This window comes from Castor canadensis, chromosome 1, assembly GCF_047511655.1.
Source record: "Castor canadensis chromosome 1, mCasCan1.hap1v2, whole genome shotgun sequence".
Lineage (NCBI taxonomy): Eukaryota > Metazoa > Chordata > Mammalia > Rodentia > Castoridae > Castor > Castor canadensis.
In genome coordinates this window covers 26,539,631-26,611,719 of record NC_133386.1, presented here as the reverse complement: position 1 = coordinate 26,611,719, position 72,089 = coordinate 26,539,631, and the positions used below count along the sequence as shown (strand labels likewise).

Below are 72,089 nucleotides of genomic sequence, written 5' to 3'. Positions count from 1 at the left end.
AACTGAGACGATCTCTGTCAGAAGCATCCATCCAGAGGCAACCTGGAAACTCTCTCAGAAGCACATTCTTTAATCAAAGTCTCTACTTAAGACAACCCCACCTTGCCCTTTAAGGAAATTACACTCTGGTTTGATACCTGCAGAGCTCTTATTGCTCCTTCTCCCAGGATGTCTGCTTAATTACCCATTTGGTTTTCCTTTTATAGATGATCTGGCTGAGAACTGCATGAAAAAAGTTGACCAAAGACCTAAGTATTCTTTAAAAAGTAAATTCTGAGCTGGGCATGACAGTGCAGGACTGCAATAACAGCACTCAGGAGTCTGAGGCAGGTGGATCATGAGTTCCAGGTCAGGCTGGGCTACACAATGAGACTCTGTCTCAAAGAAACGTATGAACAAACAAAAAAAGTAAATTGTGAATTGTAACATTTTCCCATTTTTTTTATGGCCAGCATCTCATACTAGCTCACAAACTTCTTTCTAAACAATAGCAGAGAAAGCCAAGCCTTAGGGTCAGATCAGGGGCCAAGATAAGCAGAAAGAGGAAAAAGAAACAATTTTGTGACTTTTTCCCCTCCTTTCCAGAAGCCATCAATGACAACCAAGCCAAAACGAAGGAATGTAATACTTTTTCTTTCACAGAGGTTTATAACAGTAATTAAGAGTTACTGAGTGCTCACTATACACTGTTTTAAATACTTACATGTATGAACTCACCAATCCAGACAATTCTCTGTGACAAATTCTATTTAAATGTCCATTTTAGAGATGAGGAAATTGACACGGAAATGTCAAACATTTTGTCCAGAGTTACACAGCCAATAATTGGGAGAGAACATTTAAAAAACCCAGCACTTTGACTCTAGTTAGTGGTCTTAGGAACTATAGTAGATTCTTCTCTGCTACAGTTAAGAGCTAAGTTAAAGCAATCAGAATGAACTAACTCATATGTGTGAATAGTTGATTGCATTAATTTCCTTGAGAAATTTGCAATTTTAAAAGATGTCCATAAGCCAAAGGAATCTTTGTCTCAAACCAAGAAAGTTTTACAAATCGTCTACCATATACAGGTCTTCTGGGTGACAGACATCCAAAAATGAATTAATCACAACCCAGATTTCTTATTGGTTATAAAGGCACAGGCCTTTGGTCATAGCTAGGTTTGAATCCCACCCCTGCCATCTATCAGGTCTCCAAGCAAGCTGTTTAACTTACATTGACTTTAGTCAATGCAAACTGGGGTAAAAAAACAATTGCTTCCTTGGGTGGTTTCAATGAAATCATGGTTGGAAAACACTTACCAAGCAATCTAGTGCATAATAAGTTCTCAAAGCTTGGTAGATATTATTATTAGGAAATTCCTTTCTGTAGACTATAAACAAAAATTATGACGTGGTACATAAATGCTACAGTAGAAACGGAAAGAGAAAAGCAAGTATGGTGTGTGGTCTTTAAACTGTGCCCTACAGAGTCCTAAGGACCCACAACCATGGATGAGGGGCTTAGGGGTGGGTGTGTATGGAGAAGGGAAATGATACCTCCATCAGATCTGCTGCCCTATTTCATTTTAACCAGAATAACACCAATTTTGTCTGAGTGCGTTTTAATATTCGCCTTGCCCGTTATACTGCATCAAGAATGAAGCCAAACCTGGCAAATAGTTCAGGAAACCCTATCTCAAAAGAACCATCACAAAAAAAAAAAAAAAAAAAGGCTAGTGGAGTAGCTCAAAGTTCAAGCCCCAATACCGGAAAAAAAAAAAAGAATTCTCAGCCAGACACAAGGGCTCACACCTATAATCCCAGCTACTCAGAAGGCAGAGAGTGGAGGGAAAGTGGTTCAAGGCCAACCTGGGCAAAAGTTAATGAGATTCCCATCTCAAGCAACAGACTGCACAAGGTGGTGTGCACTGATCACTGATCACCCCAGCTATGCAGGAGCATAAGCAGAATTGCAAACCAGGCTAATATGTGAGAACCTATTTCAAAAATAACTAAAACAAAAAGGGCTGGGAGGAGTGGCTCAAGGGACAGAGCACTAGGCAAGTGTGAGGCCCTGAGTTCAAACCCCAGTCCCACCACCAAAAAAAAAAAAAAGAAGAAATTCTCTCTAAAAATCATCATTAGGCTGGACATGGTGTTTCATGCCTTTAATCCCAGCACTCAGGGCTGAGGCAAGAGGATTGAAAGTTCAAGACTAGCCTCAAAAAATAAAAATTAAAAAATAAAACCACTGAGATGGTCACTCCTAAACCAGCCTTCCAGTCACTTTGGAGGACCCTAGGTAAATTAGCCTCTTACCTCTCTGACTTCTTCCTTTTGACATAACTGAGGAAATTTATCAGCTCTAAACAGTTATTATTCCAGATATAAAATCCTGCCCATTTTCAGACATGAGGGGGAAAGAGAAACAGAATTCTCCAAGAAAACAGCCTCCAATAGAAACTTCTCCCCCAACTTAAGCACTTTGGCTGGTTTGTTGATTAATGTCTGTCATTGTATTGCCTTTCTGCACATCTGAACTCAGAGACTTTCCAGAAGCTTCCAGGTTGTGCACAGGAGCTCTCAAGGCAGCAGAGCATCCAGGAGGGTTTTGGGGGTGGATTTTGGCAGGCTTTTGACAAATTGTTCAACTCTAATTCAAGTACTTTTAGCTAGAGCACAGCTCCCTTTAGTCAGGATTACCTCACTGTCATCCTCTCTGGACCAGCCACTGAGTGACTATACCCAAGAGTTCAGAGTGAAGGGACAATAGCCTTTTGTTAATTGTCAAGTTACCATTTTCATTAGTGTTTGTGTGTTCACTTTGTTATACAGTAGACATCTAGAACTTTTCATCATGCAAGAGTGAAATTCTGTGCCCATTGAGCAACTCTCCATTTTGCCTCCTTCCAGGCCTTGGAAACCACTGTTCTATTTTCTCTTTCTATGAGCTTGCTACTTTAGATACCTTTTACGGTTCAATCTTGCAGTATGTATCTTTTTTTTTTAATGGCTTATTTCACCTAGTATAATGTCTTCAAGGTTCATCCATGTTGTATCCTGGGACAGAATTTCCTTCTTTTAAAAGACTGAATAACATTATATTGTATGTATATTCTTCAATTTTTATCCATTCATCTGTTGACAAACATTTGGGTTGTTTTTCTGTCTTGGCTATTATGAATAATACTGCAATGAATATGGACGTAAAAATCCCTTTGAGACTCTTCTTTGAGTTTTTTTTTTTTTTTTAAATACATATACATCTGGGCGTGGAATTGCTGGATCCTGTGGAAATTCAACTACCTCTATTTCCAATGCTCTCCTGCTCTAGGCAGCCTGGGAAATGCAGGTAAAAACTCAAAAGTCACATCTGAGAACTTTCATGCTGCTCAGAGCTTCCTGCTTCTGTTCCATCCAAGTCTATCAAGAAATGGCTGCTCCAAGGAGAAGAAGGAGGTAACACAAGTGTGGGGAGAAGGCCTGCATTTTGAAATCCTCAGCACTCTGGAGAGATACAGGCTTTAAGAACCACATACTTTCTGATGCTCTTCTGTTCAAACCTTGGAGTCATTTCAAGAAGTGATCCTTACAGCTAGAAACCACAAGATGTCCATAATACCACTTAAAATAGGCCAATTCTCACTCCACTCATCTATACCGAAAATAATTTGCACAAAAATCCCTGTAGTCTTGCTTCCCTTAACAGTGGCAATTTAGTAACTGAAATCTTGAGGAAGGTCTCAGTGATTTAGAATGTAGTTTCTTGAACACCAAGTAGCTGCATTACAAGGTTGATTTGGTTTAGTAGTGAATTCACAATGCTCAGAACTGAACCAGTAGGTACCACGGTGACAGAAATGGAGGTAGATGGATGGGAGTTGGAGGAAGACAATGGGTCCCCTGTCTTTAATGTTAATTAGCTGGCCCTTGCCATATATTCCATCTGTTCACATACCGTGGCTTCAGCAAACATGCTGCCTGAAGAAAAAAACGACAAAATATACATTAAACAATTGTCATCAAATTGGAGCTTAAAAAATGATTCCGAAGGCTGATATTTATACAGTATTATTTTTCCTGCCTTTTGAAATTAAATGCAGATATAAATTATCATTAAGAAAAGGATGTTTGTGTTCCTTAACTCTCTCCTTCCCTTTTCTGTCAGTTATATTTTACAGAAGAAGTTATGGACTATTACCAGCTAGTCACTGGCCTATCAGAGATGTGGACTGCTGCCAGGGTCCACTCAACACTACAGACTCCGTATTCCGATTTCTTCAAATGTTGGCAGTGATTCCTATGATTAACAAATCAGTCCAATCAAAGCACCTGAACTGTGTTCGACTCATATAGGGTATGGATTTCTAGTTAACTCAAGAAAGTCAAAGTCTTGAAATCTGAGAGACTTAGAGAAGTTCTAATGTGGGGAGTATCTTGACCTCAAAGGAATAGAGTAGAGGGAAGTTTGTAAGGATAGCTTCACACATTTTATACAGAAAATCTGGCCAAGTGGAAGAAGTAGCAACACACGATGTACATCTCCAGAGAACAAAACAAACAACAAAAACAAAAAATCATTACAGGGGGAAGCAGTCCATAGGGAGGCCTTTTTTTTTTCTATTCCTATTTTCAAGCCCTAAATATCTGTCTTATGTTGGTTATGAGGCTAAATCTCTAACTTCTTTTCATGTTGAAGACACAGATTTGAGAAGGCTGTGGGTAGATGAGAGAGAGGGTTTGTGTATGTGTGTGTGTGCGCACATGTGTGTATGAGGTGGGCTGGGTGGGGGGGGCTTTAGTGCCCTGTGGAGTAAGGAAATGTCTTCTTCAGGGATGCAGGCCCTGTTCCTCCCCATAAGGAGCACTTCCTATCACTCCCGGAGTTCATTGCTTTATGAAGAACATCTGTACATAAGAGGAGAAAGGGCCTAAGGGTCAAGAGCCCAGACTGACATGAGGCTGCTTGAGTGTGGACTCTGGTTCCAGCACTGTGGCTCTGAGACAAGCAGCTCGTCAGTTTCTTTCTCTAAAGTAGGCAGAACAATACTTCCGTGCTCCTGGAGGTTGGTGGGGGATTAGATGGGTTTCTCTCTGTGGAGCTGCTGGATCAGCAGCTGAACAGCTGGCATACATGCAGAAAGCCTGAGCTAGCTGTGTGTCAGCGGTGAGGAGAGGACTTCTGCTGTGCACTGGGCATGTAGATTTGAGAAGTGTGCAACTCGCCATTGTGTCTTAAGAGCACCGTAATGGCCTTCTTATTTCAAACTTAAAGATTCTGTTGTTTCAGTACACCACTGGAGGCTGAAGTGGCCAGGGTCCTTTCTTACCAGAGTCTTGTAAACATCAGGAGAAAAAGAAGACAAGTAAAATTTGATTACAGATTTTCATTACTAAAAGATGATCCTGCACATATGAATAATAATAATAAAAAAAAGATGATCCTATTTTTTTCTATTAAGAAACGAGGCTTCAAATATCTCTCCTGATCAGTGGAGGGGGTGAATTCAAGGATATAATGTTTGATACATTGCAAGAACCTTTGTAAATGCTACAGTGTAGCCCTACTCAGCACAACAACAATAATAAAACACTTCTCCTGGTATCCCTGTGTTATCTTAGAAGGTGAACAACACACACACATACACACACACACATACATGTGAGACGTGTGTGTGCACACTCACATACCACACAATTGCAAGCTACAGGATTTCATCAGAATGCTAAATAAAACCACATTTGGGGGTTCAAATTCACCGCCTGTTAGGAAATACTCACCAAGCATAAAATAATTCCTAAGCATAAAAATGAAAGAGAAAGAATTGCATGAGAACGGGACATTTTAGGGGGACACAATATAAATGAATAAACTGAAAATAATGCATTACTTTCTAAAATTCTAAGACAAGGACCTTGACTCTAGGTCTACTGAGTTTCAGGGTTGACAAATCCATCTGAAAACGCATGTAACGTGTCAGCTGTTTTTTGTTATGCTTGTGGATAGGATTTTCGGCTTTGGTTGGATTTTTAAAAGTGTGTGTCACCAAAATTATTATGATACACTGGACTAGCAACATTAAACACTGTTGGAGAAGAACAAATAAAGTTTCTTTTCAGGCATTTTTTTGTGTTCTATATGACCACAAATTCTTCCAAATGTTCTGTTTAATTTCCAGACGGCTGCCACTAAAATGCAGTAGCGCCACCCAGGTGCAGACAAAATTTTCATCTTCTCAGGTTTTTCTGGACAATATTGTTCTGAGCCACAAACCAAATAATCTTGCCTATGTATCATATGAAAAATACAAAGAAGCTTTTTTTCAGGAGAAATAACTTATCACTTATAATAATCTAATGTTTCTGAGATGATTATTGATGCAGGATACAATGCAGGAAAGTCAGGACAAAACACTGTGAGTCAGTGGAAGAGATGACTTCCACAGTGTCTGTCAATAGCAGAAGGAAATAGGTTGTGCCACATGGCTGTGTTGGCTCACAGTTGTCCTACCACTGTCTCCATCTCCTAACGAAGGCCTTTCTGAAGAACAGTTGCCTCTCCTCTGCCTGCTCAACTCTGGGACACTGATGTTCACTTTATCTGAGTTTTAACAATTTTGACATTGCCATCACCACTCCCTTCAGTCCTCATGGCTGAAGGGTGAAATTGGGACATTTCATTCTGGTTGGCCATGCATCAGACAAACATACAAAACGCACACGTGCTTGCACATGCAATCTAAACATCTGTGCTCTGTAATGTTCTCTGTCTTCCCCCGGTTTACAGAAGAAAGTCTTAGTCTTTGGAGACTTGGTGAAGCATAAATCAAGGCTGCGAATGTGTGGTTCCAGCTGCTTACACCATGGCATTCGAGGCCCTCTAGGCCCTGCACCCCACTCCTCTCCCATTTTGTCCCTGCCTGTCTTTCCTTCCTATACCCCCTCTTCTCCATCCTGCCCTGTGCCTCATGCTGTAGGCCTTGGAAATAAACTCTTTTTAGGCTAGACACCCCACACCTCTGCTTCTGCTTCCCCTGCCCCAAGTTCTCCTCGCATTTGTCAAATCTCCATCCTGTCCTTGGCCACCATCAAAATCCTTCAAGGCCTATCTCAAACATGCTTCAGTTGTCCAACTCCCACGTCAGAAGAAATGTCTTCTTCTTTTGGCCATTTTATGTATTCCTTTTATTACACAGCATTTAAAACTCTATCTCCACACTTGGACATGTCACCCAAGAATTCCCCTTCTGCCCCTCCCCTAAGGGTCCACATATTCCTTTGTACCAGGCTGTCACTGTCTAAGATCTGAGGGATCTGAGCACCAGCGAGTCCTTGCACAGCCATCTAATCCCAGTGTCTGTTTTGTAACAGGTAAGCAGAGGCCACAAAGAATGGGGCCAGTTGAAGGCAGAGCTTTGTTTTGTAACTCCTCTCCTCTTGGGCAGGGGTCCTGTCTCCTTTATTTTAGCATTTAGTGTAGGGCCCATAGCCAACAAGAACCAAGTGTTTCAAGTATTTTCTTCCTACTCTTTCATGTGGTCTTCATTCAACAAGGAGGATCTTAAGTTCTCTCTTCCTCTCTTCCACCTCCTCTTCTCCCTCCCTCCCTCTCTCTCTCTCTTCCTCCTTTCCGGACTTCCTAGAATGGAAGACACCCAGACAATGCTGGAGAAGAGCAATGTGGTGCAGGCTTTGGCTCACTATTGTTAGTTCATACCGCCCTCTTCTGGTCCCAGAGCAGATCTGAAAACTTAATTTGGATTGTAGGGAAATTGCACAAAGCCTTCCAGCACACAGAGAATGAGTGATAGACTATGGGAAACAAAATCCTTTCAATATGTATAATCCCATCATTTAAACTCACAAGCTTTTCAGAGTTAAGTTCCATGCTTTCATTAACTTCAAACATTTACAAATATTCTTAAAATTCAAAATTCTTACCACTCCTTTTGCTTGTAATATGTGGTATAAAAGGTAGCCCTAATATTTTAGCCACATTTTTTTGCTTAATATCTAGTTTCTGTGGAAACTTGGTGTTTTGTTAACAAGTAGTGCAATGTCATACCCAGATTCTGCCACTCATTAATTAGGTGACCAGAGTCAGGACACTTCATCTGGCTCTGGCTCTAGAAACACCTGCCCTGCCTTCCTTACTGGGGATGATGGAAACACTAAATGGAATATTGAATGTGAAGGCATTTGGAAAACTCCTAACATGACACACCCATGAAAGATGGTGATGATTTCTACCCAAGAAGACACTTTTAATCAGGGATCCTAGGTGTCATGTTACTACATGAATTGAGAGACCTATGAATCTAGAAAATATTAGTTGTTAGGCATGGTGCAACAAGCCTGTAATGGCAGCTACATGGGAGGCATAGACAGGAGGATTGAGGTCAAAATGCAAGACCCTATCTGAAAAACACCTAAAACAAAGAAGGGCTGGAGGCATGGCTCAAATGGTAGAACACCTGCCCATCAAGCCTGAGGCCCTGAGTTCAAACCCCAGTACTGCCAAAAGAAATTCTTTGTCTCCTTTCCTGGAACTTCTTAGAATAATATAGGCGATGGCACTTTCCTGAGACGTTTTCAGTATCATTTCGGCAAAAGGCAGGATGTTTAATTTAAAATCTAGTGAGCCCTGATAGCCCTGAAATTATATTATTTTAAAAATAGAAATACTATTTTATATAATGATAACTTATAGTCCTTAAGTGGGCTTCTATCTTTAGCTTGAAAATAATAAAACTACCATTAATTGTGTATTATGACCATACAAAAGAGATTTCATATACATCATGACATTGTGTCCACATGAAATCCAGCTATGTTATTTTACCTAATAGGTGAGGAAACTGAGGCTCAGAAAAGTTAAGAGACTTGGCCAAGGTCATATGACTGTTAAATGACAGGAACTAACCCACAGATAGCCAGGCTTCATACCTGTGTCTAAGCAGCATTAGTCTAATTTATGCTCCGTGAAGAAAAAAATGCCAACAGAAGAGTGGAATCTGGGAGTTAAACAGTCACCCGATTTCTTAGTACCCATCCAACATCTCTCTGCTTCACTGCACTAAATATACTTAAACTTGGCCAAGAGTTGACATTTAAATCCTGATGAGAAAATGAAATACTCCTCTCAGTAAACTGAGAAAAATATACCTGTGTAACTATTAAACTCAGTTGACATTGCTACACATTTTTCCCTCTCAATTCTTATGAGCGACATAGACGTCTCTAAAAATGTGTTCACACATCAGGAACAGTTATTTGAAGAGAAATGAAGAGCATATGTGGCAAAGGTGGAATAAACTTGAATAATAAACTTGAAGAAGTGTAAGTCCTGGACCGCTTAGCACTTTTGTGAATTCCACTCTAAAAATCTCCTGTAAAGAAAACATAAACCATCCTTCTCTTAAAACTGATATGATATAATAAAACAATATCAAAATCTTAAACATGTACCATGCATCAGAAACTTCATATGTGTTATCTCATTTTAACTCTACTAAAATTCTCTAATGTAGGAAGTTGTGTTCCTATTTTACAGAGATGTGACTTGAAGTGTTTTGTGTTAGGACCCTGGGCTAGTCACAGCAGGACCTAGATATACCCAGGTTACAATGCTGACCATTGACTAAGAATCCAGAAGTCTGGCCCATTTGGAAACCCACCCAGCATATCTTCCCCCTCAACAGTTCTGTTCCAGATCAGCCTCCAGCTTACACTCCACCCCATAGCCTTCTGAGAATGGCATCCGGTGTCATCTGCAAAGCTCTTTGCCATCTCTGCCCCAGGCCCTGAGCCCCTGCTTCCTGCCCAAGGGTCAGCCCCTGAATTTTCCCTTTATAAATAGCACATTGGATATTCTTCCTGCCCCTAACCTCCACAAACATGCAAGAAACCTGTATGGTAAGACTGAGTTGCAGTGGTCTTTAAATGGTAGACTCCTCTAGCGAGTACTTTTGATTGCTTATGCTCCCACAGGGTAGCCTTCCAAGGGGACTAGAGGTTTCCTCCCCAAATGCAGCCCTCAAGTCAAGAGCACCAGTATCACCCAGGAGCTCGCTACAAATGTGAGCTCAGCTCCATGGAGGACACGGCCTGTATTGAGATCCATAGCACTGATCTTACTTATCCTTGAATCTAGGGTACCCTGGATTTTATATAATCTCAGTGGTTACTCTGTGGCCTCTGGGGTAGAAAAGGTTCAAGGGATGCTTACTCTAGAAATGAGCTAAATCTGAGACATCCAAGTCAGATGTGAGAGCTTTAATTGCCATTCCTTCTCTTTTCCAAAAGTGGCAAGGGAGAGCAGGGTTCATAGAGATACTACCAGAGACAGGGAGTGGGAAGGCAGATGGCGGGTGGATCTCAGCAGTGGAAGCTGCTAGTTTTGGCCAAGAAGGGAGATGGGGACATCACAGAACAGAATCACATTCCCTCTGGGGACTCTCTCTGTTACTAGTCTTTGACATAGATGCATGAAGTCCATTTCAGGTCTTTCAGATACCCACCTACCAGCTAATATTCTCTCTTCTCTCTTTGGCTTCTCTCCTCCCCTCCCCTCCCCTTTCTTCTCCTCCCTTCCCCTCCCCTACCCCCTTTTTGTCTCCTCTCTGTCTCATGAAACTATTCTTATTTTTTATCCAATTTAAATCGGAATTTAAGTCTGCAAATGACTCTTTTGTTTCTCAAAATACTTCCTTTTTCACAGAATTGATTTCCTTGCATTAACTTTGTGTTTAAAATAGCAGATAGGAGAGACAGTGGGAAGTGGGAGGAACAGAGAGAATGGCAGAGTTCATTGAGAGATTCTGGCTGAAGGAGTTTTTTAGGCCATGCACATTTTAGGAAAACACACTCCCGTGGAAGTCACCATGAAGAAAAGCTAGTAGAAACCCTTTGTGTTTGACTTCGAATCACTGGGCAGAAAATGGGAATGCTTTGCAGTTAGTCTTAGAGCTCTTCTGCCACAAGGGCCTGTCCCTTTCCAAAGGCAGTAGGTGCAGGACAGCCTGGGGTTGGAGGTGAGGACTCCCACCTGCTAGCTGAGTAACCTGGAGCACACACTTAACCTTCCGGGACCCACTCTCATCCAAGTAAGATGTGGAAACAGAATAATTTTATTTCATAGGGTTGTTGTGATGGTCACATAACTTAATATATAAAAGGGCTTAGGAAGTTGCTTGCACACAGGAAGTGCTATACAACTGCATTACTATTGCATGAGCAACGGACCCGCGTGGGACACAAGGCAGGTCACCACACTAAGAGAGTAGGAACACTGGAAAGTAAAGGTGTATGTCTCTCTCTAAAAGTCTCTGTCTCTCTTGATATGGGTATCTACATCTCTTTCAGTGGTTGGAAGTGGATATATAGCTGTCCATCTCTACTGATCTGTAGTGATCTGGCTTCTATTGAGAGATGTTAACTCTTTGGTATTAAAACTCATCATCTACAGACAACCAGGAGCACAGGTGCAGAAAGAGGAGGCGCAGGAGGAAGAGGAGGGGCAACAGGAGAAGCAGGCTTATTTCCTGGTGCAGTAAGAAAGAACACACTACCAAGGCGCCACGGAGCATCTCTGCAGGAGTGATTTGGGGAACTCTGGGAGGGATCCAAGAACAGGGGAGCTGCTCTGAATTGGAGGTGGCCAAGAAGGCAGACACTGCAACAATCTGGCAATCTCAGTTCAGGAGTCAGAGGAACAAAGCAGTCACTGGAGAGAAATCAGTCAGCACTCAGGGGAGACAGTGATGGGTTCTGCCACTGGGCATGGCCCTGCCCAGGACCACTGTGTGCTTGCTCCAATCCCTGTGAAATCCTGAAGCCATCATCCTGTTAAAAATGTCACAGAATGATTACCTGCAGTGCCATTTTCCTTTCTCATTGGGAAGGCTGTACATGTGTGTGTGAGTATGTGTATGTGTGTGTATGATCCCAGGTTAAAAAAAAATAAGCATCACAAAACTAATAGCAGACTTGAATAAGTGCTCTGGCATCACTTGCTTTAAAAGTCGCTTAGCTAAATGATAGTCTTATGCCCTCATTCTGCTATAGATAACATCTCTCACTATGGTCATTATGGTAAATGCCTGTTTAGGTTGTTTTTCAGGAATTTGAGGGTAGGCTCATCTAGCTCAAACCAGTTGAAACCTGCAACTTCTTCACTGGGTGGGAGGATGGGGCTGTGCAAGTGTCCCACAGGTGATCAGAGGGCTGAAAACTCCAACCTCAGATCATGCAATTCTGTAAGAGCCAAGAAGAGATATGAAATTTGGTTGTACATGTGCAGACCACAGATTGCTTCACTTTTCCCTGCCTCAAATTGCCTTTCCCCACACCTCTGACTACCCTGATATTCACCCTACAACTATCCCTAAACTCTGTTCTTGGGGAGTTGGCTTTGAGATTTGGGGATTGGCATCTGGTGAATAAATTCTTTTTTGAAAGAACTTTGTTTCAGTGGTTTGTTTACTGTGTGATGGGCAAAACAGACCTCACTGGGCAATACTTACAAAACTTTTCTATCTGCTAGGCTAGGCAGTTCATATGTGTTAACTCTAAGTCACAAAGTGGCTCTCTCAAGATTGTCTGCGTTCTGCAGACATCAAAGGTGAAGTTCAAGAGGACACAGCTAATGAGCAATGTGGCTCAGATTCTAAACCAGGCTGGCCGAATTCCTCTCTTCCCTCGCCTGGCCTCTTCCAGGCCCAGGCTCAGTCACTTTCACCAGGTCTCTTTACAGTGACTAAACTGTTCTGATGACCTCTTCTCTTCTCTTCTTTCTCTTCTCCTTTCCTCTTCTCTCCTCTCCCCTCCCGTCCCTTCCCCTGCCCTCCCCTCCCCTTCCCTTCTCTCTTCCTCCTCCTTCTTCTTTTGCTTTTCCTTCTCTCTCTCTTCCTCCCCCTGCCCCCACCCTCCCTCCTTCCTTCTCCTTTCATGTATTTCCAACGATGTATACTGACAGGAACTACACTCTGATATTTTTTAAAATTGAAAAAGTTTGTCTCTTAAAAGTTACAAACAAATTCTGCCTGAGCTGAATTTATTTTGGGGGCAAATTCTCCCCCTACCCTGTTTCCTCTAACGTTCCACAGCAAGGTCCCCGTGGGACCCCTCTATCTCCCCGTAGAAGGTGGGGTGAGAATGAGCTAAAATGACCACAATCCTGTGAAATAGATAGTAGGAACCCACTCATCCCAGGGACACTGGCACAGGAGTTAAGCTTTGTTAGAGCACTGTTACATACTGTGAGAGCACTGCTATTGATAAGCCTTTGTTGTAAGCACTCTTCTGAGAGTTTATTTTTCCTTTAAGTGTGCTGAGATGTTGGGGGCTTGGGAGACTTAGCTTCCTAATTGACAGCTGTTTGACCCTTCCCTGTGCCCTGGCCACCTTGAACAAAGACCTGCTAGCCAGGCAGCTGGACTGTTCTCATGCCAACACCAAAGCACGACTGTTGCTCCAGAAGGCACTCCCCAGCAAGCATTCTTGCACTGGACTTTTGACACCACAGCAGCCACTTCCATCAGGCCAGAGGAGGAACTTTTTCTGCACTGGTGGTCTAGCAGAAGACTTGTGACAAGCAAAAACACATTTGCATAAGGGGACTGCTATGATCAAATGCAGTCTCATCTCCTTCTGGCCAGGTAAGCAGGTTGCTTGAGCAGTCAGGAGACAACCTCTTGTGCTGCCTATGGTGTTGTAGCAGCAAGTCCAATAAAGGCTTCTTTTGAGTGGTCTTCCTTGCCTACTTTTGATTCTCATCATTAGTAAAGAGCAGCTGAGCTAGTAACACAAAAAGAAGAAACAGTGGTGGGTGCCAGCAAGCAGTTCCTGCTCTACAGGGAGCCATCTGCAGGAGCAGCATTGGGATTCTGGGATCGTCCATGGATGAGCATGGCTTACCCTGGCAGTGAGACCTTTGACTGATCATAACGGAGGAATAGAGCTGTCAGACATTTGGAGCAATCATGTCAGAAGTGGCAATAGAGTGGCTCCCATGACAGTGGAGAGGATGGGGGTAACAGAAGTGGACTTGAGCTGACCAGCTGTGGGACAGCTGGAGCAGGATGTGAAACGCTAAACCCAAACCAGAGCAAAAGTTGTAACACCAACAGGCTGTCGGTCTTCCTGGCTCCAACCCCAAGGCATGAAACCTGTGTGCAGCCCCAGCTGTTGGAGGCTTACTCTCCATCCCAGGGGTGGAAGCTGCGACACTAATGGGTGCCACCTGCTGCTGCCGCTGCATACACAAACCCACCCAGGGCCTGGAATAACTGGCAGAGCTTTTCCTCATCTAAACAGCATTTCTACCTGGGAAGAGCAGAAGGACTCCAGCCAGTTGGTTTGTGACACCTGGACACAGATGCCTTCCTGATGTCAAACTCTGTGTTGCTGGTGCAAATCCACCTCCTATCTCTGCACTGCCTTCCTTCCAGCCTCAGTATTGGCACTTAGCACATATAACTTATGAGCCGTGCAGGTGGGTATCAGGTGGGAATTGTTAGTAATCAAAGTTTACAGATGAGGAAAGGAGGAAACAGCAGTTAACTGACCTGCTCAAGGAAACCCTGTAACAAAGAGACGGAAAGGAGTGTTCACATTCACGAACTCCTAATGCTGAGTTGTGTGTGTGTTTACACATGTGTGTGTATTTCCACAGAAAATTCCAAATGCATACTAGATATATTTATCTTTCAGTGAACTTTGCCTCAGTAAAGATCAGGTTCAGTCGGGGACCGGAGGCTCACTCCTATAATTCTAGCTAGTCAGGAGGCAGAGGTCAGGAGGACCATGGTTTGAAGCCAGCCTGGGCAAATAGTTTGAGATCCTATCTTGAAAAACCCTACTACATAATTGAGTTGGTAGAGAGGCTCAAGGTGAAGATCCTGAGTTCAAGCCCCAGTACCACAAAAAAAAAAAAAAAAAGCAAAAACAACAAAAAACCCACCAAAAAAGATCATGCTCAGCAGGAGAGACCCATAAGGTGACATAAAAGATGTGCAAGACTATTGGTGGATCCACCACTGCAGGAGAAACGAGTGAAAGGTCCTGGCCTGAAAGGCCTATCCTATGTGTTCTGCCCCACCTGAGGGGACATCCCCGCTATAAGCATGCAGCATGCAGAAAGAGTATGGTAGTGCCTTTATGGATGGAGACAGCTACTCGGAGGCACAGAGCTGCCTAGGGCTTCAAGGGAAGGGAGGAAATGCTGACTGGGAGCTGGGCTGGAGGTGACTCTGTAAGGGACTCTGAGGACAAGCCTGGGCTGGTTGGACTCCTGCAGAGACACCACACCCAGGGTTAATAGTGTGAGCTATGCTCTGGGTAGTATTTCCCTTCAAGTATCCTTGAATTCATAATAAAACCATACTTTAACATATCCCTGATTTCTACCATGCCATGGGCTGGTATGAGCAGTGACCATACCCTGCATGGGCCAGCAAGGCACTGGCCCCTTCCAGGCCAGTGGGTATCACCATGAGAGGTGTGTTCAAACCATCTTTACTCTCCCAGGCATCCTAAATGGCAAATGCAGCAGGACAGTATAGTAAGAGGCCAGAACAGATGAAGGGAGGGATTTTCTGGAGCAGCACTTCTTAGAGAACTCAGGTAGAGCTAGGGAAAGGCCTGAGGCTGGATAATTAATTACTGGCAACTAAGCTGGTGGAGGTTTATCCTTTCCTTACAAACAGGGCTGAGAGGCTAGCACACATGTATTTTTTTTTAATCTTGTTAAAAAGTTACCTGAAGAAGAAAAAAAAAGGTAGGAGAAAGAAATTTTAAAAACACAGTATTTACTAAAGCTGAACCCATGTACACCCTTGATCTAGCAATCTTACTCCTAAGTATTTGTCCAACAGAAAAGGTACATATGATAACCGAAAGAGTAGTGTATTAGAGCAGGGCTATCTGTAACAGACGGAAGTAGAAACTACACAATGCATGTCACCAGTAGAAGGGATCAAGCAGTCAGGAATATTCACGAACTGGGAGATTATCCAACAATGGGAATAAACAATTTACTACTACACACAACAGCATGGATGAATCTCACACAGGTATTGTTGAAAAAAGAAGCAAGACACAAAAACAAGTCAGCTATATGAGTCCACATATACAAAGTTCAAAACCTGGTCAAACAAGTCCATACTTGGAGAAATCAGGGTAGTGCGTTCCTTGGTGAGGGAGGAGAAGGTTCAGAAGAAGGCAGGCAGGGGTCTTCTGGCTGGGAGTAACCATAGAAGTTGTCCAAACAGGTGATAAGTCAGTTGGTAAAAATTTGTTGAGCAATATCTTTAAGTATAGTGCTTTCTTGTATATATATTATACTTTGATAAAAAGTTTTTGAACTAAAAAATAAATTTCTGATTCCTCAAATAAAGATCAAGGTTATCTGCACGTTTCATGGTCTACCAAGTGCCCAGAACCACAGACAACAGATCAAATTCTGGTGCCCAGAATCAGAGGACAGAATGAAGCTTACTGTTCCTCTCAGAGAACAGAAAGGGAGACTGTCTGAATGCCACATGCAAAGTCCTCTAGGGAAATAGTTCAGGGATGGCATGGAATGGGATGGCAGAGAGATGGGAGAGGAAATTTTGTGGGTGATTGTGGCACCAAGAGCATGTGGTTTAAAGATGATGGTGTCTTCTACCTAGAAGGAACTCTGTTGATCATGTGTACAAACTTCTAACCTTGGTTTTGAAGAGCAGAAGCCATAGTCTACAGAAGCAATCCATCTGAGGCCTTGTATTTACCATCCAAAATTCTCCTGTAGTGTCCTTGCTGTTTGAAGACTTTCAATTATTTAGCTTACAAAGTGAACCAAGAGTGCCCATATCTCCAAATCTTTGGGTTTGACTGGTTATAAAAGGGAATCAGAAACATTAATGATTGGTATATATGATGTGTCTGAAACAATACTCTTCCCTGAAAAATGAGTAAACTTTTCCTGGGTCTTTAACACACTGCCACAGCCTAAAGTGTTTCTTGTTGTGACTCTAAGCTTCTGGAAGGCAGAATCACTATCATTAGTTCTGCCTGTGATTCTTTTTCACTATGTCAGTTAATAAGACATTATGGCTTTTCCAGTCAGATGCTAAAACAGGATGGAGACCAGTGTGTCACACAACTTATCTGAGAATCGGTTCTCACTGCTACAAAGAGTCCTCCACTCAAAATCAGAATCTATGGGATGACTCATGATCTTGACTGCTGTCTAGCTTCTGGAAGATCTTGGGGGACCTGTGTTTGTGTACATAAAACAAAGGAAGATGATACTTGTGTATTAAGAAAGTTCTGAGAGGAGCGATTTCATAGGTAATGAATTGTGAATTTGGTATGGGGATAGTCTACCTGTTCATAAAAGGAGAGAGATTGGACAGATAGTATACTTCCTCTTGACGCTGGAATTTATATTCATACTTGTGGGCCAGACCTTCAGTTATGAGCATAAGGTATCAGAAAGGCTACCATCCAGAATGAGCTGAGACTTGAAAAGGATGTGAAACTCAGTATTAGGAAAATATGAAGGGAAGTTAAAAGGGGGCGGGGGGGATAAGTTTTCTTTGAGGAAGAAGAACAAGGAAGCAATTTGCCACTGCCTTGGGCCAATGATATAATGTTGACAGGTTTCAGAAAGAAGCAGAACATCTCCCATACACTAGGCTCTGCAGAGAAGGCAAGTCAATGGAAGGCCAAAATTTGTTGTGAATTTTTGAAAGTGATGGTGCTGAGCAAATGGAGCTGATCAAAGGTGGTCTGGCCTCTGTAGCTGAGGCAAATTAGGGTGAAAGCAGAGAAAGAGGTTCCTTAACTGCCTAAAAAGATTGTTGTGTAGTCAGAGACAGCCTGGGAGGTATCCAAATTAGAAAGTGAATGCATATTACATATTGATTTAGATTCTGCAAACTATAGGTCAGCATGGCTGATGTTTGTACTAGATGAAGTTCTAAAGCAATATGTTAAAAGGATGGTCATGATGTAATGACATGGTGATTCTGGGGAGATGTGATTTCTGGGAGATGGCACCTGGTTCACTAGAGCAAGTCCAGCTGGACAGAGCTTATTACCTTGATTGATGGGTTTACTGGAGAGGGAGGAGCAATGAATACAGATTTGGGCATGGTATTGATCAACCAAGGGTTCCATGACATCCTTAGTGGAAAAGAGAAAAGCTATCCATGTTGATGGATATGTTTGCACCAAGGTAGCTTTAACATGCTGGTGTGGGGCGGGGGGTTACCCAATTCTGAGACTCCTTCCTTGTTCACATTTTTACAGTTTTCTGAGATGTATATGGTCCACAGATCACATGCCTGAGTGCCGATGAAAAGCTGATATTGGTGGTAGGAAGGAGATTATAGTACCTTAGAAGTTGTCTTTGATGTCCCCACTACCGAGGAGCTAATACAGTAACCTTAACGTGACAGAGGTCAATATGGGAAGGTGACCGGGAAATAGTGAAGAAGTCAGGTAGAGATGAATCAATTAGGGTTGTAATACACTTGTGCATGGAAACAATGCTAGGAATCTCTCTGTATAACTATCCTTATTATTGTTTATGTCTTCTCTTCAACAAAATTGGAGAAAAGGGCAGAACAGTTTCTGCCTGGAAGTGAGAGGGAGGTGAGGGAGGAGGAAGGGGGCAGGGAGGAGAAATGGCTCAAACAATGTATGCACATATGAATAAATAAAAAAATAGTAGTCTAATAGAATTGGAATACTCAGATTGTTTTGACAGACTGGGGAGAAGGACCTAATCTACTCTATCTAAACTTTCATTTTCTTCACTGTAGAATGGGAATAATGCTATTATCTTTCCCGTATGAATGGCTGCTGTGGAAATTCAATAACAGAATGGATTTAAAAGCAATGAATTTAACTCTATGCTTAACACATGGTTAGTATTCAACTATTGTTTTCTTTGATACTGCTAATAATACAGTCACAGGCAAGAAATAATAAAAAACTAAACAAAACACAAAAAACCCTGAATTCACATCCAAAAATCTACTCCACATATACAGAACCAGGAAGGTGTAACTTAATGGAAACTCATGGGACAAATGCATAGGTGTTAGTTGACCTTAAACTCAGTGTGAAGTCAGAGTGTGTTCATTAGTCCTGTGTCTGGCTTAGGTTGCCTCAACAGTTTCAGTATCTAGAACAAAGCAGGTAGCAGGTATTCTTTTGCTCTACTTGACACTCTCCACATTGAGTGGGGCCACAACTTTGAGAAGTTTTCAGCCCTGGCTGCAAAGTAGAATCACCTGGGGAGCTCAGACAGCCACAACTGTCTATGGCCCCAATCCAGAACTCCTACATACAACTCTGACCAGGGCTTTAAATTAAATATTGACCATAATGGGCTTTTTACTTAGAAATCTGTGTAATTAAGACTGATGAGGTTTAAAACTCAGACTTAAAAATCTTTCAACAAAGATCCAGGGTTTCTTTAAGACAGGTAGATTCAGATCTGTATTGCTTTCCTATTGCTGTTGTAACAGATTAGCACAATTTTAGAGGCTGAAAATAAATCTGTTATTGCATAATTTTGAAGGTCAAAAGTCTGAAATGAGTTTCAATGGACTAAAATCAAGATGTCAACTGACCTGTGTTCTTTTCTGACTTCACGAGGAGATAATCCCCAACACCATTTTTTTTTTTTTTTGGTGTGTTTTAGCTTTTACACGTTGCTCACATTTCTTGGCCCATGGCACCATTACATGGTCAATATCAGCAATCAAATCATTCTGATGTCTGCTTCAGTTGTTACAGCCCCGAGACTCTCCCTGACCTTTCCTTCTACCTTTCAGGAGCTGTGTGATAAAAGAAGGCTGACCCAGACAATCTAGGAAAATCTCTGATTTTTATTTGATTCTTAGTTGTTAAGGTACATTATATACATGTATAAAATGTCATAATGAAACCACTATTTTGTACAGCTAATATATACTAATAAAAATCTCTCTTTTTTGCTGATGAAATCAGCCATATTCATTAAGAAGTCTGAAGTCAGATACTGGTATGTTTTAAAGGCTCCTGAAAGTGACTTGCTACCTCCCAGCAATGTTCTGACTCTTGACTCCGACCTCCTTTGAGAACCCCAGTAACAAGTGTGTTGTACTAGTAGCCAGGGTATTGTGCAAAACAATCTTTACTGTATTAGTCCATGTTCTATTACTAGAACAAAATACTTGAAAATAGGTACAGTATAAGGAAAAGAAGTTTATTTGACTTATAGCTTTGGAGCTGAAAGTCCAAGATCAGGCAGCACCCTCTGATCACCCCCGCCCCACCAGGATGTGTTACAACAGGATGGAGAGGCAGAAAGTGAAGAAAGCTATGAAAAAGAGATAAAAGTTGAGACAGGAAGCCAGAAGCATTCAGGGGAGCTATCTTGAGTCCCTTGAGAATTATATTTATCTCTTCCTAGGGTGAAAATCTCAATGACTTATTTACTTTCCACCAGGACCCTCTTTTAAAGGCTCTGTCCCTCAGAATTGTCTCACTGGGGATTAAGCTTCCAGCACATGATCCTTTGGGGAACCCACTGCAACCATATCCAAACCATAGTAATGACCGTACATATGGAGTGTACCTGGGAGAGACTTCATTTTTGTTTTCTTGTTCACTTTTATTAGGATATGTTCATTGTACAAGAGGGGATTCATTGTGCTCATTTCCATGAGCCTTACATTGTACATTGATTAGATCATCCTCACTATTTCCCCCCCTGCAACAATCCCCTCCCTGCCCTGCTTAAAGCAATTGCAAGAGGTTTCATCATTCTATTTCATATATGTACATGAATCCCATCAACCAGATTCCTTCACTTTCATCTCCCTGGGAGAGACTTTGGAAATAGCCAAGGTAGCCAGGCCTCAGAGATCCAGAAAATAGTGATAGAATGAATTCTAAAACCCTACAATTTACTTTGATTTTTCATCTATTTGGACAGGCAGATTGAATCCTATTAAAGTTACTTCATAGCAGGGCATGTTTGTACAAGACTGTAATCCCAGCACTCAGGAGGCAGAGATAGAAGGTTGTTGAATTCAAGTCAGCCTGGGCAACACAGCAAAACCCTGCCTCAAGAAAACTAAAATAAAAAGTACTTCACAAACCATTTTTGATCCTCAGCCACTTTCCCATTGATTTGAAATTAGTCAATACAATTGAATTCTGGTGAAATAAGAGGATTTGGCTAGCCCATGGCTCAAAGTTCCAGAATACCATCTGTACAGTCCACCTGCCTCTGGTCCTTTTTTAACATGCTATGCTTTCTGAATGGGAATACCATGTCTGTGCTAAGACTTTTGCATTTGCACTGTAGGTAAATGCTTATTCCTTCAAAAAAAAAAGGAGGAAAAAAATGATAAGGAAACAATAAGGAAAGCTTATTTCATCCAGGTTATTCATCAGAGACCAGAGAACAAGAGTTATCACATTAATTCTGTGGAATTCCAACCCATTTCTTAGTGTTACCGCCAAAGACTGAGAGGGAGAAGAGCCTTTCCTTTCCTTTCCTTTTAACCCTTGAGCTGTCTCAAGATAGCTGAGTTTAAATTTACAAAAAGGCTTTCCAGTCATCAATTGACTCAATGTATGGAGACAGCCTCTTTCAACTAGATGACAGAACAGCTTCGTTTATCATATGTTTTCTTCCTTTCAGTAAAACGTTCAAAAGAATTGATTGGTTTTCATCAACTGGTGTGCTACCAAAAAGTATGAAAATATACTTTCGTCATTTGATTTGGATTAGATCATTCTGAGTCAAAATGAGTCTAGAGTACAGTTTTTAAGAGTTAGGACATTTTCGGTGTTTAACAAATATTTGTTGAGCTAGTGAATAATTTTCTTAAAGTCAACAATTTTTAAAAAATTACAACCACATTTGTTCATGTGATTCACTTTATTCTGGAAGAGTTCTATAGCATGTGTTTTTTGCTGCCTTCCCTTTCTCTCATTTCTCAGTTGCTAAAAGAATCCCAATTTTGTTTAGGGGAGTCATTGACCCAGGAACATATGCTGACCACTAGGTGGAGCCTGTAGACTCCATTCTAGCCAATGAGAAGAAAGCTAACCTGCTGGAAACTTCCAGGTTTCTTTTTTTTGCTGTACTGAGGTTTGAAACTCAGGGCCAACCACTTGAACCACTCCACCATCTCTTTTTAATGAAGGGTTTTTTTGAGTTAGGGTTTCGTGAACTATTTTCCCAGGCTGGGTCTGAACCTAGATTCTCCTGGTCTCTGTCTCCTGAGTAACTAAGAGGCAGAATCACAGGTGCCCTGTCTCAGGTTTCTCATTGAAAAGGAATGGATGCAGTGCCTGCCATCTGTCCAATTTTTCCTGTCTTAGACTGGCAACTTGGGTAGCTGCGGAAAAGCCAAGGGAACTGCAAAGACAATGACCCCGTCATGGAAAGTTTGCTATTTACAAAAAAGTCACAACACATATGACACATGCAATATGAAAATATGTAGTTACTGGGAGGCCCAAGGCCCTGTGTTTTGTCTAGAGGCAAGTAATTGAAAAGTTGATGACACTGGGTCCTCAGGCAAATGAAAGAACATGCTGACTTCATGTAATGACTAAGAGTTAAGAAGGCTCTGTGTATTCTTAGAAGTTCAGCTCCTACTCAGAGAGATTGTAGAAAGGGACACCAAGGACCGAACCCAGGGAAGCATGGCACTCAGGGGACAGTTAAGCTAATAATTAAGTGAAAACAAAATGCACGCTTCTGTTCTGTGCAACTATTGACATCTATAAATGTTAGTTCAAGCCTAAAAGAAATGTGATAAACTTAAGAAAAAAAAGAAACAGTAAGCACTGAAGATTTTTCCATCTTTATACTGTATTTAGGTAACATTGAAGGGGTATCACCCCTTCAGGAAAAGTTTTGTAGCTATTTTTTTTCCTAGTCAACTTAATATTTCTATTTCTACAATTTCCTTTCTGGTCATTCTGTGATCTTTTATTAGGGCATATAAATAAATGTATAGATGTTGTATGGAATCATATTTAATTTCTCCACAGCAGAGGTGAACACTTTTTTGCAATAAGCGGTTAGATAGTGAGTATTTTAGGCATGTGGACATGAGGTCTCTGTCTCAACTATTCCCCTCTACCACTTTAGTGTGGAAAACAGCTGTAGACAATGTACAAGTGATTAAGTGTGGTTGCATTTTGATAAAAATTTTGTTTAGTAATACAGACAGAAGACTGAACATGGCTCATGGGTCTAGTTTGTCAGCCCCACTCAGCATGACGCTCAGCCACTTAGACCATGATGCCCAGATTTTTGTCCTCTATAAAGTGGATATAATAGAGCAACTTTCATTTGATTCCAGAAAAGATAACAGTGAAGTTAGAAAAATAAAGGCATATTCAAAGAAAGAAGAAGAAGCCAGGGAAGGAAAAATATGAAATTTTACTATAGTGAGTTTATAAGCTTATATATATATATATATATATATATATATATATATATATATATATAACATATAAACTACTTTTATACATTTTATACTCTTTTAAGATGTGTGAGAATCAATGATTACAGATTCCTGAAATGTTCAAGTTGGAAAGAAATTGACTCAGTAAGGATCATACTTTCATTCATAATACAGCCAGATGTGGAATCTGGGTATACAGACTCCAAACTGAGTTGTCTTTTCATATGTACCATTGGTCCTGTCCTCAAAAGAATTACACATTTCTAATGCAAAGGAAAAAAAAAGAGAGAGATAGCTCTTAATAGAAATTTCTAGTGCCTTTTAGAGGAAATATTTATGTAAAATTGAGGTCTGATATTAATGTTAAAAATTTTTCCTTTGAATTTTGCTTTTGCATTCTGGGAGATTTTATAGGCCAGTCTAAGAGCTCTTTGTCTATATGCTTCTTTCAGGACTGAACTGAAGCCTGAGATGTAAATAGTTAGCAGCTCTTGGTGCCAAGTGCGAAGGCCAGCACAATTCTTAGAGAATCTCACATGTATCCCAAAGCACAGGACAGAACAATCACTGCAGGGCTTATGACTCATCAGAGTTCCAAGGTCTTCTGGGAGCTGTTGACACCTGACTTTCAGAGGGAGGGTTCCTGTTTTCCCACACCAAATCTATGTAATATACACGGATGACTGATGGATGAAAGGCAAGAAAAAAAAATGGGTGCCAAGTCTCTGGGGCGTGAGTGAGACAATGTGGTTCCTTATTTTCTTCTAAACCAAAAGACAAAGCCAAATGGCATTTATGCTCATTTCCAGCTTCTAAACTTATCATGCCTGTCCAGAGTTCTCAGCCTTCAGAACTATATCCCATCCAAATTAACATTTATACTACTGCCCTCTTTTGGACAAAACCAGCATTACTCTTGAGTATCTTACTTTCTTTCCTGCCAATTTAAGTGTAGCATAAAGGTGTAAACTGACTCTAGTCCCAACACCTTCCCATCCACCTATCCAAATCCAGAGTTCTGGAGAACTACATTTTCCCCCATAGCAGTTGGAAACATTTATGGCCATTGCAATTCTTAAAACCAGTGCTTCCTACTTTGTATACTAGGTGGATGCAAACATAGTGCTAAGACAGTGACTTCCAAGCTTTCTGATTTGGTAGAGAAGCATATCACTCAAGTAAAGTCTTAAGTGAACTGCTTAGTTTGAAGCCAGGGTTGACGTCAACCCTACAGAAGTGCCTGCCTCCCCACAGAAACAAAGCACTCAACAAGGGAACCCTCTAAGAGGTCTCTGTGTTTAGAGAAATCCCAAGGTTTCCTTTGAAAAAACTGTTTAAAACTTCTTTTTTATGAATCAATTTCCAAAATGTGAAGCATTTTTCTTTCCAAAACTATGGTACTAATTTTATTACTTCTGCAGACAAAAATTCTGGCACATTTCTGTAGCTCAGTGTGCTATAATATCATCAGAAGGTAATGTTATGGTCATCAAAAGACAGAACATTCTGGAATGTGTAGAAGGCTCTGTACTTGTCCACTTGTCTCTGGGACTATCTTCTAATGTGCTGACCAGGTGTGCATTTATGACTTCCTTGCTGTTACAGCCCCTTGGTGCCTTTGTAGGCTTAAAAATTAAATTATTTTATTTACCAGTAGTCTATCTATCTTGTAGGGGGAGAACTACTATAAGCAAGGATCAAAATTTTTTTAAAGTTAAAATAATTAACTGGTAGTAAGAATATCACCTTCACACAGAGCATTCTTTATTGTGGTAAACCCACTGGATAGGCCAGGTATCCTAGCTCATCAACTTAGGACCAACAAAAACAAAACCTAAAGATCAAGTTTATCAAACCATTTCCAAAGAAAGGAAGAGATGATGGGATTTGGAAATGAAGTGAAAATTAGGTGAAGCAGTGCTTTAATGGGCTTAAGGCAGAACTGGGCTACAGATTTGGACCATGGCATAGTCCTATTTCCTTAGAAACCACAAAGTTACGACAATGTGGACTACTGTGTCTAGACACTCTACCCGTGGCTTTCCATTGAGGTCGGAAGTTGGAGCTATTTTGCCATGCCAAAGTGACTGAGATCCTCCAGGCAGAAATGGAATGCTTTATTTCTCCTGACATGGTTTCAAGCAGCAAAGTTTCTGATGATCTGTGATAGCAGAGAAAAATGTTTCACCACGAGTAACACAGCAGAAATCCCTCTACAGAGGGCTATAGTTCACTCTGGCTGTGGCATGTCCCTGGGAGCAACACTGCTTCCCATAAACCTTGCTGCTGGTCTTATCACGTCTGGTTTTCCAACTTGATGGATGTCTGGACATTTGTTGCCTTTCTAGGGAATGGCAAATGTTGGCTGGCTGACCCCAGAGGGAGATCATCAGTGATCTCAAGGTAGGAGACCTTTAGGTTAGAACAGACTCACTTTCCATTCACCTTTGCTCTTCCTCTCTCCTATTCTTCCATCACTCAGAGAAGGTGGTGGTGGAGTGACACGACCTCTTTCAAGATATTCTTCCTTTATGTACTAATATTTTTCTTCTTTTCTTCATGGTCCATTTTGTATTCTCTTTATACTTTAACTCTGCAGGGGAATAGAGATCACATGTTATTTCCAAATTATTGGAATTACATTTTGCCCCAAAATATAGCTGACAAAGGATTATAATTTTGGTTGAAGCCATAGTTTCATTGAATTATTTTAGAAAGCAGTATCACCTATTTCAGCACCTTCATTTTAGAAGTGAAAAAACAAAACAAAAAAAAGAAAAAGGAAGCCCAGAGAAGAATCAGAGTCAGGAAGCGAGGAGTCGGGAGAAAAGGAGGAGGCGGGGGGAAAGGGGGAGTAATGAGCTAATCATTGTATGCACATATGAATAAAGGAAATAATAAAAAAAAAAGAGTGATGAGAAAAGAAATGAAATCACAATGGAGCTCTCAGCTTCTGGCTTCTACCGGCCCACTATGCTCTCCTTTGTATTTTCCTTGCCTAAACTTTTAATAAACATTTATACCACGAAAAAAAAAATTTCAAGGGGACTGCAAAGCCTAACCTGATGGAGGACAGGTTTGTTGGTTCCTGGAGTCAGAGAACATGTGTACGGTAGCCATCACTGACAGGCATTGAGTCTGAGTAATTATTTAGTATAGTCTATTGTTAGCTTGAAAGTAGATAGCCAAATAGCTATCTTCCTCCTCAATGGAGCCAAAATAAAATAGTGAAAATAACTTCTAAAGAAACTTGACTATCTTATATTTACTTAGTAACATAGTTTATTGTGGGCTAGCACTTTGCCAAGCTAAGTGAAAATGAAAATGTTTCCAGCCCTGCAGCTCTTTTCTTAAAAGTAGATGCTTATATGTACACACTTTCCTTTTTAAAATCTATGGGAAAGTTAATAAATGACTCCTGATTAACTTGCAAATCAAAGGTTTCCTTGATGTAATTTCTACATAATTTTCAGAATTTTCCAAATGAGGTAAAGCTGAAATCCCCAGGGCAATTTCTGTCCATGGATAAGCTGGATAAGCCTGGACTTCCCAAGTGGTGTCACAGTGAGAGCTTGATAACCAAGAACACTTCAAGACCGGGCCAACATTTCAAGGCATCATCTACAAAAACAAGCGTGAGATCTTGGCGAGATGTTCAGTTGAAATAATAGAGCAGTATTTTTGTTAAATGCCTGTAATTACATATTGAAATAAACTCTGAAAACACCTTGCTACATGCATACAAATGTGCTGAAGAGATCAGTGTAAAAACTGTCCAGTAAGAAACTAAAATTACCTTTTCAAGTGCCAAAAACAAGTTTCACAACAATCTGGACACTAAAACCCAGCTTTGGTTTTTTTTAGAAGAAGGAGAAGAAGAAAGAAAGGAATACCTGTGGGTGGTTATGTGTATGGGTGAAAAAGTATTTTTAAGCATCAAAAATACAGTTACTTTGGGTTTCCCCTCTCCCCCTTTTTTTGGCTGCACTGAGGTTTGAACTCAGGACCCTGTGCTTGCTAAGCAGATGTTCTACGACTTGAACTATATCCAAGCCCTTTTTTATGCTTTAGTTATTTTTCAGACAGTCTCATGTTTTTGTCCAGGGCTGGCCTCAGACCATAATCTACCTATATGTGGCGTCCCATGTAGCTGGGATGACAGGAGCACCACACACGGTTTATTTGCTGAGACCGTGTCCCACTCACTTTTTGCCTGGGCTGGCCTCAGACCTCGACCACCCCAATCTCTGTCTCCTGAGTAGCTGAGATTACACGTATGAGCCACCGTGTCGGCCTCACGGTTACCGCTTGACTATGGGTTGCGAAGACAGGAGACTTCCGTTTTTCACCTTATGGCATTTTGTGTTTGCCTTTGCTGTAACTAGCATTGCTATATTTGTAATTTGAAAACTCAACTAGAAAAAGTCTATCCAAGTTTTACAGCATCTCACTTGACTTCTACAGGTATGACCATCATTAACATTAGCAGAAATGTTGACATGAATTGTTTTTAATGTCAGTATCAATGGCCTGTGATACATTAAGATGTAAAGAGGTGGGTGTAGTGGTGCGTGACTATAATTCCAGCACTCAGAAGGTTGAAGCAGGATGATCCCCACTTCAAGGCCAGCCTGGGCTACATAGGGAGACCTTGTCTAAAAAAAAAAAAAGAGGCAAAAGAATTATACTGGACATTATAATATAAAATACAAATATTATATAATAGATTGTAGTATGAATGTTAGAGGCTCTACATTAGTCAGAAGTTTAATCTGAACTCAGTCATTCATTCAATAAGTGCTCAAGTACCTTTTGGCATAAGGCTCTGGGGCAAATGTTAGAAACAAACATGAAAAAGTCCTGGTTCTGACCTTTGAAGAGCTCGTGTTCTGTTAGAGTGGATCAGCACACAAAATGATTGACCCACCATGGGAAGTGATAGAATAGATACATCTCACAGGGCAGGGGAATTCCCGCCCTGTGGGAATGAGGACAAGGAAGCTTCCTAGGAGTTGACTCCAACTTGAACTTGGAGGACAGAAAGTTTCCCAGGCAGAGAAAACGGGTAAAACTGTCCCAGGGAAAATCAACACCATGAGGGAAATGAACGAACGCACACATGAAAGTTTCTCGCACACACTGAGTTTGATAAAAAGGGTACAAACCTGCTGAGGGGGTCAGATTAGTTTATGACAACTTCAATTCCTTGAGAAAATGCTACCACATCGTTGATTTGGCCCTCTGTAACTGTGGTTCAATTATATGACATCTTCCTTCTTTTGCACATTAAATTAGAACAGATATATCCTTCTTACAACATTTTGCATATTGCACATGTGTAAAGATACTACTTTTGTGTGATTGTCATTAAAATATGAAAGAAAATTGAATTGTCATTATGCATGTCAACGTAACCAGCTGACATTCTTATTTGGAGAATAATAAAATGACTTATACATTCATGAATTGTTATATACTTATTTTATAAAATAAGTTTTTCTTTCCTTCTATTTTAGTTAAATTAATAGCTATGGGGTTATGATTCAGATATTCACACAGTTTGTATTGTGTGCAGAGTAATGTCTACTTAGACAATGTTCACTGAGTCATTATGGGTCTTAGTTTTTGTTAGTTTCAGTTTGGGCCAACTTTACTCTCCAAGGCAGGGAGGGGAATTGTCAATAGAATTCCTAAAACAATTAATAGATTCAGAATGAACAATGAAATTTACATGTAATGTGTAATCATTGTAATTGAGCTGTATGTAACAAATTATCGTGACCACAGAATCTATTATAAGCTTTGTAAATTTCATATGTCACTGTCACAAAAATTTTCATGGTTTCTTACAGCAGTACTCATATGTATGTAGCATTTTCTTCTTTCAAAAGTTTCAATGTCATCATGAAAAATGAAAGTAGCAATAGTATATTGTTCAATTTATTAAAGTCTCTCTTTATTTAAGACTATAGCTGGACCAAGGGTTTGGGGCATGGCTCAAGTGGCAGACCACTTGCCTAGCAAGTGCAGAGCTCTAAATTCAAACCCCAGTGTTGCCAAAAAAGTACTCCATCTTGGCCAAAAATGTGTTCATAAATTAATCTCTGATAGAGTTTGCCTTAGAGTCTGTGAGTCTGTGAAACCTATCCTTCAAAGGTATGCAAATGTTCTCATTTCTTTTTTGCTTTATTGGAATGTCACTTTTGTTCTTTCACTTGCATTTCTTTCAATTTAGAAAAATGTTTTCCCTAAATTTTTAAAAAATATACTTTAAACACTTCTAAAAAATAACCAAAATAATATCTGAATTTTTTGGTAAGCTTTGGCTAACATAATTAGTGGCAAGTAACAGTTGAGACCAAATAATGAAATATATGGTTAATTCATTTTCTGTCAATAATGGTCCTTTTCACCTGAAGTTTTCTGCTATTTTGCTTTCTTGTTGTAAGGTACTTCTTAAATCTTGTTGAAATGAAGTCGACTGCTGTGACAGTGTTTAGCCAGCCTTCTAGCTGTGTGCTGCTATAGTGATGTTTTCTAGATAGACTTAGAAAATAGCTACTGTAATAATTGAATTAGTCCCCAGAATGTCATCACTACTAACATATTAATACAGTCGAGGCCTTGTCTCAAGAGACAAAGTCACAAGAAGGAAGATATTCCTGTTGAAAAAGTTGAGGTGTTAAGGCCACATCTATCTCTGAACACTCCTAACAACGCTGTGGGTTACACAGTAAAGGGTAGACCCATCTTGTGAGTCTTAGAGCTCTGAAGGAAAGGGGAATGTGAAGATTTTTTCCAAAAGGTCTCTAAATCCATCTGTATAGTAAACACTGGCGATGACTAAATAAATAACTTCCACATGTACAGTCCTGTATCATTTAATAACAGGGATATGTTCTGAGAAATGCATGTTAGGCAATTTCGTCGTGCAGACATCACAGAAAGTACCCAACCTAAATGGTGTGGTGAGTCTGTGCACATGCACACACCACTCACTTTCACCTTATGGAGTAATTATTCTTAAATTACCGAAACTGTCCAGAGCCAAGAGTAAATTCAGCATCAGAGTTGTGTCCAGCCTTTTCTTTGATCATTGCAAGCAAACTTTTTGCTCTTACCGTGATCTTCATGGTACACAGGGGTTTCTGTGTCCAGTCTTCAATCCAGGTCCTTAGAAGCTTCCCAGATCTGACACAGGCTTCTCTCAAACTTTGCTAGTGTTGTTGCCTCCAATGAAGTGGATCCATTAACAGCACTTGACACTGTTCTCATCCTTCAGAGCATCCCCCAGGTGGCCTGGGGGATCCCTGCTTGGTGAGCAAACCATTACCGATTGCACACTTTGATATCCCTTAATCACTTTTAATTTTGATTCTAGCTCAGTCAGTCACTCAGTGTGGCCTCTTACTGGCAACATTAGCAGAGGATTTTTTATACTGAAGGGCTGTGATAACAAAACAGCGTGAGATGAAATCAAGCACGGGAAAATGACATGATCAAGAGATGGTGGCAACACCAGACACACTGGGCGGCTGGGACACTGTCATGTCAGGTGTGTGGCCCGTTGCTGGCAGAAGCATCACCATGTGAGGCTTGGCCTGTCCTTGCTACTGGGTTTTAAATGTATGCCAGTGTGGTGGCAAGTACTACAGCTTAATTTGCCTAAAAACTTGTTGGATTTTGTGGTACTTTCAAATATTATAGACTACCTATCAATAAATACAGTTCAGCTGGCACAGAGGATCACCTGCTGAAATAAACTGGGGGGCTTCTGAAATGAAACCCAGCAATAGTTAGGGGAGCATTTTTCCCTCTGGCTGTGTCAATCCAGAAAACAAACACCAATGTTTGATGCCACTGGGATAATATTTATAATATTTATTGGACATCTGCTGCATATTCTATTTAAAAGATCATAATTTTGGCCTTTGAGAGATTTTGAGCAGGACCTGAACTAAAACTTACCTCTGCTCATAAACCCTTTAATTACATTTTAAAAATTTAAATTTTAGTATCACTGAAGTAGATAATTTTAAAGTACTTAAGAAAACAAGCTATGTTTAACACTGATTGCATTCATTACAAGCAACATACAATTAATTATTAGTCATTTCATTGAAGCAATATATTCTATTAGGAAGTCTTTTGGTTTAACAGAGTCAGTTATTATATGCATTAATTACAATGTTAAATATTGTAAAAATACTGTAAGAAATAAGTCAATTGTATTTTAAAATATCTTTCAGGTGCAAAAATAAATGGTTTTCATATGCACAGATAATAACCAGCTAGAAAGTATAAGGGAAGAAAAAACCCTCCATTTACAATAGCATTAAGTGAAGTAAAATATTTAGGAACAAACGTAAGAAAGAAATGATCAAAGCCTACTGAGGACAACTATGAAGTTTCTTGAAAGATACAAATTAGAGTTGAACAAATAGAAAGACACCTTGGATTCTTGTTCAGGCTGGCTTAGTGATAGATGGATGTCAGTCCCCTCTCAAATAATATATAAATCTGATAAAATTTCAATAATACAACAGTCTCTTTCCCCTGGGACTAAACAAATTATCACTAAATTTCATATGGAAAATAACCAGGCTAGGGAAACAGTGAAAAAGAATAGATATCCCACAGCCCTGGGAGTGGGGTGGGGAACAGAGGCAGTGCTAGCAGCTATTAAAGTTCAGTATGGCACCTGGGAAACTGTGTGATACTGGCACCTGAAGGGATGGAATAAAAAGTCCAGAAATGCAACTTCATATGGAAATCTTGAACATGAGAAAATCTAGGTAACATCTCAATTCTCTGGTTGCAAATGGACTTTCTAATGAATGTAGCAGGGCAACTGTACAGATATCTGGGAGAATGGTACAATTAAGTCCACTCACACATACAAACAGTTCCAAATGGGTGAGAAGTCTAAATGTAACTATATATGTGCCAGAAGAACCCAGAAATGAATTCCTCTAAGATTTGAATGTGGACAGAAAATTTTGAACAACTCAAAAACCCAGATGCAAGAAAGGAAATACTTGATAAATTTGACTACAAAAAGGGTAATGGCAAAAAATCATAAGCAACATTAAAAGACAAGTGACAAATTGGGAGAGCACACATGAGGTATTTATTTATCACAGATAAAGGGTTAATACATGTAACATCTAAAGAACTTTTAAACTTGAGGAAACACTGAAAATAATGTTTTAAAATAAGAAAAGACACAATCCATTTCCCAAAAGAGTTATAAATCAGCATGACCTTTAAACATAGGAAAAATGTACGATTTCACTTGTGAAATTAAAATTGAAACTACACTTCTCACCCATCACATTGACAAGTATTAAAAATTTGATAACACACTCTGTGGATGAGACAGCAGGGACACATGTACTCTCAGACACTAAGAGTGGGAATGGTAAATGGTACACACCCCTGAAGGAGAACATGCCCATATAAGACAAAATTACATGGGCATTTACTCTTCAACTTAGCAATCTTCCTTCTAGGAACTTATCCTAAGACATTTATCTTCAAAAACTGAAAATACACAGATGTATTTTTAATCAAAGCATTCTTTATGATAGCAAAATATTAGTACTATCTAAATGCCTTGAGTACTTCATTCATGCAATGGAGTACTACATAGTTATAAAAAATAAGATATCTAGTTGGGCATCAGTGCCTCATGCTTGTAATCCCAGCAACTCCGGAGGCAGAGATCAGGAGGATCGTGGTTTGAAGCCAGCCCCAGTAAACAGTTCACGAGACCCTATCTCAAAAGAACCCACCACAGAAAAGGGTTGGTGGAGTGGCTCAAGGTGTAGGCCCTGAGTTCAAGACCCAGTACCACACACAAAAAAAGATATCTATAAACTCCACTAAGTTAGAAAAACAGTTATGCAAAATAGTATCTGCATTATACAATCTTTTCTGCAGGCAAGAAGGAAAAATAAGATGTATAAATTTGCTTATTTTTGAAAAAAAGCAACTTAAGAATTACTATGAAATTGCTTACCTACAAAGGATGAAGAGGGAACAAGTGGAGGCGATTGGAGGGATAGTGACCCTTCTTTGGGTATATTTTTGGGAAACAGATATGACAATATTGAAGTGCAGACTGGGGGAGGCGAAGAATTAATTTGAATATCTTTAAAAATAATACACTGTAACTCTTAAGAAAAAAATTTAAAAACACATGCATATGCATTTCTTTTTTTTTTCTTTTATTATTCATATGTGTATACAAGGCTTGGTTCATTTCTCCCCCCTGCCCCCACCCCCTCCCTTACCACCCACTCCACCCCCTCCCTCCCCACCCCTCAATACCCAGCAGAAACTATTTTGCCCTTATTTCTAATTTTGTTGTAGAGAGAGTATGAGCAATAATAGGAAGGAACAAGGGTTTTTGCTGGTTGAGATAAGGATAGCTATACAGGGCATTGACTCACATTGATTTCCTGTGCGTGGGTGTTACCTTCTAGGTTAATTCTTTTTGATCTAACCTTTTCTCTAGTACCTGTTCCCCTTTTCCTATTGGCCTCAGTTGCTTTAAGGTATCTGCTTTAGTTTCTCTGCGTTAAGGGCAACAAATGCTAGCTAGTTTTTTAGGTGTCTTACCTATCCTCACCCCTTCCTTGTGTGCTCTCGCTTTTATCATGTGCTCATAGTCCAATCCCCTTGTTCTTTTTAGTTAATCTGATTATATAGAGATTTGGGTGTAGTGTTGTAGGGAACATGTGTACCTTACGTTGTTGGAAGTCAGGGTTTTCATGGCAAATATAAGCTTCAAAGATGGCGTGCAGAGAGACAAGGACCCCGTGAAGATATTAGAATTTCTATCACACGTAGAGACAACCCCTGTGTGTGTGTACCAGTACACATATGTGTATTTTTCTAGTTTGCCCTCTGCAGAGGCCTAGAGGCAGAGACACGCCAATAGCAATGAGTGTACCTGGTGCTCAAATTTAAATGTTCCAAATCTGGGATGATTTAAGCATTAAAGGTAATCATGACAGGAATGGATTATAACCCATGGAATAAAAGTAGAATATGTAAATATATACTAATAGGTGAGAGAGAAAAGGAGGATTGAGGGAGGGGACAGAGGAAGTAAGGAGAAAGAGAGAGAGAGAGAGAAGCCATTTCTTATAGAATAAAAGGAACACCTGTTGATAAATGTGGACGTTGTGAGTGGAGTTGGAAAGGAACGTCTCACAATGCAACCATCATCATAAAGACTGATTACTGCAAAGGAAGCAATGAGGAGCAGGATATTTGAATGGATTTAGTGTCTCTCCACAGATTGCAGAAACTCTGAAGTGGAGAAAATGAACAAGTTTGATCAGGTGATCCAAATTACTATCGTAAAGGATGACATAAGGCTGTCTTATGCCAGTGACACCAGAGAAGGACACACCATCATTGTCTAGTTTTCCAGCCAGCCACGCATGAGGGGCCATCAGCAAACTCAAATAAGAAAACATTTTGTAAAATCATCAAAGGCATAAAAAGGCAGGAGAGGTGAAGAAAAGACTGATACTCTTCCAGATTAAAAGAAATTAAAGAGAAAAGACAACTAAGTATGATGTGTGGCCCTGGACTGGAGGGAGGAAAAAAGAATAAGGACGTGGGTTTGCTGGTGTACCTGGTAATCCCAGCACGTGGGAGGCTGAGGCAGAGCACGGAGCATTCGAGGCCAGCCTAGATTACATAGTGAGGCCCTGTCTCAATAAAAACCCAAAATTTATAAGGGATGTTACTAGGGTGATAGGAAAACCATGAGTTGTAGATTAAACTATTGCTTCAATGCTAAATATCCTGGATTTGATCACTTCTGTGGTTACCTGAAATGCTCGTAGCCTTAGGAAATACTGAGAGGCAAAATGAAGTAGAAAAGAATACAGTATCAGGTGATTCAGAAAAAAGTAAAGAGCACAGTCATGTGCGAGCAGAGCAAGACAGGATGACAAAGAAAAACGTACTAAAATGCTGAAAGTTTGAGAATCAAGGTAAAGGATATATGGAAATTTTATGTATTATTCTTAAAATTTTCTCATAAGTTTGAAATTATTACAAGAAAAAAGGTATTTAAAAACATGATTAAAGACATTATTAATTCTAACTGTTCATTCAATTATTTTGGGTGTAATTCATCCAATTACTTTGAATTAGTAAGCAATGGCTCTCAGTTGTTAACAAGTACCCTGGGGGTGGGGAGGTCTGTGAAAAATTCCTGTAATGGTGCCCTCATGGGCCCCCGGGTGAATCACAGAGCCAGAAACATCTGCTGTGAGATTCTGCTGGGACTTCCGTCTTCTGGAGACTGGAGGGAGCGTGTTTGGGAAGAAAAGCAGAAGTTTCCTGCTATTTAAGTCTAGAATGAAACAGAACTCATAACCTGTGTGTTTCAGAGCTGATCAAGTGGAAAAGTCAATGGGGAAATCCAGTCAACTTTAATTTCTATCATGACTAAGTGGCACAAAGGCTCAGAATATAACGTCCTCGAACTGACCCACAGAAATTACAGTCAAGTCAATCTCTCATTTCCAGGATTTGCGGTAAGGTTGATTTAGCAATTCATAGTTCTCAACGTCTACAATAAACACAAACGTAGGCCACTACAAATGTTTTACTCCCAGAAAAATAGGCAATACAATCCCAAGTTACTTCTCAGGACTGTATGGTGCTGAGAGAATCTTTAAAAAGTGCAGATAGAGAAACAGTTTGCCAAGTATAACAGAAATGTGTATGACCGTATCAAATGGGCTAGAAATTAAAACTCAATATGCTTATTATTCACCTTGAATTTCTTAACATAGCTTCAAAAGATATCATTTGTATCGTTGTATGGAAACAATACTGATTTCCTTCAAGCTTGCTCAGCCCATTTGAAAGGACTTGAAGGATCTGAAGGCACACTTTCATTTGAAAGACAGAGAAATCCTAGAAGCTTTCTGACCTGAGGGCTTACCCACTGTAGGTATCCTGTCCTAAGGTTCCTGCCCTCCCTGCTGTTTTGTAGCCTAGCATTATTCATACTGAAATACACTGAGAGTCAATTTGTTGCAAATGAATACAAATTCAGCTCTGATTATATGTACATATGTATATATATACATACGTATACACACATATCTATCTATCTATCTATCTATCTATCTATCTATCTATCTATCTATGGATCTTTTTCTTGAGGAAAGGTCTCACTGTGTAGCCCAGGTTGTTCTAACACAATCCTTCTGCCTCAGCTTCATGAATGCTGGGACATGCTGTGTACCACATCCAGCTTACAGCTCTGATATACTTTTTATGTATTAGCCTATAATAGTTATGCAGAGTGATACATTGTGATATTTACATATGTGCTTACAACATATCTTAGATATACAGCCTCCATCCTTCTCCCGCTTCCCCACTTCTTAGAACAATTTCAACAGGTTTCATTCTTCTATTTTCATATATGGGTACTAAATACATCCACCATATGCACACTCATTCTCCTTTCCTTATGCTCCAGCTCCCCCCACTAGTATCCAGCCCCAAAAAAGACCTGTTTTACCCTCCTGTCCTTTTTTTTTTTTTTTAAAGTATATATTGATAGTCCAAGGGGATTTCATTTACTGTGGTACTTCAGGCCTGTATATATTAGGCTTTAATCAAATTAACCCCTCATTCCTTATTCTTTCTTTCTCACCATGCTCCCCTATCATTCAACAGCTTATGATGCAGTACATTATGTTATATTCATATGTGGATGGGTTGTTTCAATATTTTTCATTCTCTAACATTTTCATTGCCTCTCCAGTCTCCTGTAGTCCCCTCAGATAGACTACTAATACAATCTTGTTCTCTCTCTCTCTGTGTGTGTGTGTGTGTGTGTGTGTGTGTGTGTGTATGAGATCATATGTGTTTATACATTTAACTTATAGGTTTAGCTTCCACATATAAGGAAAAACATGCAATCTTTGACTTTTTGCCCCTCTGATGTTTTTGATTGTATGAGCTTAAATAAATCACTTATTTTTTTTGGGGGGGGGGCCTCAGTTTCTTCAAAAAATAGTTTCCCAAGAAAGGCAAGCAGAATGGTGGGGAATCTAGAAACCACAAACTTTAAGAATTATTAAGAGAAGTGGGGAGATACTACATGGACTTGGGATTCAGGCTGATTTGTGATAGCTGCTTTTCTATTGTGATGGAGAAGAGTGAGACTTGGTCTGTGTGGCTCAATGGGCAGAACTAAGCCCACAGGAGAAGTAGCAGGGAAGAAAACAGAAGTTGAAAGCATAACACGCAAGAATTTACTGATAACTGAGCAGTACGCATGGACTGTTTCAGGGGTCACCAATGGGATCAAAGGAGACCCTGGATGATCCTTTTTAGTTTTACAACCTTTTTATTAGCCTGTATGAGTTGTACAGGAGGTTTCATTGTACATTTTCATATATGCTTACTATGTTCCGTGATTAGATCCACCCCTCCATTGTTCTGCCTCACACCCCGCCCCTTGCACTTTGTTAGAGCAATTTCAACAGGTGTCATTGATAGCCAAAGTCCAGCACAGTGAAAGAGACTGGTCTTCTATATGACCCAGACTCCCAACTCTAAGTTAGTGTGATTCTCTGCTTAACTTGGTGTAAAGGTAAATTATCCTGAGTAAGAAATTAAAGCTAGCCCTTGATTTATATTAAGCTTGAGATCAGTTAAAGCCTCCAGATCTTTTTCACAGTAATGTTGCCAAGTCAGACTTCCCCAAACCTGTACTTGTACAAGAAGTTCTATCTTTTTCTGGGTGATGTAAATGTGGAAAGGCTTAGCATAGATAATTGTTAGCACATGAAATTTAGGCAACTGAATAGGCAAATTACATAGTGTAGACAGTGAGTCAGCAACCAATTACATTTGTAAAGCTGGTCAAACATTCTAATTTCTTGAGGGGCTAATCCCAGCTTGCATACTGTGTGAAGGGGTCTTTTAAAAGTTTCTACAATGGCATAAGCTCTAGAATCCCTCCTAGTATTAAGCATCTCACTTTTTGTTATCTATATGGTTAGGATCTATTTTTTCAAATCCAAAATAACTACAATTACTCACTAGGTGAACTTGAACTGCTGAGCTTGGCTCAGCTTCATCAACTTGACAATTGTTTATTGAGGGTCTAATACATTCTTTGTGATTGGTGTGGCAGGAAATATGAAGGAGTAAAAATATGATTTCAACTGCACAATCTATGTGAGGGATTACATAAGTGTAACTCGCAGTACAAACATGATAGATAGAGTAAAAATGAGCATTTACAGAAATTGAGAGGATACTACCATTCAGGCTGATATGATCAGGGAAGTTTTCATAAAGGAGTAACAGCTCAAAGGGTGTTCAGAAAATGACCAGGTCTTGTTTTTAGTTTTTCTTCCATTTTCTCTTTCTGTTGTCAACAAGTGGTTATTTATCATAAAAATAGAATTGTGCTTCAAGAATTCCAAGAAAAGAAAGGCAGCCAGACCTCAGGAAGCAAACCGTAACAAAGCTCAGAAAGTTCTAAGGCTTCCCTTTCACTATCTCCCTCTGCTTTGCTTGAGTCACCTGCTTTATTCTCTCTCTCCTGCTACACAGGTTTTCTTCTGCTTCTTTGGTCCATGGGAAAGCAATACACAGCTATGTCATAATTTCAGCCACCTTCAGAGAGCTTGAAATTTGTTTTTGGGTGGGGGGTGGTTAGAGAGGTAAAAGCTGTTGTTTAGGATAAGTAACTTAAGAAATGCAATTTAGAAATAATTGTCAAAAGAAAATGAATTTCAGAATCTCAGTTCTCCACTCAGTCTTCTAAACTTTTCTCAAAGATTGCCTCTTATCTCCCCGTCTTTCTCAGATTTTTTTTTTTCTTTGTAGCTAGGCTTTAAGACATTGCTATGGCAGTCATACACAGGAAGTATCCATTGATTAATTACATTTGCATCTGCCCTCATCTTTTAGCAGATAATCAAGAGTTGACTACACTACATCTCTACCAAAAAGGTAGAGTGCTGTAGAACAACGGCCCATGAATATGGTAGCAGACATTTCCATTATTCTCTCAAGTGATCAGACTGACTAATTGAATTAGTGCTTCTTGCTGTATCTTTGGTTACAAAGATGGAGAACATTTGATTTTGATTGTTTGTCATTGGTGGAGAATCTAAGAAGTAAATCAAAGGATTTATATTATAATGTATTAGAAAGTTTGGAGTTGGATTGTATAGATCAATATCTAACCAAGGTCCAAGCACTTCATTTGATGGTTAAGTCTTTTAAGTATCTGATTATACAGCAGCCCATTACACCCCAAACCTCTTATACGAGCCTCATCAGACCATTGATCTATTAAAGAAACCAGGTCATGAAAGGTAATAATTTAATAAGGAATGTGTTTAAGAAGGTACTGTAGCTGTAGTGATGATAACCAGAGTTTGGAACTGTTTGAGGAGCAAGAGCTTATGGTAGACTGAATTGGGTACTTAGAGCAAGGAATGGAGGGAGGAATTCATCTTAGATTCCATCCAAGGGACAGTTTCTAACCCTAAAGATTTATAGTAATCTAATAAGTGAGAGTAATATTCAGTAAACTTTTACTCAGATATTTAGGCAATGTCATTAGTAGAGATCTCTCCATCCTAAGCAATGCTCAGGAAAAAGCCTAATGACCACCTGCTGGTAATGATGTGACCTCAACTCAAGGCAAGGATCTCATCTCTCCCTCTTGCTTGGCAAGTGGTTGTCCAGCTTGTGCTTGGAGAATAAGTGAGAGGAAGCACAGCTTGGCAAGGCAGCTCATTTGAGGCTGAGTGTCTGTAATTCTCAGAATGTTCCTCCTGACAACTAGCTCAAAATCATTCTCACTGGCCTTGGCCTTCGAAGACTCTATAGAAGCCCTGTTCTTTATCATGGTCTCTTCCCCAGGCCAAATCTTTTCAGCTTCTGTAATGGTTTCTAATGTCCCACCTTTCTCCTCATTTCTGGCCATGTGCCAGTTGTCCTTATCCTTTTTGAAGTGTGCCTGCAGAGGTGCTCTCTGACCTGAACAGAACAGAGAGGCTGTTCAACTCTGTTGATCCAGATGATATATTTCATTAATGCAACCAACAGTCATAGTCAAGGTTTAGCTGCTCCTTCATATTCTGACTTTTTAAAAATCATTCTGATTTTTTAAAGATCCTCAACTTGTTCTCTACATGCAGTACTGTTTGGACACATACATCTGTAAAGCTCATCATGTAATCTGAGTGTAAAATTTTGTGGTGACCATATTCTGCATTTCCTTATTAGATTCAGGTCCATGTTCTAACCAATCAAGTTCCTTTTGAACTCTATATCTGTTCCAGTGTTGCAATCCTTCTCAGTCTTAAATCACTAGAACTTATATTAAAAAGCCAGCTAAGCTCATACCTAGTGAATCAGAAATTTTAAATAGGGCAGAATAGTGACTGAAAAGTCCTGAAGATCTCACTCTTAAATAACCTAGCTTTGTGAGCAGCATTTCCTTGGAAGTGGCCCCTTCCCAGCAATAAGCACACTTAGTTCATTTATTATATCCAGCCAAAATTTCCTTCAAGGATGTTAAAGGCTATTAACACAATCTGCCTGTAGACTTTGATATACCTGAAGAAGGGCTCTTCTGAGAAATGGGCTGAGTCCCTCCTGGCTCATTAGGACTGAATCTATGGTGATTCATCCTTTGTTCTGTGTCTGTAGACTTTGTTTCCTCCCTTTTGGAAAATCAAAGTATCATATGCAAAATTCCACCTTCTTGAAGCCTGTGGCATTCTTCCCTGTCACAGAGTAAGGTAGCCTTATGACTATCAAGTCACTTTTCTCAGCTGGTTCATTAGTTTAGGCCAAGAGACTCAAACTCACTCAAGGAAGGTACATTTTAAGAGTTTCATTTAACATTGCCAATACAACGATTATTCCCAATTACTGGAGGTGATGGTGCACACATGCAATCCCAGCACATAGGTAAGGCCTATCTAAAAAATAAAACAAAACCAAAACCCAAAATTTTCACTGATGAAGACAATGGAACCCAAAAGGAATACAATAGCTTTTCTCCCTGTTTCCTATTGATATTATGACATTGACCCCTGGAGCAGGTCTTTGCCTTTCTGCTTTGACCACACCCCAGACCCCCGACTTATCACTTCAGCACATCTTATAAGCTTTAGCTCCTACTAAACTTTAGCATTGGAGGTCCTGGGTATCTATCACCTGATAGTACTCTTTACTTATGAATTCTTCTAAAATGTGAACTCAGTTCCTGGACAGCCACATCAGCATCATGGCCAATCGCTCTGGCTCTACTCATGGTGGGTTCTTTGTAGAGTTCATTAATTGCCCAAACCTTTTAAGGTAATTTTTTAAAAAACTGAAATAGGTTCACACCTAGATTTACCTGAACTTTTGAAAATATCTTTCCATATTTTGTTTAAATGTCTAAGATATCCAGAAGATATGGTATTTTTTTCCTCAGAATTTTCAAGGAAGCCAGATAGTGGTGGAGGGGTCAGGAATTTGATGGAAGCCTATAGCTGCTCAAAAGAAACAGGGGACCTAAAGCAAGTTATTCTCTTTGAGTCTGAGTAAAGATAGTCACACATTCCCTCCCAGAGTCACTGAGATGAATAAATGAGAACATATGTAAAAAATATAAGTGCCTCGAGTGATGTCTGATACTGGTGGCACTCAGGAAATGTTTGTATTTTTCTTCTTTGCCTTTCTCTTCCTTCCCTTCAGTTTACCAATCAGCTTTCACTTATTTTTTTATAATTCATTCAGGACAGAAGTTTCTCATAAGTTTTTGTTCCCTTTCAGAGAGTCAGTGTCCAGCCAGGTAAGCCAAAAATTTCCCAGGGTTCTGCTTTTAGTTTGGATGAATCCATCTCTGTCAGCATAGTAGAAATCCCCCACTGTCACCACCTCAAGCCTCTCTGCTGCTTTTGCAATCTGGGTCAAAACCTCAATCATTTCCTCCATCTGATCAGGTGTTGAAAAATACTAGCTTTAAAAAATATTTAGAAAATACCAAAAACAGTTTCAGCCTTATGCACTTAGCTTTTCTTGTGTTTAGTTAGCTTACTAGTCAGAAATATAACCATCATTTACATCACAAGGCTGATTTTTCTCATCCTGGAGAGTTCAAGTCTAAAGAATCTGGACAGAAAATTTCATGGAAAGGCCAAAACATTTGGGATATGGAGAAACAAATCTGAGCTTGGCAGTTTTGTATTGGGCTCCTGATAATCACTACCCTTCATTCTTTTCCAGATTCAGGGCTGAGCTAAAATGTTCCACTCCCTCAAGTCCTTCTATGACTTTGCTTACTTCCTTCACTTAAAAATGCCTACTCTTGTGGGTTTGAATGTGGATAGCCATTTACATTAAATATTCATCATTTTGTAGACATTCCACTTTTTCTTCACTCATTTTCTAGTCCATTTTCTACCTGCTACTATGTCTTCCTCAAGGTGAACTTGTTTCAGACAATACGAACCATCCAGCCTAAGAGTTCTAAAATTAAACCTCACTTGTCAGTCTTTGGCCCAAGTGTGTATTTCCTAAGTGATGGGGGAGGAAGCAGAAAATATAAGAAAATTAACAAGTTTTCTTTGCTTAGCTCTGCCTTGTCGATTTCTTTTCTTTTACCATCTATTTCTTTAGACTTATATAAACTAAGGCCTCTCCAGGCCTTATCTACTGACCCCAATTTGCTTCTGTGGGCTTTTCTTTTAGATGCAGGCCTTATCCATACCTGGAAATAAAACACACATCTGACTTAAACATCCTTCCCCACCCTTCCAAGAGGAATTGTGTGTCAGGTAACATGTTTAAAGTAGCCTTTGATGAAAGATGAGATATTTTTAAGACACTTGCTTTTGTTTGCAGATTCGCTATTGAAAATCTTTAAGCTAGTCCCCCTTCTCCATTCAACTTAGAGTTTAAGCAAACTTTCAAAAAAATTAATCTTGGTCACTAACTATAAGTCAACAACTATTACACTATTCCAAGAAAGCACAATGCTGAATTTCTGGTAAAGAATTCAGAAGTAAGTCCTTAAACTTAGAACTGTAAATGTGGTAGTTCATTCTTAGATTCCCTGACTCTGTCATACGTGGGTCTGGTCTACCGTAACAATTTGTATTTCATTCTCCTTAGACTGCCTGTCTCACAGCTCACAGTGCCTCCTCCATTTTCATTCTCTCTTTAGTCTCTCCTCTCTGAGTCCATTTACAGCTTTGTTCTATTATGACAAGCTGCCAAACCTCATGGGTTGTCTGGGTGTATCAGTAATGGCAATTTATAACACAGTGCATTCCTGGTTTTACTTGGCAGAGAAAGCCCTGAGCAGGCCTTTCATTTGTGGTAGTCAGAATCCTTACAAACAAGAAAATATTTGTATGTGCAGAATTTGGAAGGTAGAGGTAAGCGAGTCGCATCAGTGGATGATCAAAGGTCAAAGCTGGTTGGGATGTTTTGTTCCCGGGTTGCATGGGTTGAGCTGACGTGGAGGCACATCAGAGGCTTGTAGGAAATGGCATGGAACTCCCCACCATCCCATGCCAAGTGGCGTACAGAACAGATGTTAGCAGGATGATAAGCATAGCGGCCCACAGCAATGGAAACACATTTGGAAATTACTGAGGGAGAAAGGTCAGGAAAAACCGTCAGCATCCCTGTGAGGGTGAAAATATGTCTGAGAAACTTCACTCCAAGAAATAAGAAGACAGGGGAGAATGCCTGGGAATCCAGGCACAGATTGTCCAGTGCCTTTGTGCTAGCTGAATGTGCTCTTAGACTCCTCAAGTCAAATTAAAGTTGTCTCTTACCTTTAGCAAGTGCTCTTAGATTTGGCTACAGAAAGCTGGGGACTTACTTTAGCAGTAATGAATTACTTAAGGGAGAAAACCCTTTGGCAATGAAAAATACAGGAAACAATTCCTCTCTCCCTCCTGATATTTTTAGTATACTTAGAAAAACTTCAGAAAAGTCATTTTGAGCTGATTGTTCAATATTCATTATTTCCTCCTCATTTAGTTTGATGTTGCTCATGAATTCACTACATTGGTTGGGTAGTTGCATTGGGTTTGGTTCATGGGAAGTGTATGATCAGTCATGCATATCCAAGGAGCCACTAAACTGGGGAGTTTAGTGATTTATGGAACCAGTGACTCAAGAAAGCAAAGATTAGGGAAAGAAGTTGCTTGTATTAGCATGGAGGTTAATATTAAAACAAGTGTTGTAAAAAGCAGATGGGAATGGGACAGAGGGTAGAGGAATAGAAGGTCTCATAGCTCAGCATATTTGTGCCATGTTCTCTATATAAAAACCTGCTCTAATTGCACAACATAGCAGCCAGAAAGAAAGGCTACCTTCCCTAATCATGATATAATGTGTCACTTCTATATATCAAATAGAATTACTACATTCTAGATAATAATTTCCCAATATGAGAAAGAGAAGCTCCTGTGTTTCTTTGACTCGCTCCATCTTCTTAGAAATTTCCAGAGTTATGGTATTGCTGCCACCATGACGACTGAGATAGCACTGCTCCCTACTTTCCATCCTTCTCCAGGTGGGAAACAGGGCCTAATTTACCCCTCCTAGAAGTACTTAACCAAGTAATGAGAAAGAATTGCCATGAATCTAAGTAATGTCCAGTTAAGACTCCAAGCCCTTTCTCATCCCATTTCATGGTTTAGACTCTTGAGTCAGCTCAGCCCCTAAATCCCAAGTTCCCTGTACCTCCATCAAAGGAGCAGAGCTCAGCAGAGCCCAGAGAGAAACACATGCTTAACTGTGTTCACAAGGTCATCGAGGGTATGAGGGTCAATTCTGTGCATTAGTTTGACTCTAGAGAGGGATGCCTAGGTGGCTGGTAAAACATTCTTTCCGGGTGTGTCTGTGAGCATTTGAATTAGTAGACTAAATAAAGGTGATCACCTTCACCAATGTGGGCAGGCACCATCCAATCAGCTGAGGGCCCTGATACAACAAAAAGGTAGAGGAGAAGAAAACGCGTTATCTTTATGGGATCTGGGCTGTCTATCTTCTCCTGTTCTTGGATGTTGGAGCTTCTGGCTCTCAGGCCTTCAGACTTGGACCAGAACTCACACCACTGGTTCCCCTGGCTCTCAGGCATTCAGAGTCAAACCAGATTATGCCTCCGACTTTCCTGATTCCTTAGTTTATAGACAAAAGATTGTGGGATCTCTTAGCTCCCGTAACTTTATGAACCAATTCCCACAATCTCTTCCTCTTCCTCTCTCCTTATTGACTCTGTTTTTAGGAAGAACCCTAATTCACACAGATTTTAGTACCAAGACTAGTTCTAGGAGAGTGGAATTTTAAAGATGTATTTTCTTAATTTTTTTTTTTCTGAGGATTCTGGAATTGACTCTCTAAACTAATTGGATTTATACATGCTAATGTTTCCATAGTGAAGAGAGTAGTGATAATCTGTGGCATGAAATGTTTACAGAAATTCAAAATCTCTGCAGTGGATGCTCCTAGTCAGCAATTTATGTCAACTGAGAAGCTAAGTAACTCTGAGTAGGATACTTTTGAGCCAGATGAGAAAACTAGGGAATATGATAACGACTTTGACTGGTTGCTGCTAATGTTGCTGGATAAAAGAAAAAGATGAACTCAAGGTTTTGAATCCTCAGCTCAAACCCTGCATAAATGACCTACAAACTTCTAAGTTCACCCTGCATGACAGCCTTATCTTCTGTAGCCAGAGGATTGGAATTGCTGAAAATCAGACACACGATCTCATTTTGCTATTGGTGGAATTGCAGCAAGTTAAGCTCCCAACCTCTCTTAAGCTGGAATAGTATATCAACATATTCCCATTGCTTTGAAGCCAAAGAAGTTCAAAAGCAGCCCATAGGATTGTATTTTATTTTTCTTGTGATTTTTTTTCATTTTGAAAATATACACCTCTTGTTAACAATCAAATCTTTAAAGACACATGAACCCTTTCAATCTCATGCCTGAAGATAACTTAGTGCTATGAAAACATGTGCCCACTAGGAAATCCTCCAAATTTATCTGGGCCAGTCTGGAAGCCAGAAGTTTATTTTTCTGTTTTCACAAGTACCAATGATTGCCTTGTACATGGTAGACATTTGTTAATGACCTGAACTAACATCTTGAAGAGAATATGATGGATCAGAGACAGGAAAGCACTCACCTGGGAAACCCCCACACCTTGTGGAATGTAATGACCCACCTGTTCCATTGTTGTCCTTGGACTACTGGACACTTTTGGAGAGAAACCACCTGGTGCCTGGTGTATAGATTGGTCATGCTATAATTTCATGGTCTCAGACACCATCAGCATTCCTGAAGTTTTCTTAAGAGCTGATCTCCAACTTTCCATTTTCAGCAAAGCTCTCATCCTCCTACTTTCCCAAGAGAAAAAAGAATCCATTAGATGGAAACCCTAGTAATGACATGCCACTATACCTCTTCAAATACCTCTGCAGGCTGCTTTCAGTTGCAAGCATGGCAGGCTCAACCGACTTCAGCAGCAACATCACTTTATCAAACCACACATCAGCAGGGGCTTCCACGTTTGGTTTCTCAGCGGCTCAGTGATGTCAAGACCCCAGGTGATTTCCCAACCCTCTTTTTTGGCTGCCTCAGCCTGTCACTAGGCTGGCTCCCACAGCTTTGGGAAGCACATCATAAGGGACAACATTCTGAGGATAAAAAGTCTCCCCCAAAATGTTTCCAAGTCCTGTAGCAAATTTCCCTTCACATTGGTTTGAAAAAAGACTGGATCACATGTTCACCCCAAATCCATTCTTGGCAAGAGAAATGATGCCTTTTTCTAGGTTGAGCTGAGAACTGGGTTTTCTTTTGTAAGAGGTTAATGACAGAACAAAATTGGAGGATGGACTTACTTCCAAATCCATCCCTCCTTTAACTAACAGTTTCACTCACTGCTCTTTCCCTTCTGAAAGTTGAATGGGAACATTGCCAATAGCAAGATGAAGTCACTCTTGTCAGACTCAGAAAAAGTAGAGCCAGGGGTCATGAACTATTACAAGGACTTTCTAAAACCCACAAGAAATTCCTTCCCGTCGTACATGCATCTGATGTATTTGCCCTACATACCTTGCTCATTCTGTGTGTCTGCATATACTTCTGTGTCAAGGCTTATCACAAGAAAGTTTTCAAGGCTGCAGAAGTTTAGATAAGACACTTGTCTAGCGAAGGCTGTCCCCACCAGCTCCCTGCTATGCGTATCTGTGACCAATGAACCTTGCTTTAGAGCAGCTTATGTGGATTTCTCCATTTTGCCTTAAAAAGCTTTCCCTTACCTCAACCTCTTCAGATGTACCTATGACTTGTCTTCATGTGCACATCCTAGATTACAACTCCCTGTCATTCATTCCTGAATAGGTTCAAATTTTCTGAGAGCCATCCTCTCTGTTGTTTTATGCTGACACCCTGAACATGGTATAGAGGTTGATTAATATGTGTTGAGTTGGTAAATGAAACTTAGCTCTTGCCTTGGCCCAGCTACTAACCAACTGTGTACTTTAAAATATTGATTGAAACTTCTAAGTTTCCTGTTTCCTGTTCTGCAAACAGAGGGATTTATTGTAGTGGAAGGCTAGCTATTGCTGGCTCTGACTCCCTAATTCCCTAGTGAAGAAAGAAGGTATCCACACCTGTAAGAGCCTAGCCTGCTCATTGTGTAGTTACCACTCTGCAGAAACCATCAGTAACAACTACGGATGGCAAGAAGCACTGCAGGAATCTTCCAAGCTGGGCAGAGCAGGCAGGAGGCAGCATGCCCTCCACACGGTGTCAGCTGGAGGGAGCACACATGTAATGTCTTCTGAGCAAGGCTGGCCTGGCCCCTTGCCCAGAGGACCCCTGGCCTTCCCCCCTCTCAGGTTGCACAGTTGGGAGTTTGTCTCCATAAGCCATTGTTTGCAAAGCACAGAGAGCTCTGGACTTTCCCAGGAATTCCACTGGAATGTAAACAGTCTTCAGATCCCTAAGGCAGAAGCCAGAGGATTTCCTGGGCTGTGCAAAGTTCACTTGTTGGATCCTTAAGATTTGATGCTCTTTTTCCTTATTTTATAATGCATTTATACCTCATTAGCTATTTTTCCATATCTAAACATATAACATACCAGATATCGTTTACTATTGATCATCTAGAATGGAAGAACACTTCAACGATAATAATACTGTAATGAAGAATGTGACACCAAGAATTTTCATGTTTCTCAACTCTAAAAATTGTTAGAAACACATCACATCCATCTTCTCATTGGCTTGGATAGAGAATTAAAATCCTAAAGCCAGTATTTGGCTTTTGTTTGTTTATTTTGAACAGAATAAAATTTCTTCTTCATCCTGTGCCAGAATGTCTCTGCTATTCAGCACAGCTCTCTGGTTTGAGACTTCACACGGAGCCTGTAACTGACAGGTTAATGCTGTCTTGTGTATTGATAGTGACCGTACCTGTAAAGCTTAATGCCTCTGTATCTTAGATTCTCTTTGTCTCTATATGGTTCAGGAGCCATACTGCCTGTACCCATCTTCTCCACACATCAGTCCAAGCCCATGTACTGCAGTCTGGTCTTGAGGGAAGATCACTTCAGAGGCAAGAGGATCTGAGTTCAACTCTTGGGTTGAATGGGACCAGTTCTATCTTCTTTAAGCTCAACGACCTGGAGCAAGTCACCTAATTTCTCTAAACAGCTCTTTCCTCCTCTGTAAAATGAAGAAGGATTGTTGGGAAGATGAAACAAGAAAGCACAAGATAAGCTGCATAACATGACCTCTCACAGAGTTCAGTACCTGATAGTTCCCTTCTCTCCTCTCTGCAGGGGCTGTTAACAGCGTTTCCAGGTGAGGTCATGTGAGACCATGTGAAACCATTCAAGAAATAATCCAAATGTAATGACAGCTTTGTCCTAGATCAGATGTAACTTTTCTAGAATAGTGATCCTCAACAAGAAACATCTGACCCCTTGCCCAATTGTGACACCAGGAAGTAGATGAAAAGAAATCCCAGTAGAAAATGAGGGTATACAAATAAACATTGACCACATATGTCTTTCCTTTTTTTGGTTTCCTTTTCCCTTGAAAACACTTTTGGATCTCTAAGACATACCACTGCCTCCTTCCTCTTTCAAAACCCTCCTATTCTTTTTATGAAGGGCTGGTGGGCAGCTGCTGAGGCTCACTATCTGAAGGCCCTCTGGAACTCATGTAGGCCAAAGAGAATCATCAGATTAATCTTTGGGCAACTTCAAAGCCTCTGTTAAAATGTAGATGTGGAATCTGAATAGTCTGGTCAAATTGATATACCAGGAAATCTTGGTAGAGACTCAAACCTGGTGAAACTTTTCTAGTGACTGGGTCTCCTTTTCCTAAGACAGAGTGAGCCAGAGCCAGCTCACACCCATACTAATCTACAATGCTTTCCTTGGATCTTGAAATTCTTTTCTCAGGAAGAAGACTTAAGAGTAGTGGAGAACTAATATCCTCAGGCTTTTGCATTCTAGGGTATGTCACAGCCAGAAAGAATCTGGAGGGACTCAGAGTCCCAGACACCTGGGAATCTGGCTCAGACTAGATACAGCCATCTTGGGTGACCCAGAGAGGCCTCATATCAAGAGTTCTGCCTAAGGACTACAGAAAGTTCTGATTCACTGACCACCAAGGTAGTAAAGATAAAGAAGGAGGGAGATTCCAGAGAAGCCCAAGTCTGGGTGTTGGGGCCACCATTGTTCATAAAGATCAGTCATCTGCATGTCTCCATCTTCTTTCACCCTACAGGCTGTGCATCCTGTCTCACTTTTTAAGAATAAGAAAATCTCTACTGTTCTTTGGATACAGGTACTCTATTTCAGTGGTTCTCAGAAATTTGTTTACTTTATGAAAGGGGTAGTGGTGATGAATTGCTTTTGGATTGTCAAAATAAGGGCATTAAGAAAACCCCCAAAACTCCAAATGCATCTGGAGTCATTATTGCCTAATAGAAATGTTTCAACACCAAAAAAGTATAGAAGGGCTCCAAGGGTGTTCCTTAAATTTAAGAAACTCACATTTTAGAATAAGCTCTCTAAATTGTCTCTTTTTTAAAAAATTTGGAATGGATTAATGAAGCTTCATCACAAATCAGAACAGAGAATGAGCAGATCTGAGTTTAAAACCAGACTGGAGTCATGTCTGTTGGGCAAAGCAATGATTTCCTCTGTCTAGTTATTTCCTAACTGAAAGAATTACAGGGCTGGGATGTAGCTCAGTGATAGAGCACTTGCCTAGCATGCAGAAGGCCTGATTCAATCCTTAACACCCCAAAACAAAATTACATTAGCTAATACCTTGAGGAGCCCTAACTTTGAGTCCTATTTCTGTCATTATAACATTGAAGACTGAACTCTGATTTTATCTCCACATAACCACACCTGTCAAATAATATTTCATAACAAATTTTGTTTCTCTGGTGTCTTCATTTGCAACTCTGCTAACAACTCTCCTCACAGGATCAGTGAACATTTGTGATACCATACAAAACCCAGTAATTTTCCCACTAGTCCGGGAGTTTCCCAGGATTTTCTGCCAAAGATTATTTTGGCATCTAACAACTTATTTTAGTTTTCCATCATTGGTATTACCATCAACAACCAAAATTAAAAAAAATAACATTTCTTAGGAAAATACTGAAAAAAAGAACAAGGACACAATCTTATAATGGGTAAAGTTCAGAGAGTCCATAAAAGAGAAACACTTTGCTCAGATCCTAACATGGGGAGGATCTGGGAGAGGGGTGGTGGCGATTATAGTGCAGTGTAGAGGTCGTGTATAGAAGTGGTTAGAAAGAGGTAAGCACCTCCCTTCCAACCAACCCCCAAAGCACCACAGAGAAAACAGGGTTACTTTAGGAATTGGATTTGGGGGAGGGCAGAAGTGAGACCTTATCGGGCAGGAGGTCAGAGGGAATGCCACAGAATTTAGCCATATATTAGACCTGTGCTTTAATGCTGTTCCCCTACCCCCATAACATTTAGCACACTTAGCAATGTTTGGAAACTTCTTTGGCTGTCACAATCCTGAAGGAGGGAACTATTGACAGATAGAGAGTAGAGGCCAGGGGTGCTGCCAAACTTCTTTTGAACTCTGATTAAAGTGTGGAAATCTGAGCTGTTTCCATCTCTATATCCCCACCCATTTTATATAATATTTCATAAAACATTTTGTTTCCCCATTTGCAGTTTTCCTACAAAATACAACCATCTTAAAATGCACAGGGAAGCCCCTCCCCACAATGAAGAATTATCTAGTCCAAACGGTCAATAGTGTTGAAGCTGAAAAACCTTGTAAACTTAGGAGTGAGAATGAAACCAAGAGCAAGAGGACATTCAAGGGGTTGGCAGTGTGGCTCAGGGCTAGACCTTGCCTAGTATGCATGAGGCTCTGGGATCATCCCCAGCACCATGGGTTGGGGGTGGGCGGTGGGGGAGCCAAAGTCCTCACTGGAACCCACAGGGTTCCAGTTTACACAATCTGCCTCCCTGCAGTACCTCTTACCTTGCCTCCAGCACAGTGGCCTCCTCTGGCATTCCAGACACATCTTCTTCAAGGCCTTTGCACAAGCTACTTAAAATCCCCAGGTCTGGAATGCTCCTCCTCCTCATAGCCACAAGGCTAACTCCTCCACACTTAGAATCTCTGTTCAGATGCAGTGCTCCTAAGGCATACCCTGACTGACCACCAACTCAGAACTACAACCTACTCCTCCTCATGCTCCCCACCCCTATTCCCTGCATCCTTTTCCCACGGTACTCATTACTGTTTCCCATGCTACATATAAGAAGGACTTTGTTCATTATTCATCTCCCCACCCCACTGGAATGGATGCTCTTACAGGTAAATAGTTCAGTCTTTTTTGTTCATTGATCTTTTTGAACATCCGGTGACATGCTTAGCATATGTATATGTATGTATACATATATGAATGAATCATAGAGCTATTTGTTCTATTGGTATAGTATTTTCAATATTTTAAATAAAAATTTCAATTATAAAATGATTAATGTAATTAAATTATAATGTGTCTGTAAAAATGACCTTTGTTGATGTAAAAAATTTAAACAGACCCCAGGTGATTTCCCAACCCTCTTTTTTGGCTGCCTCAGCCTGTCACTAGGCTGGCTCCCACAGCTGTGGGAAGCACATCATAAGGGACAACATTCTGAGGATAAAAAGTCTCACTATAACTGTACTAGCATATTTAAAAATGGAAGTGGTTGGAACTTGATGTCAGCTTTCTTTTAATAACAAATAACCCAGATGGTGGAACATTTAGAATCAACAAGCTTAAAAACAGGGAGGAACTATTTTGTTCTGTTTGAAGCTGCCCTTTGCACATTACATATGTGCAATCTCAGGAGGAACATGAAGCCGTGGCAGATCTAAAGGATGAGAACAGTGTGTTCTTTGAAGTCCCTGTGACAGCCAGACAGTCTCTCAAACCATCCTAAAAGGGAAGTATGTCAGCTTGGACAGTAATGCCCTGTGTGGGAATTCCCCCTTCCCTTGGTCTCCTTCACAGATGAAATTCATTAGGGTTAAAGACAGGTCATTCCCATCCACGGATTCCTTAGCTTGATTCAGGCTGCTTGGGAAACAGAGTTTTGAAGAACAGGTGAAATGAACTTTAACTCCCCCAAAACAATATATTTTTTAAGCCAACAAGTGGCATTAAAAATTGCCTGAACTTAAATCCTGCTGTTTCATAGTATTACCAATAGATGGCAGCACGTGACTCGTCTTTACCAATTAGCCGCTTCAAGCCCACTTTTCCTGGTGACCATCAACTGAAAACCCAGCTTGGTTCTTCTATTCCTTCGCAGCATTCCTATCATTAGACAGGAATTTGAGGTGTGCAACCAAATCCTGGGTTCCTTCTTCCCTTACTTCTCTAGAGTAAGCCTCTTCGTGACCTCAAAACACAATTGCCAAGTCAACAGTGGCACTGTCACGTGGAAAAAGCAGCCAGGAAACTCAAGACAAAACAAAAGAAACAAAGCAAAAACTATCCTGTGAACTTTGTCAGAGGGACATCAGGCAGTTGGCAAACTAAGAGGGAAACAATAATGTTTACAAGAGTCAAAACACAAAAGGACTAATTCTGTGAGTTGCTTTTTTTAGGATCACTGTATACAAACATGGAGATGTTTTAACATGAACACCCCCTGTGTGCTGGATTCTGACTTAGCCACAGTTACCACCAGTTCCAAGCATCTCTGGCCATGTCTAAAAAAATTTCAGCAGATGAGTTTCCAAGAGAATTAAATTATGTTTCCTAGGTACTAAGTTAGTATCTATATGCATTAAAACAACAGCAATAAATAAATGAAGCAAGTCAGGCATTGGTGGTGCACAGCTGAAACCCCAGCATTTGGAAGACTGAGGCAGGAGGATCACAAGTTCAAAACAAACCTAGTGAGATTGTCTCAAAAAAAAGAAAAAATCTTTCATGTTAACCAAAATATTTCTTAACAGAAAGGAAACCAAACCTATTAAAGCAATGTTGTATAAACTGTAAGTCGCAATCAGTTTGTGTTTGCAAAATCAGCTATGTAGGCTATAGTCAGCATTACATTGTAGAATGAGATGGGAGGAATCAGAGGAACTCACAGTAATATGGGGTCCTATGGAAAGTTTCTTGCTCTTGGTCATAACCAAGGAAAACTTTCAAAACTCTGTCTGCTTCAACTGCTGTATTTTCTGCAGTCCAGTTCCACCAATATCATCACTGCCCAAAAATCTAGTTTGTGGAGGGGTCTGAGTGACAGTTAGCAACAAACTGAACTAAAGTGCTCCCTGACACGTGGTCTACAAACATGGCAAATTAGATTATTTACCACCATTATTCTCATTTAGTCATGACTTCCCAATTTCTGACCTCCTGTCCTAGTCTTCAATAAGCATGTCCATACTTAGGATGTTCCATGTCCTAAACTACAGTTTAGAAAAATCTTGTCCTGAAATGTCTAAAGAACTGAGCAGATAAAAATCAAGGAGTGAAACAGGCCAGGAGTAGCAAGGGTTAAACTGTGGATTTTATAGGAAATGTATAATGGTTTTGAAAGTTGATCAGTAACATTAAAGAAGGAAAATGAAAAAGATATTGTGTTGGGCAGAATCTCCTTCTCTTCCCAATCCATGTGTTAAACCCCTGACAGCTAGCATGACTGAATATGTGAGTAATCTTTTAAGAACAGTTTTATTATCTTTTGAATTAAAATACATTAATAATATGAGGGGATTTCATTGTGATAGTTCCATACACGTGTACAATGCACCTTGAACAAGTTCACTCCATTATATTCCCAAATTTTCCTCCCTCCTCCCCTCTCTTTCAAACGGTGTTTTCATTATACTATCTTCAGGTATATACATATAGCTTATTTCTAGCCTCCTCCCCCTCCCTCCTCCTGTCGATTCCCCTCAGATCATCCCCCTTTTACATTCATGTCTCATCATCATCATTTTAAGTCGAGGCTCCACAAATGAGGGAGAACATGTAATATTTGCTCTTTGAGCTTGTCTTATCTCACTCAGCATGATGATCTCCAGTTCCATCCATTTTCCTGCAAATGACATTATTTTATTTTTTCTTTAAGTCTGAGTAATATTCAATGGCCTATATATTATGTGTGATAGATAATATTTTCTTTATTCATTCATCAGTTGTTGGGCACTTCAGCTGCTTTCAGTTTAGCTACTGTGAAGAGAGCTGTAATAAATAAGGATGTACAGGTATCTCTATTGTATATTGATTTACACTCCTTTGGCTATATGTCCAAGAGTAGTATGGTGGAGCTAATAAGGTAGGTCTATTTTTTTTTTAGTTTTTTGAGAAACTTCCATACTGATTTTCATAGTGGTTGCATCAGTTTACATCCCCACCAACAGTGTGTTAGAGTTCCTTTTTCCCTGCATCCTCACCAACATTTGTTGGTGTTTGTTTTCTTCATGATCACCAATCTGCCTGGGAGGAGTTGAAATCTTAGGGTAGTTTTGATTTGCATTTCCTTTCTGGCTGAGGATGTTGAACTTTTCTTCATTTATTTATTAGCCATCTTTTTTCAAGGTGTTTCACCTCCTTGGTTAGGTTTACACATAGGTGAGTCTTTTTTTTTTTGAGGCTTATTTCTTTCTCAGTCTGTTCATTGTTGGTATATAGAAAAGCTATGTAAATCTATAAATGTAATACAGCATATAAAACAGAATGAATGACTAAATTCACATAAACATTTCAATTGATGTAGAAAAGCCTTTGGCAAAATTCAACATCTTTTTTACAATAAAAACTCTGAAGAAACTAAGCAAGAAGAAAGTATCTCAACATAATAAAGGCTATGTAAGACAAACCTACAGTCCACATCATACTAAATGCAGAAAAACTGAAATAATTTCCTCTAAAGTCAGGAATAAGACAGGAGTGTCCACTCTTCCCACTCTTATTTAATATTGTGCTGGAATTTCTAGCTAGAGCAATAAGGCAAGAGAAAGAAATAAAAAGGACTCAAATAGGGAAGAAAGAATTTGAATTAGCCCTATTTGCAGATGACATGATTCTATACCTAAAAGACTCTAGACATTCCACCAAAACCCCTAGATCTGACAAATACTTTCAGAAACATAGCAGGATATAAAATAAACATATGAAAAGGCAGCAGGGTCTTTAGGAGGTAAATTAATTTAAGTGAGGTCATAAGAGTGGGAGGTCCTAATCCCTTAGTACTCTTTTCTTTCCCTCTCTCCTTCTCTCCCTCTGCCTCTCTCTCCTTTCTCCTCCCTCTCTCAGTCTTCCCATAAGCACCAGAAAAGCCATGCACACACTTTTTGAGAAGGCAGATGTCTTTAAGCCAAAAGAACCCTTCAAGCCAGTAGCTTAAATGTCAAATTCCCAGTCTCTGAAACTGTGGGAAGTGAAGTCTGTTGCTTAAGCCGTGCAGCCTATGGTACGTGTTCTAGCAGCCTGATTAATGTAAGGTCAATGTCCTGGAAGAGCCCATGATGCACCAAGTTGCAACCTGCACTCCCATTCTCCTTCATGTTGAATGAATGAATTATAACCTCATGAGGTAAATATCAGAAGATATTTTAATATTGATAGTATTGATATTTTGGTATTGATAGTATTAATATTTTAGTATCAATCCTCATAATGGCTTTGAAGTCTCACTATAACTGTACTAGCATATTTACTCATTGAACAAATATTTTAAGGTACATAATTGAACCAAATTTGATTATGAGTAAAATGGACAAAAGAACAACTACTTGGAGCGCATAGAAAAACATTGTGAGGATTTCCAGAAAAAGAGGTCATCTGCCTAGTTTCAGAATGAAGATTTTAATCACACCCTTCAGCCTGAATTGGGATTGCCAACCAGCTGGGCAAAGGCCATGGCCACAGAGCAGCTTTCACTTTCCTCTTCCAAGTTATTGTCCCTTCTGTTCTATGACCCTTCATACTTTATTTGATTTAGTCCTCGTGGTGTTCAGAGTTCCATTCATTTTTTTCAATAATTATTTTTAAAGTATTTAGTTTGTGCCAAAAACACATCTGGGTGCTAAGGTTCATCAGTAAAGAAAACAGATAAAAATTCTTGTGTTCATGGCATTGGTATTCTCTTTGGGTGAATGTGAGTCAACTTTCTGTCACTGTGACAAAATGCCTGGGATAATCAACTTAAAGTAGGAAGGGTTTATTTTGGCTCACGGTTTCAGAAGTTTTAGCACATAGTCACTTGGTTCTGCTGTTTTTGGGGCCCCACGGTGAAGCTGAAAATTATTGCAGGGAGCATGTGGTGCAGCAGAGATGCTCACCTTATGGCAGCTGAGAAATAAAGAAAAAGGGGAATGGTCCAGGAACAAAATATACCCTTCAAGGCACACTCCTAGTGACCTACTTCCTCCAAACTAGGCCCCACCTCTGAATAGCCTATTGTGCTTAATCCATTGATGAGGTCAGAGCCCTCACGGTCCAATCACCTCTCAAGGCCCCATCTCTGAACACTGCTGAATTGGAGACCAAGCCTTCTACACATGAGTCTTTTGGGAATAGTTCATATCCAAACCATGACAGTGAGACATACAGTAAAGCAGTAAGTGAAGGATGTGATGAGTGAGGAGGCCATCATGAGCTTGGCAGTATTGCTTAAGAGTATTTAATTCATCTACCAAAGTGAACAAGATGGATGAGATACATATTTAAGAATAAATTAATTAGTAACATGGGAGGCACGTTAGAAAGATGAAGTAGAGCATCTCCAAATGTGGGGAGTAAGGAATGGCAAGGCCAGAATACACGATAATCATGACACTATATGTGAGGCACTCAGTATTCATAAGGTCTTTATTTGGTCATTCATTTGTGAAATTCATTCTGACCTCAAGTGACCTTTGCTCAAAGCACACAAATAGAACCCTAGCTGCTAAGCAGGCTAATTGGCAAGCAACAGCGATGAGCTTGTGCTGGTTCCAGAATTTCTTTTTTTTTTTTTTTGTCTGCTGAGAATACCCACTCAAGTTCAGCTCCATTGCCAGTGACTATCAGAGTAGGCTGGTATGGCAAAGAAACAGCCAGCTACAAGTGGTAGCTGGAGCCCAGGCACTATGGCTTTTTTACTCATTTGTGTGCTATGTTGGGCAGTAAACCTATGCCCATTGTTCTCCCAGCATGCGATTTAAACTGATTCAATCAACTGTGTGATTTGATCATCTTAATTCAACATGTGAGCCCTTCTGAAAGCGCTTGCCCACTTGTAGATCAAGAGATTGCTGTTGTAATGAAATAACTTTTCATGTGGCAAAGATTAAAAAAAAAAGTGTTGCAGCTTCAAAAATAAAGCACAGAAGGGACATGGAGAATGTCAGCAATGGGTTTCCATTTTTAATAGGTGTGGCCAGGGAGGTCACACTATTTAAGAAGGTGACGTTTGGACAAAGACTTAAAGCAGGGGCAGGAGCAGCTGTCTTGAGACACAGGACACTACAAGCGTCAACCATACTCTTGGCCATCTGTGGAACAAGAATGTAGCTAAGATGACAGAATGGAGCAGGGTAACAGGATCTGAAGTTAGAGGTAACACAGAACCTACGCTTACAGAACATTGTAAGAACTTTGGCTTTTACTCTAGGATGATTTCCCACTGGACAGTTTTGGACAAGAGAGTGGTTGATTTCACGTCATAACATGATCAACCTGGCTACCACATACAAAGAGGGAAGGGGGAAAAGTGTGGAGGTCAGTTAGGGGACTATTGCAGTGATCCAGGCAAATACGGTGGTCGCTCAGAACAAGGTGGTAGCAGAAGAGGTGGTGAGAAGTGATGAGACTCTGGATATATTTTGAAAATAAAGCCAACAGAATTTGCATTGGATTGGATATGGGGGTGAGGAAAAAGGGGAAGTCAAGAATGAAGCTAAGATTTCAGTTCTAGCAATTAGAAAGAGATGCTGTGACTATCAGAGGAGAATTTGAGGAAAAGTTAGTAACATTTTACAGATGAAGAAAGTGAAAGTTTCTTCAAACTCACTTAGAAAACAAGTTGTTCAAGCCAAGAACTGATTCAAGCAAGATCACTTCCAGGCTCATGCATGCTTTTCCTCTCTTGGGCCCCTGAGAAGAGTGTCCAGAGAGAAGTACCAGAGCAATGACTGCAGAGCAGATGGAGCTGTTAAATCAGACTGCCATGTGGCGCAAAGATTTCACAGGGCAAACTTGCTGCATGGCCTTTAAGGGTGAGCAAGTCTGGGAGAAGGCAGAGGATTCCAGACAGCAAGGAACATGATCCTGACTGAAAAGGGTGTAATATGAGGGAAATTGAGAGAGTCACAAAGAAGTCAACACATCCAAAGGTTGGGCTGTACCATTTCAATAATTTTATTTTAACTCAACTGTTAGTACAAAAATCTAATGGCATCAATTTCTCTTTCATATGGACCACAGAATTATGCAGGGACCAAGGAAAAGCAAGATTTCATTTTCCAGGTGAGAATTTTTTGTGTTACTAGGGTTTGAACTGAGGGCCTTGCACATGCTAGGCAAGTGCTCTACCACTTAAGCTTCGTCCCCAGTCCCCGTGAGTCTTTTTGAACAGATTTTTCTTCCTCTGCCTGCTAGCAATGCTGGCCTCATAGAAAACACCAGTGCCATGACAGAAGAGAAAATAATGTTCAAAGTTTATTAAGCCAACTGCAAATTGGTATCCTGGGTCAGCAATTGGGATTATTTGAACATGAAAGCAGTATGATCTTCTTTAACTCTAATTTTAAAAGTGCATGCAAATTCAGACTCCCTAAGTCTGAAATGGGGCCTGAGATTCTGAATTTCTGCACAAATTCCAGAATGATGCAAATGCTTCTGGTCCATGGACCCCATTTTGAGTAGCAAAACTGATCCTTTGTAATGTACACCAGAGTTAATGTCACACGATAGAAAGGGCTAGAGATCGGACATGAATTCGAGTGCTGGGTGTTAGGTAAATAGTGTTGATCAGAAGTTAGTTTATTAACTTGGAGAAGGCAAAGTATCAATTTTAGTTAGTGAAAGTGAAAATGAAAAGTTAGAGGAATCGGAAAGACATGTTCATGTCACCAAGACATGGAGGTGAAAAAGAAAATGGGAGGAAGAGTAACAAATCGCAAAGCATTTGTCTTTCATTACCACCAGAGCAGGAAGAACAGAATCCAGTTGGAGTTTGACCCTGTGGAGCAGAAGGACAGGCTGACATTGACCTGAGCATGCTCAGAGTGGCTGAGGAGTATGGCCTCAGTGATAGACACCCTTCCCAGACAAAAGGTGTCAGCTATAAAGGCAAGAACCCCATGAAGACGAAATGAGCATTCACCAGAAGTGGAGAAACTTGTTCTCTAGCTGAGTGTGCTTGAGAAAGTCCCCAAAGGTATCTGGAAGAGTTTGTGTAGCACATGAAGGGTGGAATCATGAGAGGAATTTAATTATGTAAAAACATGTCAGGAGGTTCTGAGCTCCAGCACACCACGCCCGTGTGGCTCTGGTCAGACAGAGTACATAACTCAGCGATGGGGTGGAGGATCCACCTTACCTCACCTGTCTTCTCCTCTGCTCCCTTTGTGCAGAAGAAACTTCAGTTAGCTATCTCTTGCCACTTGTTACCTAAGAACCCACGAATCCTAAATTGCATTCCAAAGTTATCACCAGGCCAAAATAATGAATAATTCTTAGCAGGAGAGTTTAACATTTATAGACGTAGACTTGGGAGCCAGACTTTCAGGGTTGGAATCACAGGTCCATCATACATAGCACTGTGACAGTGGGCAAGTTACTTATCCTCACTGTGCCTCAGTTTCTTCATCTCTAAAAATGTGGCTACTAGTAGTATGTGCCTTAAATCCTTGTTGTGAGGATTATAACTAAGCTGAATAACCATAACATACTTGCGAAAGTGCTAAGCTGGTTAGTACCACACAGCATTCAATAAATAAAATTGGGGCTCTTGGACCCCTAGAGACCTATAGACAGAGTTTCAAAAGCCAACGATTCTTTCTTAAATCTTTACCTTAACTCCATATTATTGCAAGTTCTTCTAAGATCGCCTGGGTACTCACTTAATCATGGAGCACAGCCACACTATTTCAGTGCTCTCTTGTGCACTCGTGTGCTGTAGCACCAGGATGTCGCAGTAGCCTTAGTGGAGAAAAGTGTTGGGACAGTGTAGCCCACCCCTGCCAGACGTGCTATGAAAACATTTGATTACCATTTCTAGCAATAATTAGATTAAATACACACTTAATGCATATTGGGAAATTGCTACAATAAAAGTCTGTCTTCAAGTGAATAAGACAGCTTTGTAGAATTATGAGGTCCCCAAAGAGGAAGTATTGCCCAACTATGGCTGCCAGACCTAAGCCCTGTAATGAGGCTGGCTGGGGAAAGTGGGTAGAAGCTGGAAGCCTGACTGAGGCAAGGTTCCCTCCCTGCCTACTGAGGAGCTGGTGTAGCTGACAGGCACAGTATACAAATGATGGGCATCTGGCCCCTCCTCCTTCCTCCCTCCTCCTGACTTCCAGTCTCTTGAGCAGGGTCTCTTGAGCAGAACCCTACAGGAAGCCAACCCAGGGAAAATAGGTTTTTCCCAGCATCACAAAACTGAGGACAAGCAGTGTGGCTTGGAGTTAAGAGCCAATAGCATATTAACCACTACAAGCAGTACCATAGGATAATAATATTTGCCTTGAAGGTCAGATTACTGTAGATATGTGAAAGTCCTTACAAAATGTGCTCTGCACATGGAGAATGTTATCTGCACTGTTAGGAGAGGATTACCTTTATGCATAGGGCTTTACTACTCTGCAAAATGGAAAAGCGCTTGCACATTGGAGAAACATCAGGAGGTCAGTGTGGCTGAAGTGCAGGGAGTAGTCTTGGTGAGGTAGGAGAAGAGCCAGATTCTGCCTGTGTTTGGATTTTAATTCTAAAGTCAACAGGAAGCCTTAGGGGATTTAAACAATGGATGACAAGGCAGAAGTGGATGACGGAGTTTAATTAACAGATCAGTACAGTAGTCTAAGCCATATCACTGTGTGTCTCTATATACAGGGGTAGACATTCACTTAAGAAGAGAAGTTATCATGATTGAATGGTACAAGAGTAAGGACAAATGGAATTAAACTTGAGATCTCTTTTGAAGTTCTAATATGTAAGACCAGGCTATTGATTGCATTTAGAAGATGATGATCCTGCATTCCTAGCTTGAGCAATTGAGTGGATAGAAGAAGAAAGGAATCCTGGAAGAAATGACTTGAGAGGAGAGGAAAATTGGAGGAGGGGAGTCCAAGAAGGATGTCAGCAGTGAAAGGGACGTGACAATCAGTTGACATATGAACTGCATTTTGAAAAGAACTCACACACCAAAAAATTAGTGGAAAGTCACAGATTAATTATGGAAGACGGTATCTCTTTACTAAAAACTTCAATTTCTATTAGCAACTTTTGAAGTAGGACTATGAGTATTTTTCTCTACATTTCCCTAGGACAATTCACTGCCATTTAAAATAGTTAATGCTTCCTGGCTTTAAAAATGGAAAAAAAAATCTCCAGGAAAAATTATAAAATTTTATGGCATATACAAGCCAATCTTTTAGTGTCAACTTGTTAGGCAAAAAGTCATAGTTATAATATCTTAAATAAGAAACAACCTCCATTAGAGACAATGTGACTTTCAGAGGCCTTGTTGGATCAGAAAATGGCAGAGTCAGGATTAGAATCCAGGGCAAAATAAGAGCTGAAGTCTTACATGAATTGGGACAAATGATTAGGATTATCTGAAGACAAGCTACTCACTTTCAGGTTTCAATAACCCCACCCAGCAGTCTGTGTGCTCCAGAGTCATTGAAGTATTTCTCTCTGCTTAATTTAACTGTTTGGATATTGTAATAGGCATCATAATAAAGTCTCTGAAATTCAAGTAGATCAATAACAATCATAATTATAGGCACTCCTTCAACAGTCTTTACTATAGATTCTTAATGACAAAGAAAAACTATAACTGAAAAGAAAAAGAAAGCAAAATCTAATCTGATTTCAAAGGTATTTCCCTAGTATTATTAAATAATAGGACAAACCATTAACTTCCAATGGGAAAGAGCTTTAAATGCAGAACTTGCCACTCACTGACTTTGACCATAGAATGAGTGACTTATTGCATTTTCTTTTCAAGTCTTGGCTTAATCTAAATTATTTGCAACATGAAAATCCTAGCTGATGGTGCCTGCAGAAGAAAATAGGGCACTGAGTGGTTGGCTGTTGATGTGTCAAAACTCTGTTTACGGAGACACTGCTGAGCATACAGAAGACCAATTGTCTGGGTTTGAATTCCACCTCCCCTCCTACTGCTAGCTGTGTGAAGTTAAGCATGTTGACATTAATGCTCTGAGCATTTCTGTGTAAAGAATGTGAGGATAATAATCTACCCATTACTTGGGTCTTGTATGGATTGAATGAGTTAATAAGTAGAAAATGCTTAAGATGTGCTATCTAAGTGTGAACACAAATAAACGTATTGGATGACTGGGCGAGAGGTGGTACTTGTTTGGGTTTTAGCTCTTCATAAAGGAACCACAAGAGGATGTGGTGACTTGATAAATGGGGCGTCCTACGAGCAAATGTTTGTACTTTATCCTTTACAAAACCCTTCCTGGTTAGAACCTAAATGCATATTAAAAGACTTGTCTTGCAAAGGAGTGGATAATATTTGGGTCCTCTTGACTTTATCATTTTTAACTCACCTGTGGATAATATTCATGTTTAAGGTGATTATCCCAGTTAAATGTTATTGAGGACCTTGAAAAAGATATAAATGGAAGTTCATCTTTTAAAAATTGATTCTATATTTATCAGGATGCAAAGCACTTTTCAAGGCTTGTGGAAGGGATATAATAATCCTAAAATATGGTGGCTTTTGCTGAAATACTTTATGGAAGAGGTGAGTCTATGTTCAGAAAATAAATGAACAAAGCTGGGTGGTGACAGTATTGAACGTCACTAAAATTAAGGGTTTCCAGTCTCAGGTTCCCAGTTGTAATGCTAGAATTACACCCTAGCAACTACTCTTAAGTCCCAAGAATAATCCAGATTTGAGGAGCCTTCTGGGGCATGGGTGGGAAAACAGGTCTCACAGAGCAAGCCTGTGGAATTCCATCTGGTCATTTAGCAGTCCTGCAGAATCTACCTGGTTAGCCTTGGAACACAGCATAAATGAATATTACTTTGGTACTTACTCTGACTTTCAGGAACCTATTTCATAAGAGAAGTGAGATGTAGGCCAAAAGATGCTCATTTCACTCCCCACTTTGAACACTTTAATGTCCTTCATGACAAAACAAAGTCCTTAACAAAACATATAGAATGTTCATGACATCATTTTTCCTGACAGCATAAGTTAGAGAGACTTTCAGCTGAAAGTACTGGAGCATTCAATGAACAGGGATTTCAACCAGGGCCCCTCAGGCTCTGGTGACCCTTCCAGTCACCAGGGCTTCTGATGAAAATGTACTTTCTGGTTGAGGAGGCTGAGGTATGGCCTGTCTGATATATAATAAGTTCCTGGTGGTCTAAGGCTTGCACTTAGAACAGCAACAGTTTAAGAGAGAGTTTTTCTCCTTCATATAACAAGAAATCTGAAAGTTGTTCCAGTTTTGATTCAGAATATCAAAATGCTCAGCATTCTGGGACCCGAAGTTCAGAGACTGTCAAACTCTTCCCCATAGGCCACATGTAGCTCAATGACTGTTTTTGTAAATAAAATTTTATTAGAACACAGTCATGCTTAAATTTGTTTATGGATAGCCTATGGCTCCTTTCATGCAATAATGGTAGGGTTGTGACAGTGACCAGATAGCTCATAAAAGCCCAACTAACATGGTTATTCTCACCTGGCCCTTTACAAAGAAAGTTTGCTGACCCCTAACTTAGAGGTCACATTCACTCTTGATCTGGGAATGTCTGTTCCCTCAAACTCAGGGAGGGCTCTGTTGACAAGGAAAAAAAGAAGTCACCATGTCTCTAGCATGCTCTTCTCCCTCGCACCCTACCATCCCTGGCATGTGACTCATCCTTTAGCCATGGCAACTATAGGCAGCTCACCAAAGCCTTCAAGCCTCACTGTGGCATCAGAAAATGTCAAGTGTGTTTTGAAGACAGTGAGATCACTGGAGCAGAATGTCTGCCTAACAATGTAAAAGGCCTATGAGTTGGGCATGTAGCTATGAGGCTGACATAGAGGATGATCTCAGGCTCCAAGCCAAAGAGTTGGCACTTACAAGTCAGTGGAACACCTAGGATATTTTACAGCATAAGATCAGTGTAGTGTTTCATGAGTCTGACTCTGGTAATACTGCACAGAGTGGCCTATGTAGTAGTCTGTTAGGACTGATATGATATAAGATACCACAAACTTGGTGCCTTAAACGACAAAAATTTAATTTCTCACATTTATGGAGGCTAGAAGTCCAGATCAAGGTGCTAGAAAAGTTAGTTTCTGGTGAGGCCTCTCTTCCTGGCTTGTAGATAGCTACCTTTTCTCTGTGTGTGAGAAGAAAGAGTAGTCGCTGGTATCTCTTCCTCTTTGTATAAGGACACCTATCAGATTGGAGACCAACCCTGTGATCTCAGTGAACCTCAATTGCCTCCACAAAGACTTATCTCCAAACACAGCCACACTGGGGGTTAGAGCTTCAACATATGACGTGGGTGGACATAATTAGTCTATAACAGCTGATGGAAAGAGAAATTTAGGCAAAGAGATAAGTTAGACTACAACAGAGATATTAGAAACTGAGAATACAAGAGCCTTGGCCTACAGTTTTGGGCTACAAGAATGGAATGGAAGGAATACATGACAAGAGAACGGTTATAAAGAAGAAAAACTCAGTGGGTCTTGTAACTAAGTGAATTCAAGCCCAGACTGACTGTCTGACAGTGGCATTTAAAGCCTGGTGATTAAGGAATGAAGTCAGTTAGCAGGAAAGTGAAGACAGGGAAGGTAGATCTTTGAACAAATATGATGGTTTGGGATCTATTTGAATTGAGGCATTGTGAGGTTATCTGGGTATGGTTGGAGGACTGTTAATTCATTTTCCCTTAAGTAAATACTGCTAACACACCTTTTATCAAGAAGTTGTCATACTGAAAAATTTTTTGATGTCATCACAGCATCTCCTTGAGATCCATTTAATTTGTAAGAATGATTTGTCAGCTTTCTCCATGTGTGTTAGGATTTAAAGCAGGTTCCTTCATTCTGATTGGTAGGGATGACTTTACCCTCTAAGGACAGACTTAGTAGACACTCCTTCATGCATGCATTCAAGCAACAAATATACTGTAAATATCAGCCAGTCACAAGATAGGGTTCTGGTCACTGGGGATTAGGTATCTAAAAAGGAACTAGGCTCTGGGCTACAATGAAGGCAAGTTTCATGTTCTGTTCTAAAAGTGCTTACTCATTTTATTTTTTTTATTCTTAGCTTTCACTTCTTTTAGTTTTTCTTAAATGTCAAGAAAGACCATGAGACAGCATTCGAAGAAGGATCTAATTACAGCATACAAAGGTTTTGGAGGAGGCTGGTAGGGGAGAAAGCCATGCAATGACAACTCTGGGAGTTGAGCTATCAGCGCTGCCCAGGAAGAGCTGGTTCACTAATGCAGCAAGATAGATTGGGGTGCAAACACTTCCTAAAGCTGTGATATTTGCTTTATTTGTGAAAATCAGCTACTCACACACGCTTCCAAGAATTCTCCCCAACTGGCCTTCTTTAGCTTAGTCCTTGGAAAAAGAACAAGTCAGAACAAAAGACCTTCGGGATCCTTCCAGCTGTTTCCTATGATTTATCATTTGTATAATATAACCTCTTTAAAACAGTCTTTTAACTTGACGCTATGAATTCCAAACATACTGAACGATAAATTCTTCTTTTGTAGGATTCGAGACCACTTGTGCCACTCAGCCTTTTCTCAGCTAGCTTTGGAATTTCCTTTCATGCAGTTCTGTTTTCCAATAAAATGACCCTATCCTGGTTCTTTTGAGCATGTCTCCTCCTGAATCAACAGATAGCTACTGTTTCCACATGCACACACAGTCTTGGGCCAAGTGTTAGGAGTTAAACGAAGATGAATGAGACTTGGCCCTTGCCCTTATGTATTCAACACACCATGGGCTAGTAGCTAAGCTCTGGACTTAGACTACAATAGAATTCCAGCTTCTCTTCCTATCAGCTTGGGCAAAATAGTCAAATTCTTCTAAGTTCCAATGCCTTTCTCCACAAATGAGCACAATCATAATAGCCACCTCACAGGTTTGTCATGATGATTAATGAAATAATAAATAAAAAGTACATGGTGGTACAGCCCTATAATCCCAGTTCTTGGGAGTATGAGGCAGGAGGATCACGAGTTCAAGACCAGTCTGAGCTACATTGGGAATTCCAGGCCAGTCTGGGCAAGGGACAAGACTGGCCAAGTGCTTACTATAATTTAACCTTAGTATTATTATTATTATTTCCATAGGCAAGAGGATTAGACTTTTCCTTCTGAAAGACTTCTCCTTGCTAGCTGGTAATTGCATAGAGCTCTCTACTGTCTTTTATTTTTTAAGGCAGAGAGAAAGATATTTGGGTAAGAATCTGAGGTCTGAGCATAACCCCAATTGCAGTTACACAGAGACAATGGCAGTGATGTCACATTTCTATTTAATCTGCTTGGCTCCTGTCTTCATCTTCTCATCCCTGACCTTTGAGAATCATTTGCTGTAGGAAAAGACAAAGTACACAATTGCACAGCCAAGCCTCAGTCTCAAGCCATTCCCTCCATAAATATTTATTCCGTAGTTTCTGAGTGCCAGGCCCTGAGTCAGTGCTAGGGACAGAGTGGTGGGCAGGGCAGCCACAGCCTCTGACCTCATGGACTACACAGCTGGGCAGATGGCAAACACACTCTCAAGGGAAAGCATAGAGCTCTGGAAACACTGGGTTCGGGCTTCACTGAGGCTGTCAGAAACACCATGACCTTCTACCATAGTGGAAGTCTCATGTGCATGGCGGCAAACCTCACTTCCCCATACTGGAAACCCAAAGTGAAATGTATAAGTAAAATATTGGAGATGTAAGAAAGGCATTCAGGTGTAGAATACTGAAATCCAACTGTATCATTACTTTTAACTTGAAAGAAGAATTGCAAAAGAATATGGGTTAAGAGGTGGTTTTAACCTCTCCAAACTGTTTTCTGACCCACAATGCTAGTGCGTAAGAATAATCTGACAATGGAGGAAAATGATTACTTTTTCCTGTATCCTGTCCTGACTTCCAGGATGACAATACAGCACCAGCTATAAATTTGGACTCAAACAATCTGGTACAGTTAGAAGACATCAACATTATCAACTGGATAAAATGGCTGGAGATTCTCTGAATTGTAAAGTTAGCAGGGTAGCCGGTCTCCATGAAAATAAAAGTTCTATTGGTCACAGGCTCTGCAGTGATTTCATATAAAAATAGCATCCAGCTGTCTAGCCATCTGGCAAGGATCTGATTGCCATGCTTTGAGATTCAGGAAGTCATGATTGTCAACTCACAGCTGAACACAGCGGGCATTGGTATGGGGGTGGGAAGGTTGAGGCTCAGGCCTAGCTTTAGACCTGTCTCCCAACTGGAATGAGTCAGGTACTGGGTCAGAGCTCACTTCAACTCCAGATTCAACCTCTTATACCCAATTCACCCTGGGTTGTACAGGTTGTCCCTAATACACAGTTTGAGGATGTCCCAAACCTCCCAGTATCCCAATAAAGCAAACCTCCAGGTATCCAAGGGTATGCAAGGCCAGAAAGAACTAGTAAAAGAACTAACATTTGTTGAGCACTCATTCTGTCTTACAGTGTTCTAAATTCCTCTTGAATTACCTGGCAGTCATGCAGGGCAGAAGTGCTAAAAAATGAGGCTGGGTCTCTTTTCCCTGAGGGCCTCAAGGTCATGAAGAATTCAGACACTGAGACCGAGACAAAGGTTCAGCTATGTGAACCAGAGCACAACCTTGGGCTCATACCGCCAGCACCAAGAACAAAGTGAGCTAAGAAGAGGCCATGGAAGGACTTGGAAGAAGATGGCGTGGGAGGGGAGGCCAGAGATGAACTTCAGATTCCATTGAGCTTTCAGGCCAGTAAGAGAGAGAGGGAGGGAGAAAGAGAAAGAGAGGCAGATCAACAGGGAGAGGGAGAGAATACAACCTTTCTCTCTAGCTTCTGAGCACCACCAGCCAGGAAGAAGAAGAGGGCTCAAGCTTCTGGACTTCTTGATTCGTGCAACCAAACAAGCAGGACAGGAAGGAGATGGAATGGGTAGGCAGTTATAAAGAGCAACAAGTCAAGTGCTATCATTTATTACTGGAAAGGCAACACTGGTTCCCATGCAAGACTAGGCCATTTCTGAGGAAAAAAGCAATTTTTCAGGCTTTTGGAGAAAGTGTACTTTCACTTTTACTAATAAATATTCTCCCTCTCCCTCTCCAAATAGGTGTCCTTCTCTTCGCCATCCCTGACAACACATCTGCCAGCATTTTGTAATTAGTAGAAAGGACCTGGGCTACTCCTGGGTCATTTCTGAAGTGCAGCTGTACATTCAGAGAGGTCCATAGTCTGGACAGTCAGCTGACCACTCTGAGAGTGAAATGGCACCACCAAGAAATGACAAGGACTCTGGGCTTGCTCCTCTGCCTCCCCCTCCCCCAAGGAGTTTGGCAGGTACCTTAGTGGGGCCCACGACGGGGCACTGGAGCAAATTATCACAGGCCTGGGTTCTAATGGCTGCTCTGCCTGCTTCTTATTTATGATGCTTGATGCAAAGACCTGCTCTCCCTCCACGGCAGCATGTATCCTTAGAAGGACAAGGCTGTGCTTTAATGATGTTGAGGAATGTCAGGATCAGATAAGAGGATGAGAACACTCTATTCCTCCCCTCTATACCTCAGCAAGCCAGGGAATCATGGGAGACGGCCAAAGCTCCCTTGAATCCATCCAGTCCTCTTCCTCCCTGCCTTACGTCAGGCTCTCATGCTGTTTTACTTACATAAACTGGCTCCCAGTGGTGAGTTTTACCTCCCCCCATGTCTGCATTTGCCCTATCCAGCCCTACTCACTCCCAATCCTGCCATTAAATGGTGAGAAGGCTTTTCCATCTTTTCTCTCTGCATCATCAGTGCCAAGCATGGCAATATGAAATAGGCTTCCAAATATTTCCGAATAGCTAGGCAGGAGAATGAATTAGTCCAACAGTGCATACAAGTGCCTTTTCTACAAGAAAGTACACGAATGTGAGCTGCTCTTCAGTTCACTAAGCATGGGCTTTTACTGTGGAGCCAGTACTGTGGTAAGTACTGAGGATGTGAAATTGAGTTAGATGTAATTTGTGGCATTCGGTTACCACCAGTGAGCAAAGTAGATCAATAGGGGATCTCTCTCTCTCTCTCTCTCCCTCCTCTCCTCTTTTTCTCTTCCTCTTCCTTCCTTCTTCTTTCTCTTCTCCTTCTTCTTCTTCTTCTTCTTCTTCTTCTTCTTCTTCTTCTTCTTCTTCTTCTTCTTCTTCTTCTCCTCCTCCTCCTCCTCCTCCTCCTCCTCCTCCTCCTCCTCCTCCTTCTTCTTTTCTCTCTCTCTCTCTCTCTCTCTCTCAAAACATGAGACAGACAAACAAAGAGAGAAAGATTCATTTAAAGAAACTGACTCATGAAATTATGGGGTCCGACAAGTCATAATCTGCAGAGCAGGCCCATAGGGTACAGACTCAGAAAAGAACTGATGCTGCAGCCCTAGTCTGAAGGCAGAATTCCCCTTCCTCAGGGGCCCTCAGTTTTTCCCACTTTAGGCCTTCAACTGATTGGATGAGGCTCACTTACATTATGGAGCATAATCTGCTTTACTCTAAATCTACTGATTTAAATGTTATTCGCACAGGATGTAGGCAGACAGCAACACAATGAATACTACTGTATATTTGCAAACTGAGCTAGGGCTTTCGTGAGAAATTTCTCTATACTCTTTGACATTCTAACATTTGGTGATTGCTCTCTCTGCATATGCTATGCCCTCTACCGGGTATATTCAAAAATATGTCATTCAACCACACAACAGCCTGTAATGTAGGTATTGTTTATCACCTTTTCAAAGTAAAAAAATGGCCTACATAACTTGCAGGAAGTACCACAGCTAATAGGTAGTAGAGTTAAGATTTGAGTCTAGGCCTCTACACTACTCCAAGCTGAATGAGCTTTGTGTTATATCATGATATCTTTAACAAATATATCCAGCTTAAAGCTTTGCTTTTCCTTAAAAAAAAAAAAACAACAATACTTATTTAACCAGCAATTCTATGGTATCAGCAGTGCTATGGTTTGGATATGGTTTGTCTCCCAAAGGTTCATGTGCTGAAAGCATGGTTCCTAAGAATGTTATAAAAGGTGGTGGCAAAGCCAGGGCCTATTGGAAAGTGATTTGAGTCACAACTACCTTTGTAAAGGGATTAATTCTGGTCTCAGAGTGGGTGAGGTCTTACAGGAGTGAGTTAGTTCCTGAGAGTATGAGCTGCTATAAAAGAGCTAGCCTAGACCCTCTCCAGTTTCTTGCTTCCTCTCTCACCAGTTGACCTCTCTCTCTCTCTCTCTCTCTCTCTCTCTCTCTCTCTCTCGTGCTCTTGCCATGTGATGTGACACACCTAGGACAGTCCTTACCAGATACTGACACCATCCTGTTTGGACTTTCCATTCCCTGAATCATGATCCTAATAAACCCTTTTTCTTTATAAAGTACCCTACCTCAAGTATTTGTTACAGAAACACAAATTGAACTAAGACAATTAGATTTTTTATAATAAGGACCCGTCCACACACATATACACTCAAGGATGTGAGTCAATGCTTCCAGCCCACTCCATTTTGACTCTGCAACTGGGGATGGCTACGCTTGTTCACAACATTAATGCATCATGTTGAGTCAACAACCTGAAGGGAAAGCTTCTCAGTTGTTCTTAT

At 40.5% G+C, this 72,089-nt stretch overlaps 1 long non-coding RNA gene across 1 annotated transcript; it reads right to left on the bottom strand.

Moving 5' to 3' along the window:
• Positions 1-25,215: 25,215 nt before the first annotated feature.
• LOC141420680 (uncharacterized) lies at positions 25,216-52,346 on the bottom strand. The gene is made up of 4 exons (XR_012445209.1): positions 52,052-52,346; positions 48,974-49,225; positions 46,719-46,890; positions 25,216-26,048 (listed from the first exon to the last, which is right to left on the bottom strand). It is a non-coding gene; the product is annotated as an uncharacterized lncRNA (long non-coding RNA).
• Between the last annotated feature and the right edge of the window lie 19,743 nt (positions 52,347-72,089).